The sequence below is a fragment of the Solea senegalensis genome, linkage group LG1, assembly GCF_019176455.1.
Source record: "Solea senegalensis isolate Sse05_10M linkage group LG1, IFAPA_SoseM_1, whole genome shotgun sequence".
NCBI lineage: Eukaryota > Metazoa > Chordata > Actinopteri > Pleuronectiformes > Soleidae > Solea > Solea senegalensis.
The window spans coordinates 38,089,796-38,161,884 of NC_058021.1; the positions used below are offsets into that span (position 1 = coordinate 38,089,796).

General features: G+C 40.8%; 2 protein-coding genes across 2 annotated transcripts in view; both read right to left on the reverse strand.

Moving 5' to 3' along the window:
- Nucleotides 1–4,345: 4,345 nt before the first annotated feature.
- Nucleotides 4,346–57,385, reverse strand: lg1h8orf34 (linkage group 1 C8orf34 homolog). Its single transcript, XM_044024167.1, has 16 exons — nt 57,356–57,385; nt 57,252–57,257; nt 56,194–56,338; nt 55,933–56,067; nt 53,007–53,126; nt 52,332–52,360; nt 51,222–51,385; nt 47,294–47,460; nt 32,449–32,584; nt 26,507–26,592; nt 25,843–25,916; nt 15,351–15,465; nt 10,786–11,276; nt 8,875–8,971; nt 5,593–5,631; nt 4,346–4,793 (listed from the first exon to the last, which is right to left on the reverse strand). Exons 1-16 carry the CDS (start codon nt 57,383–57,385, stop codon nt 4,786–4,788), a joined length of 1,842 nt encoding a protein of 613 aa, XP_043880102.1. The 3' UTR covers nt 4,346–4,785.
- Nucleotides 57,386–71,178: 13,793 nt separating this feature from the next.
- The window catches only part of LOC122768290 (caldesmon-like), an 8,215-nt gene continuing 7,304 nt past the window's right edge, over nt 71,179–72,089 (reverse strand). The window contains exon 8 of the mRNA XM_044024179.1: nt 71,179–71,546. Within this exon, the coding sequence (XP_043880114.1) occupies nt 71,179–71,546 (368 nt within the window). The remainder of the gene's footprint in view (nt 71,547–72,089) is intronic.

Consider the following 72,089-nt stretch of genomic DNA (forward strand, 5'->3'; position numbering starts at 1 on the left):
GTTAACAATGCTTTTGTGTAACCTGCCACAATATTTTGTTTCACTTCATTCCAGACATGGATAAAAAAAAAAAACAAAAACAAAAAAAAACATCCACAGCAGGAGAGCACAAATATCCAAACACACGTCAGACCATCAGACCAAGATTAGATCCTCGCATTTGAAAGAATAATAAGTCTAATACAAGCTCACAAATTCTCTGGACCTTAAGACAAGCAGCGAGTTTGGATGAGTCATCTGACCCAGGTCTAAGCCTCACCCACCGCAAGGCCAGCCAGTGTATAAGACACACAGCACCAGCTTTTGAAAAGATCCCCAAGCGTCTGGAAAACTGACCACATCGCTAACCATAAATTAGTGTGTGTGAAAGAAAAGGGAGATGCAGACAAGACAACCCTGACTACTGTTCTCACACACTGAGGTCTAACAAATGACCCGTAAGAAAGTGCAGGATACTCTTCAAGGCCTCGGGGCCTCATCTAACGCTTACAGTAGTGATTTGACAGGAAAGCCTCATAACCAGCCAGAGATCACAGCAGGATTTCTGTGTCTCCATCCAATATGTAATCCTACTGAACAACTCTTTGGAACAACATTAAATGCATGATGTTTGAAAGCATCATAAAAGCGACCTATTTTCTTTTAAACACAATGCACCAAGGGGGATGAGACATTTCCTTATCATATTCATCAAGACTGACACCTTGATCATCACACGAAAAGCATCAACAGAGCAGATGTTTCTATTGCTGTGTCATGTATAAATGTGAAAAGAGGAGGCCAAAGAGCAGACTAAAATGTTGGGAAAAGCATTCAGCTAGAAACAACATAACACATGTTTAATATGGACAGCTTGTCCTTCAGAACTTCACAACCACTGCCAAACCTAACAGCCTCAACTATCCACACAACAATGATGCATATCTTCTGGTTTACAGTTTTGGGGTAAGGACGGTCTGGGAGGATTTTTATTACACAGCCTGAGGTTTAAACAATAAATGGATTTAAGATGTGTTCCTAAGACAGGACATAATCCTTAAGTAATACACAAACAAAACACAATAAACTATTATATAAGCTCTCATTTGGGCTGGATTTGTACATTTACAGTGATGGGAAAGTGGATTCATGAAATAGCAAAACAGCAACAGTTACCACCACCATGTAGCTACGAAATCTAGCCTAAAATAACTACAGGAAACTGCAAAACAACTATAGCTTCTTTTTTTTTAAGCAAGTTTAATTGCTACAGAGTTACTCTAGTGATTTCTTTTCAAACAGTATGCACTTGGAGCAAGGCACAATGACATAAATATTAAAAATATATATAAAAATCTACAAACTAGCCAACAAGGTAGTTAGCGTAGCGTAGCCCTTGGCTCTACTCTAATCACAGGTGTTGTTGTTTCTATTCTTTTTTTCTTTTTTTAACAAATATAATTTAAATACACTCAGTTAACTTACCGTTGTTTTGAGGAAACATTCCAGAAATGTGGACAAATAAAGCGCATGGTTCAACACCTGACGCCACGGACACACGAACGAAGACGGCAGCCGGAAGTGATTGTGATTTAATTACTTTAATAATGGAGCTTTTACATTTGACCTGCAGGGGGCAGCAACACGCTCTCGCGGCACCGAGTGTGCCATTAATTGAACGCGAAGAAGAAAAGGCGGACAAAGAGGAGGAAAAAGAGGAAGCTGAGTGAACAATAATAATAATAATGATAATAATAATAAATAATATGTATATATTTTTGTAAATTATGTATTTACGTTGTGTATTATGCCACATGTGATTGTTTAAAGACTACATTAAATCATGAAAGGGTGAGGGAGAGCTACTTTAGCCAGCCTTCACGTCCTATTATTGTTTCACACATGACTGACAGTTGAAGCACTTTGTAAAGCGTTGTTTGTTTTTTCATTTTATTGGGCAAGGAAAAGACACACAAACGTAATGTGCAACATTCATGCAACACATGCCATAAAGACAAACATAATACAAATAAACAGAAAAAAAAACAACACACAGGCTTTTCTGACTTGTTGTTGTTTGTTGTTTACTGTTCAGTAAAATTTTAATGTTTTGATTAACTGGAGAGTCTCAACTAAAGAGACATCACAGGTTTATCCAGAAAAACAAGTTAATTAGTGCAAGACTGTTCATAAAAACAAAACTTATTCCACTTTTTCCACTGCATATGAGCCGGAGAGACACATTTTTTCAATGTGTTGTAAAATAACAACTATTTCAAGTAATTGCAGATCCGTCAAATGACCACAAAAAGATAATGATTTTCAGACCATCATCATTTTGTTAGCGTTCAACAACATCTCCCACATGGCAATGAAAAAGACAGCATTTTCTCGTCCGCACTATGGTCACTGGCAGCTGTAGGACACTGGGCCCTTAATTTTTTGTTCTTACTCATTTTATTCTAAAAGGCTTAGGGAAACTGGATTCAAGCATCTGGTTAAAAGTTATCTAATTTTTGTTGTTTTTTATTCAGTATTAAGTCCTCTAAAGTCATGGTGTCAACCAATAATAATGCACTATTGTATCACTATTGTTCCAGTGATACTGGCTGTCAACAAGAGAACCAAAATTGCTTATTACAATTACTTTTGTGAAAAGAAAGTGAATTACAACACTTAAGTGGGGTGGAACTTATACCTCGCCTTCAAATGTCAGCACAGGCCAACTCCATAACTTTCATGTCGATGACAGCCTTGAAGAAGTTACCAGTTAAAAAAGCAGTGGGGACTGATTTCATTAGCTCTGTGAGAACAGGCAGTTCACTTCAATGAACATGCACAGAAAACTGAATCCAGATTGTTGATTATGTTTTAAATTACAGTTACTGTAAAAAAAGCCACATAAACCTCCCCTGGTGGTTCTGCAGAGGAGTCCACAGACACAAAAAAAGAGCTTCTGCATAATTATACAAAGTGTGAGGTTGGTGATAGAGCAGATTTGAGTACAAGCAAAGATGGCAGCAGAGGGTGGGTTTTCTGGGGAAATGTAAGTTACTTATAGCATTGGGAGTATTCAAGTAAAATGTTACATAAAATATACTATTATGCCCTGTGTCTTGACAGGGAAAAAAGGAAATGTGGTTTTTAAATATTAAATTTACAGCCCAACATTAAAACCCTTTTAGTACCGCTCTGTTTTTTGTTTTTTTTCTTACTTTTTATTTGAATTTAACAGTTCTACAAATCTCCACAAACAGACCCACTCTCATATACACTGTTGGTTTTCCACATACAGCACATTCTCACCATATACTGGATCATTTCAAGCAGCGAGTGATACTAGACTTTATACGCCTTCAAAGCATACCTCCCTTCCGCCATAGATTTATTTGTGCTGTATGTCAAGATAAATCCCAGTCTGTTCATTTGTAAATTAAGACCCGGGTCAGTCTGCTGACCATTGATGGTGGTCCAGATCTCCCAGTAAGCGCAGCGATGTCTGCCACTATTCTTGGGTGGCCTTTCACAGTCGCTTTGAATGGGCCTGATGTATAAAGACTGCATAGAAAACATGCTTTGAAAAGATATCTGAGGTTTCATACCCCAGAGAGTTGGTATTAATGATATGAAACCTGATCCCTCTCATTCTGCGGTATGTGTGACTGATACTGTGCAGTTGTAACTGGATGATTAGGCACATGAAGCATTCAATTGATAATTATGATCGCATTTGGAATAATAACAAAAACATTCCCAGATACAGAGGGAGGACGAGCACCAGAGCCCCGTCCTTGTATCACATCTTTGGCTGTAATTGAAGTCCTCGTGCCTTGACATTATGCTGACATAACAACTGCAAGACTAGAGGAGACACATGACCTCAAAGGCAAATATTGATAGTATAAACTGAGTTAGCGTGCCGCTGATCCGCGAGAATCATGCCCTGAACTCCTGAAAATGGAAAATAAAATAGGACGGGAAAATATTGTTTATAGTGATATACTCAATCAAGGCATGTCCTCAAATTCCTCCAGAGATCTTTTAAAACCACGTCCCATTCCAACACACTTTATCACGAATCACCTTCAGAGAAATAAGACTTCAGATTGAGAAGTTGCTGTGGCAGAGTTTACCACACCACAGACAGTAGTAGGGCTCAAATAGGAGGCATCAGGCTGTGTCAGGGTGGCGAGTGTGTGTGTGTGTGTGTGTGTTTCTGGTGCTGACGTTGCATGTGTAACCTTCAGGCGACCACAGTTTGACCAGAACATGCCCAGGCAAACACACACAAGACATACTTCTGTGTCTCTGTTAGCACCACAGTGCAACTTCACTGCTTATATACAAAAATGAAGAGAGGGGAGCATGTGCACCAAATCATTTTTAATTGACATAACAGCATTCCTTGTATTCCTTCTGTGAGTTGCGTATTACTTGAAAAACACTAGGTCTTTTTTTAACTGTGCATCTTCTGAACATGGGTGTGCTGCCCTCACATAATATGGACTCGGCCTCTGTCAACAACAAAATGCACGTGTCTCTAGACTCCACATGGAAGTTTATTAGCATGCTATAGAGCAAACAAAAATAAACGTCGTATTTCATACTCTGAATTCATCCTCTTTTTTTCCACATCTTATCATACAGTTGACCGTACAATTTATATGAAATATCTGTGAAAAAAAGTATACAATCTTTTTTCATTCATGTGAATTAGAAAAATAATCGTCTCGATACACATATTATATTCAAAATGTCCAGTAGGTTTTGCATAATAGTTTCAATCAGCGTCTCTGGTCTCCGTCACTATAGGCCTGTGAAAAAAAAAAGAAAGAAAAAGAAAGACAAAAACATCAGTCTCCCAGAAACCAGAATCAGACACATTTAACCACTAATAAGAATAATAACTGGGGCAATTACTATGAAACAGCCATTTAATATTTGAACATGTCATGGGCAAACATGAAGTGGAAAAATGAGGCCTGGTGCTGCCCAGCGAAGGTTCCAACGACCATATTTCATAATAAGTTCTGGGAGAGCAGTGATTGGGGTGACTTAAGCAGCACTGAGCTTTGAGTTTGGTTACCACGGCAACGCTCTGGGACTCGCTGATAGCCAAGCAGCAGCAGCCTGCTCTCAGATCTCCCTCCAGGCTGGCACACTGACACTGGGAACTGTGGGCACCTAAGGAGCCACAAGAAGGAGAACCGCAGACAACCTCAAACCAGACAGACTTTCTCCTTCTCCCAAATGTTGACGCTGAGATTTGACGCTGTCTGCTGCGTGTAAACTCAGAACCCAAGTGACTTAATGGAACTGGGCAGCGGGCACTGATGTCTCCACACATGGCCGGCCTCCACCAATCACACATCAGAACCACGGTGCCCTCCATTTAGCCTGTGACGTTAATTGAATGGACCATAAATGAAGGTGGAGGCTTTCACGGTAGGTCACCCAGTGGTAGTTACTGAGGCAACATGTTTGTGCCTCGACGAATGAGGTCACCGGCAGACGCCGGGCTCCCTCTACTCGAGGCAGTGGCTTAAAAAAGTAGAAATCTGTGAGAGTTGCTGTGGGATGGAGAGGATTCTGTGTGTTTGCTCAGAGTCTCACCTGAAAACACCGATCTCTTATTGGCGTCTGGTGCACCACCTGTGAAATCAAAAGACAGAAAACGTCACGGACATTTTTGATGTTTTGTGGGATACATGGACGCACTGTCTTGCCATAATATGCAGGAATGGCCGGCAACCAGGTCAGAACAAAGACTCAAGAAACACGAGTGAAAGATAAAGAGCCAAGCATCTGTTTTAAGGACTAAAAATAAAGTTCATCCATATCTGATCTTTAAAGGAGTTGGTAGGCAAAAAAAAAAACAGCAAGGCAAGACTTTCATGCTGAACTGCCAGAAAAAAATCCTTATGCATTTGCATATCCAGTCCTGACAGCAAAGAAAGCGTCATCAAATCTGATTCAAACCACATTTGGAGGCGGTTTGAGATGCGATTCGAATCAGTTTTCTACAGACGTGAGCGTCTGAGTCTGAACATTCTGGCCGCTCAAACTGGATTTCAAATTGTCTTTTTGCGTCACTCTTGACGCAACACGCGAATGATGTACAAAACCGCACAAGTCGGGAACGCGACAACATATATGCCAGTCTCCCTTTCCCTCGCCATGTTTCTCTAGTGCCACGGAGGAGTTGTTTGGAGAGCGAGATCACGCACTGCCGTTTTTCACCCCTGCGCCTGGGTTTGAGGGCTGCGCTCCAAACATCGGTGCCCCTACGTCATTATGTCTGCATACAAAATAACCAAAGTGATCTCGCTCAGTGAACACTGTCGACAAAAGATCTGATTTATCTGATGTATGAGAATGAGCACCAAAGCCAATAAGCCCGTCATTAAGCTGAAGCCACTTTTCATCATTTGAAGCTGTCAAACGTGGCGTTTTTTCCGAGCTTATCAAATGTAAATGTTTATATTGAACTCATTAGTCTGCTAAATGAGATGGGCACAGCGTTAGAAAAGGAAACGTCTTCTTTCATCTCCGCTGCGGTATGTGTGGTTATCTCACTGTGGAAGTTTATAGAATAACAGGAAATACCTATGGATTTCTTTTCCTCTCACCACACTTGGCTGAGGCTCACACACATCTGTGGTGATACTGGGAAGGCGACAGAAGTCGCAGCGCTAATGAAGTGACATTCATGGTCATGCGCACATTACAGGTATGTGAGAGAAGTGACTTTGAGGAAGAATTTTGCTGGCTGCGATTAAAATGTGTCAAACAGACCTGTTTTCTCACCTTCTCCTGCCAGGAGCTGTGGAATTCACCTCAGACAAAAATGAGACTAATGAGCTAAAGCAATGGAAACGTTCTGTTTGTAGACGTTTCTAAATCTTAGTCGTACAAATGAAGCGTTCAGCTGCCAAAATGCAATCTAAAAAAAACAAAAAACAATTAGAATGTCTTTAGAGACTATTAAAACCACTCACATGTTAAACAGAAACTTTCACATTCACACACACAAAGCAGATTACAGCCTTGTGGGCCTTCTCTCACACCAGAAAATGCTTTGTCACGTCTCTTTTTCTCTGTCTCTCTCTCCCTGTGTCTGAACCATCTCCAATTCAAAATGTGGCTCATATCCTTTGTCAAAATGCCATCACTAGAGCCAAGGCTTAGAGCAGGCCCCCAGGGGCTATTAGGAAGGAGCATTTATCCATTTATTTTGCAAAATACACATTTGGCAAAACAATGACCCTCAACTGTTTTTTGGGGGGGAAAGTGGAGGAGGGAGGGTTATCTTTCCATGTGACAACTATCTGCATGCTTGATGTTTGGTTGACAGAAATTCCTGAATTCCTAAAATCAAAAAGTTCCTTGATTTGAGTTGCAGATACGGACGGGTAAATAATAAAGCAGAATTAGCATTGGCAACAAAGTGACAGGATCTAGATATGGCAATGTTGGTTCCCCGTAACAGATGATAAGTCTTACTCTTACAACCCTTACACTTTCATGCCTGTACAACTACAAATTGGTCATAATTTCCCTATGGTTTCCCCAGAGGGTGAACATTTCCTGTCTCCATGAGCACTACTTTGTTAGGCTAAATAATAAGTTATGCACAGTATCTTCTCTCCTGATCTACGGATATTAATGTTGTGAAATTTGCATGTTCCTGCTTCCAATGTGATAAACCCTACCGATGTAATCACCATACAGCCTTCGCTCCCTCTGCTTGGAATACCTTCCAAACTAAACTAAAACGATCAACCTTTATTTCACTGGGAGCTTTCCACTCTATCTTAAAAGAACAGGAATCCATTGAGCAGTGCCTGTGTTCTTAAATCGTTACTGCGACCATAGCTCCTGCACTTTATTTGTCTATTTACGTGCACATTGATATTTTAATGTTTGTTTTGTTACCGTTATCTCCCTGTTTTTATTAAATATGACGAGTGCTGGTGCCTTTCTTGGCCAGGTCACCCTTGTGAAAGAGGTCTTGATCTCAATGGGTCTTTTATCTGGTTAAATAAAGGTTAAATAAAAAAAAACAAACGCTACACTTTATCTATAAGAATAGTAAAATCTCCAAACTCCGCACAACTTACCAAACAAGAACCCTATTCATGAGTAAGTTGTGCAACTATAGTGTAAAAGTTAAACATTTCAAGCAATGATGAGACATTAAACAATATATAAGGCAAAGTTAAAAGCACATAGAGTACATCTGACAGTTTATTAGGGGACTTGACTGAGTTGAGAACTACTCTCAGTTTCTTTTCTGGCAAAGCTCTTAACAATCAGCCCATAATGCCATTTACATTCATGTGATTTATGGAGCAGAACATTCGAGGAGGTCTGATCTAATTCTGTCACATTCAAAGCTGGAGCATTCTGCTTTTCTGTATCGCAGCCAGACCACTACTACCAATGGATTTATGACTTTCTAGCAAAGGACTGGCTGAATTGACTAGATCTTGATAGATATATATTTCTCGTGCGCGGTGCCAGGAAAGGAAGCTTTACATGACAACATCTCACCCCTACGATACCCCCGAGGATTTCACCCAACTCTGACGGCTTTTTATGTGTCGGTCCTTGAGCTCCACCTCGGGAATTTTACAACGAATACTTGCACATTAATCTTCACTTTTTTTAATAGATCTATTGCCACTTTAATGCCTCAGATATTCACTGTGACAAAATGACTTTACACTTTTAAAGACATACGGTAAACGCATTAGAGGGGGCAACAGTGGACAAGCTTTGGGTAACTACAAGGAACTGAACTTAAAAATGAAAGTTCCCTCGATTTAAATAAGGGAACCTGAATAAGGAGATGGTAGATAAGGTGAGACAGTAAGCACTAGGTAGGTCACTTACTCTTATCCTGTTCAGGAGTCTCCAGGATGTCACTGTCCGTGTCACTGGGGATATGCCACGGTTGTCGGATGGCCTGCAACTGCTGGTAAAACTCATCCTGAAACAGAAGAACGCAGACTGGGAGTGTGTATTTAATGGTCAGAGACAAATAGAGGTTGAAAAATAACTCTTATTCAGTTTGCCGCTTTATTTAGCCACCTGTTCTACTAGCACGGTAATACTGTAGCTTTATCTTCATCGTATACCGGGATGTGGCGTCAACAGCAAAGTCATGGCTTCACTGTATTGCTTAAAATCCTCTTCACACCCCCTGATTGTAACTAATGAATTAATGCACTTAATGTCACAAAAGTGGAACGGTCCAAATGAATGAATGAATGAATTGGATCGTGATGCATCAGTCAAACTAAGAAAGGGCGCTGATTTGTCACAAAGTGATGACATGGCAGCTCTGTTAGCCTGTGACATTAATTGAATGGACCATAAATGAAGCTAGCTTATGCTAGCTTGCTAAATCCAACAACGACAGAAAAAGGAGGCAACAACAGGTGTTGGTTACAAAGAAAGACATTTTTCCAAGAGTGAACATCGATGCTGCGTTTGAACGACGGCGACAACTGAATTCTATTTCTACAGGTAGGTTAACTTTATGTCTTTGTGATCTTTTGTTGTTTTTCGGCATCACGTTGTCAATTGAACAAGTATCCAAAAATGTTAGCGTCGCCGAAAACTACCGAAAGTTAGCGATGCCGGGCAGTGCTTGTGAATCTGGTCTGAAGAAAGGGGCTTGGACTTTGAATTCCAAATGTAGTCCACTCCAACGATTTTGTCCAGGATCTCCAACCCTACCTTTAAGTATTTTAGTGAAAAGTTAAGTAAAAATTCCTTCACTCAATATTGCAGAGCTTTAATCCTTCTACACGTGGGCTCTGTGGTGGCTGCAGACTGTGCAGTGGTGTTGGGGGGATGATCTAAAGGTGTCAACATGTGAGTACACAGAGGGCCTGCAACATTCCTGCCAACCAAGTCTAAAGCCTTCAAAGGGGTTTCATATTTTAATAGCGCTGCTGCTTAGTAGATCATGAAAGGAGTAGAAGAAAGAAAGCAATCCAAGTGAAAGTCCCCATTCTGTGCCAGACAAATCTTTCCACAATGAAATGACATCCTACTGTACAGACCTCCACCACTCTGCACCAAACCCCACACTAAGAGCGTGCGGCGTGCGCACATGTGCGATATTATGTGCTCTGTCATAATCTCTCTCGTGTCCCACAGCCAGCGTTACTCGGGCAGCGAGCCCGCTCGACACTCACGGGTTCACTCATCTCGCTCGTACTAAAACATTACAGTGGAGCTGCAGTGATTTTCGAGTCCGCGGCTCAACCTTTTTACGACACTTTTACTTTTTTTTGATTTACACACTGTGCGCACTTGATCCGCTTTATACCCGGATAAATCTTAAAACGTTAAGGAACACCTAAAAAAGTAACATGTAGAACTTTATGTCACTCCGTAGCCAACGGACATTACTGTGTCCATTAATGGAGTAGTTCCATTTTTTGGAAAATAACTTGCCAACAGCAACATGAAATCTATACCACTCATCTGTCTGCCCGTTAAATATGAAACTACAGCCTGGAGAAACCAGCTCAGCAAAAGGAAAACCTTGTGAAAGGTTATTCCTCAACTTTCTTCACTTCTGCTTGGGTACAGTTTATACAATTAAGATATTTTATCAGTGCTTGAAGAACCGTCTTATCTCTCGCTCTTTTTGTCTTCATCGTGAGCCACCTCATCCTGAGATAGTGAACTAATTTAACCCAATTTCTGATAAAGAGACTTTTGATAAAAATCCAACCATGTCATCTCTTCTGAACAGGGAGGTTTTTGAGGATCACTTTGGGGTCTTACCTCAGACAGATAGGCCCGAAGGCTGGCACCAAGGCTGTCTGTAGTGCTGAGTCCCGGTGGGGTGAGCAGCGGTCGGGGATGTGTAGGCTGACACGTGGGTGTCACGGGGCGACTCCTTGACCTCCTGAAGGTCACCTCTTTATGAGATCCAGGGTTAAAGCTGGAGCGTGTCAATAAACTGTTTGGGGTCAGAGGCCTGCTGGGGGTTCTCGGGGTTTGAGTCCTGCTCCCGGGGTTGCTGGGAGATTGAGTCCGACCCATGACCAGGGACGTGGGCTTGGGGCTGAGTAAGGGGAGACCCACGCCGCAGGGTTTGCCGGAGAGGCTGCCAGCTGGAGACTGGGGCCTGGAGACCAGACTGTGCAGAGGAAGTGTGTCGGGCAGTGTTCTGTGGCGCTGAGGAGTGTGGAGCGCGCTACTGTGCAGATTGTTGGAGCTCCACTTTGTCATCTTCCCTACCTCTGCCAGCTTGGCCAGATCCTTCTCAACCTCTGGAGGGAAAAGAAGAAGAAGATAATTCAAGTCAGCACTGAAAGATAGTTACATATATAGTGTCTGAGTTAGGGAGGCAGCGTAGTCCCCTCATTTCATTTCCTGCACATTCAAAGGAAAACATTGTGAAGTGAATTTTGACATTGTGCATGCAGCATCATAAACCCCAGATCACTCTCACTCTGGCAAACACATATTCCATGACAGAGTTGGATATTCAGAAGCTGTGGAGGTTTCATGTGCGTCCTACAAGACTGATGATTCACAAACTTTACTGAGCATTAAAGTGGGCGAGACTGCTCGCTGTAATCCTTCTTCTGGGCAATGATGAAAATATTTATAGACCCCGTAAATTGCGGTGAATCCGACTTCCTCTGTCAGAGAGCGTTCCAAGTTGATATACAGTAAGCAGCAACAGCCCTGGTAACATTGTTGTCCCCCCCCCATTCCTGACAAAAACACATTTGTTTGCCTCACTGGTAGTCTCAAAAACATTTCTTGTTTATGAAAGAAGTGACGCTGCCAACTCCTGCAGATCAACATCTGTGTCATTTTTTCCGTGTTTTCTGCTTTTGGGTTCCAGGGTCTTGGCAATCGCAGTTCACAACACAACAATCATTTGAGTGGGATAATTTGGGGGAATGACTCATCAGCGGCGAGTATTTCGGGAAAACTGAACGTGTGACGTAAAAGAAAAGAAAAAACACAAAAGGAAGCATGACAAAAATTTCACAAACCTCGACCTTCTTATTTTTGAGTTACTGGTGAAACACATGCTTCTATTTTACGCTGATAAATATCTGTTCAGCATGCAAAGCAGAACAAGAGCAGTGCAAGTCTCAATCTACATGCAGCTTTGAGTTGAAATCTATTCCAGACTGTTTTTGCATCTAAATCTACGACATGCATAATCAGATTGCCATTTCGGTGCTTAATCCGCGCTCATTATACTGTGGGTGACCTTTGCAAGTTGTCCTGCCCCTGTGTTCAACCACCTGCATTCTGCACATGTTCCTCCTCTCCGTAATAAGAGAGATGCAGGTCACACTTTGGCCTGAAGCTGTAGCTCTCAATGAAAACGAGCTCTCTGTAGTGTGTGCACGCATTATATCATACGATCAGCTCTCGTGCTGCAGTGTATATAACGTTATGACAGAAGCCATGAATCCTTTTTTTTTTCTTCTTTCCAGGGTGATACTCTGTATAAACAGCCAGATCATAACCATAAGACCTGCTGAAGGGGCAAGTGATTCAATGATTTTTCCAGCCCTCCTCCTCCTCCTCCTCCTCCACCACCACACGCAACTGTATCCATGACCGGTGTTATTATTGCACTGTAAACACACGTGTTCATTAGTCAGCTCTTCCCACGAAGTTGACTTTTTAATTTAAGTTATTTAATCAGCAGAGCGGTAAACACGGCATGAATTTTACTGTAAACCTGCTGCTTTTTTTCCACAACTTCCTGGCATGAGCAAGTGACCCGTCGGTCACGAGCAGAGCTTTATTTTGAAATTCCGTGTAGTAAACTAAGAAGTATTATCATCTCACATTGGACACTGATGTATCGTGACAGTCACTACACATCAAAGAGGCGCCATCAAAATCCATATGGTGTTTTGATCCAGTCGTTCAGTAACAAGAAGAACAGGAGAAAGGGGAAAAAAAAATGGAAACAGATCTAATCTATTAAACTCTTTGATCAGACAGCAGTTGCACATGCTCAGAGGAGAGAGGACAAGGACATAGCATGCTACACAACCATTCACAATTAATGCTAACTTTACTGCTTCCAATCTCTAAACAAAAACAATTCCACTTTTCATCTTTGGGCCTTAGAAAAATAATAAAATATATATTGCCTTCCTGAATAAAATCAAAACAATACATGCGTACAATCATAAATGCTTTTTAAGACGCCTTCTTTCATTTAGGCCTTTATTTACGGAAGAGTATTAGGGCCACATGTAAAGATATTTCTTGAAAGTAAAAAGAAAAAAATTCAGAATTCTTAGAATAGTCAGAATTGTGAGATTAAAGTCAGAATTCCGACTTTAATCTCAAAATTCACAACCATTATGTTTTGTTTTTTACTTTCTTTCAAAAAATCTTTTTACACGTGGCACTAATACTCTTCCGTATTTATTCACTATTGATGCAGCATGGCGTATTTTTTGTTAAACGGCCAGAATCATTAAGAAAATGTTCCTATCTACAAAACCATTGTATTTCATTAACAATGGCACGGGCATTTTTCAGGGTTCAAAATATTCACTTAGGTGAAACCCAAATCAAACATTTTATTGCAAAGAATAATTAGATTTATTGTGCCACAAAAGTGAGGGAGACGTGGAGCACATACACAACCACATAATTTGGGTAATGATGTAAGGTGAAAAGTTAGGCTCTGGCTCCAAACATGGAAAAGTATGGGCAGCTAATAAAGGCTTGAAAGAGCTGAATTAGCTTGTTAAACAACTGCGCTGTAACGCCTGGTGGGAGCTCTCACCCAGAATATTCAGTCAAGTCAACGTAAAGACCTTTGAGGGTGAAAGTGAGTGCGCTATTAAAGGCAAATGGTTTTGTTTTAGAGCCTCCATAATCACCGGTGCCACGATAAGCTTCAAATAAGTTTGACGTACGGTATACGAGGTCTTAAAAACACAGTGTCACTGTCAAACAGAGTGGGAGGACATGCGTTAACAAACAAGTGGGTGACATATGACGGCAAATGGCGACGTTCCCTCAGACCGCCGACCGCAGGCTTTCATCTGCCTCATAAGCGGAGACACATTCGATCATTATGACAACAGACGCAGACTGTGAGTCACCCACACGTCACACTCAGAAGATGAGTCTCGAACCGTTCCCCAAGACGCTCGACGCAAATTCCATTGTGTCAGACGGAACAGTGAGCGCAGTTCGACTGCTTCCAAGTGACTCAGCGGAGCTCGACGGGAACCTGCCAAAGCTGCAGTCGAGATGAGTTCCTGCTGTGTGGAAATGTGTTTATTTGAATTCTTTTTATCAGTCCTGACAACAGTTAGCAGGAAAATCACTTTTTAATTAACCAAGAAAATCCCTCACACCCACACTTGTCATAACTACTATCTGAGCCCCTTTGTTTTTCATTCGTTTGTGTGTGTATATGTTAGCTCTCAGGCCTTTTCATGGCATAAACATTGACTTTGTCAAGACCGGCAGTGCTCATGGAGACCAAAACCTGGTCCTAATAAAGTAGAATATAATTTCCTAAAAAGAAAAGTCAGTATTCTGAGATTAAAGCAAAAGTATGAATTCTGAGATTAAAGTCCAAATTCTGAGATTAAAGAAAAAGTCTGAATTCTGAGATTAAAGTCTGAATTCTGAGATTAAAGTCCGAATTCTGAGATTAAAGCAAAAGTCTGAATTCTGAGATCAAAGTCAATTCTGAGATTAAAGAAAAAGTCTGAATTCTGAGATTAAAGTCTGAATTCTTAGTTTAAAATCCGAATTCTGAGATTAAAAAAAAAATCAGAATTCTGAGATTAATGTCTGAATTCTGAGATCAAAGTCCAAATTCTGAGATTAAAGAAAAAGTCTGAATTCTGAGATTAAAGAAAAGTCTGAATTCTGAGATTAAAAAAAAGTCTGGAGATTAAAGAAAAGTCTGAATTCTGAGATCAAAGTCAATTCTGAGATCAAAGTCAATTCTGAGATTAAAGAAAAGTCTGAATTCTGAGATTAAAGTCCAAATTCTGAGATTAAAGTCCGAATTCTGAGTTTAAAATCCGAATTCTGAGATTAAAGAAAAAATCCGAATTCTGAGATTAATGTCTGAATTCTGACATTAAAGTCTGAATTCTGAGATCAAAGTCCAAATGCTGAGATTAAAGAAAAAGTCTGAATTCTGAGATTAATGTCTGAATTCTGAGATTAAAGTCAGAATTCATGCCATTTTATTTTGTTTAATTTTTTACAAGCCTTTACAGGCCTGTAGCCTTAGTACTCTTCCATAGATTTTCAATAAAGAAAATATATACATATATACATATATATATATATATATGGAACACACACACACACACACCTACCAGCGAGCTGTTTGCCCATGTTCTCCAGCTCCTTAGAAAAGAGGGCGTCACCCAGTATCAGGCCTGTGTGCCCACCTCTCACTGCCTTCAGATCAGTCTCCCAGACAGCCTGACGCTAGTTAGAAGACACACACACATACACACGCAGAGAAAGTCACATTAGAAGAGAGAGAGAGAGACCCTTCAATTAACTTTTAATATTCATTTCAGGTTTTGCTGGAAATATCTGGGCCATATCTTCCTGAAAAAAAGAGGCAATTATTCTTTTTATGGGCTCTGGAAAAACAAAAGAAACCACAACAAGTGCAGATGAAAGCTGACGAGGTTGCAGCGGCGCACACACACAGTGAGTGTGGGACACGAGACTTTCAGTAGTGGTTCAAGAGAAAAACTCTTTTCTATAACTCTCAGTAAACCTATAGGAGCTTGTATGCACATTAGCCTGTGGGAAAAGAGGCTGTCAGCAGCAAACGTGGCACAGTAAAAAACAATAAATCAGCCTTTTTTTCCGAATAGTTTCCTAAACACATACGATATTGGTGTCGTATAAAACTAAAGAGAGAGAGAAGATCGCAGGGTCAGAACAAGTTTCCCAAAGTGTCATCAATACACTACACGATCTCACAAGAATCCACGCTAAAATCACCGTGTGTATGATTTGGAAAGACCATGGTTTGCCAAGTTGTTGTACTAGCCGTGTGATTAATCTACCTCGGATCACATGATCTGTTTAGCCAATGGACACACAGAACACAATAGTTCCACAGGTGATACAACTCCACCTCCTGTACAGTACGAGATAAGTTATGATCGCTCCGGTGCCAACACTTACATCATTTAATGTACTGAGCGTTTAATGAGGCACAGAGTTGACTTGACAAAGTGCTGACACAGCGGGGCTTGGGGGAAACCGGTGATGTACACGCAGCACAGTCTTCCAGACAAATGAGGGATGAGACTGGCAGTTTATTTTTTATTATTTGCAAGATTCGCGGCGGTCTTTCCAAAGTGAAGCAACGGTCCTCTGATAAAATGGCAGGAGTGGATTCCCAGGGTCTACGGCATTGAACTCTGTGTCTGTCAGATACATGAGGCGTTCACTGGCTCACGGAACCACGCCGCCACAAGCCAATCCTTAATTACAGCCCTCATAAAGCAGAGTGGCGGCTTGAATGTTACAACTGAATCCCCTCCCCAGCTCTATTCCTCTCTCCCTCTCTCTCTTTGGTGGTATACCCCCAAATCCAACAGCATGACTTCATCTCATCCTCCTCCAGCTCTGGGTCTTCTCAGGCAAACAAGGCCACCAACAGATTCAAGGTCCCCCCACATGCACTTGAATATCTTTATAATAATAATCTTTATTCAACTAAAAAGATATGATATACTGTAAGTTTACAATTCTGCTCATTGTCAAATGTATTACAATGCCGTAGGTCATTGATTCTTACTTTAAATATACAGTTGATAAATGCAGATTTAGTTTTTAATCAGCATTATCTATAGCAGTAATTGCAGAGTCTGGGACAGAGATTTTTTTGCAAATGCTTAGTTTTAGTTTAGTTTTTATTAGTTTTAGTGGTAGTTTTTGTGTAATGTGGAGTATTTGCCAGGTCCTAGATGCAAAAAAGTATTGTGCGTCATAAAAACCCATCAAAAGATGCCATTTTAAAAATGTATTAGGACACATGAACAACCAGAACTACTAACAACATAACTTATTACGTTTAACTTGATAACCTTATGTCCCACATTGTAAACTTATGTCCCACATTGTAAACTAAATTGATAATACGTATGAAATAAATTTACAAAGAAGGAAACTAAGCGACAATTCTAGTTAGTCTTAGTTAGTTTTGTAAACACACAATTCACTTTCAGTTAGTTATCGTTTTAGTTTTATTTCAGTTAACGACAATGTTTTTTAAAATTTTAGTTATAACTATACTATAATAACCTTGGTCCAGTCCCACAGACGGGGTCCCAGAGGATAGTTTTCGGGTCCCCATTGTGTCGAGCCTCTTGTTTAAAGACGCAGTAAGTAACTTTGGTGCGTTTTTTGTTGTTGCTAACGTTATAATTGAATATAAGCGATTATTTGCGTGCTGCGTCCTTCATTAGAAAACAGGCTCTGTCAAGCAATACTATCAGACAGAGGTGGGTGGAGCATTTAATCTTCTGACACTTTTCATGGACGTGTTTGTGTTTTCAGTCAAAGTCCAACTTTGTTTGTCTCGCTTTACTCGAACAATGTTGCTGTTGCTGCCGTCTGTCTTGAACTTAACTAATCACAAGATCTAGAATAGAGATCTATCACCGCTAAATTCCCTAAAATTAAGTTGTGAATTATTCATCAATCGCTGTACCCTCCCATCTTTAAAAAGCGCATTATTTATTTCTGATGCTACTGACCCTCAGGCTCCTCTGTCCACTACAGGGAAATATACCACTGTAATCAGGGCCATATACATACATATATATATATGTATACGCTGGAGACCACAGGTGGTACGGTTCTGCAGCCACATACTGTATATAAACAGGATGTACCAAAAATCTGCTCGCAATTCACTTCCCCCAGATAACATCGATGAATAAACAGACATTACAATCAAAATATGGCTCTTGTTTGGTGTGAAGTCTGGTTGTTTAGTGAAGTCATACATATTTACAAACCTACAAGATAGCAACACGAACAATAGAGCAACACAAATCTATACTCTATGAGGATGCGAGACAAATGAATTTGATTACACAGTAAAGGAGGTATGATGAAATGATTAAATCTTATTTAGAAGCAGCCTTATCTAAAACAAAGTATGACGCAGTTAAAGGTGGGGTGGGAGATTATTTTCTGGAGCATTTTTTACTGTGTTGCTAAAACACAGTGAGTAATAGTGAACGGCCCGAACAAACGAATTGGATCGCGACGCATCAGTCAAACTAGCATCTGCCCTCCCCCTATGGGCGTAGCCCTCTTTGTGCACTAGCATGCTCAGAAGACAACACAGAGCTAATGCTAAATCCAATGAGACAGTGGCAGCAACGTTATGACAGAAAAGGTTCCAACAACTTTATGTCTTTGTGAACCTTTGAGAGTATTTGTTGTTTTTCATCAACGCGTTGACGTTTGAACTAGTATCCAAAAAAGTATGACAGTAACAGAAAAGTACCGAAAGTTGCCAATGCTGCGCAGGGAATAATACACAACTTCTTATATGGAAATCCTGGGGGTGTGTTTATAGGTCACATATTCAGGCTTTAATTCAGGCATTTTCATCTTCTTATGTGCTGTTAAGTCAAAGTTATGATTCAATGTATATCACATTTTTAGTAGTGATATAAAGTAGCAATAACTTTATAACGTTTTTCTTTTATTTTTCTTCTTAAAAACGACTTCAAGTGAACTTTGAACTGTGACTTATTTCACAAACATTTTCAGTACTTTTTGCTCAGGTGTGTTTATATTTTTTTTTCCCCCCAAATATAAGACACTCTATATCACGCATTTTTATACCCTCTGTATATACTGTATGCTTTAACATAAAAAAAGCAGCTGGAATGCTCTGTTTTCTAAGGGTTAATCTCCATGAAGAAATTCACGGGGACCTTTCTGGGATTAGGAGCAGTGGGCAGCCACTGAGCAGATTGAACATCAGTAGCTTGGTCAGGGGGCACTGACAGGAGCATTAACCTAACACGTGTTTTAATGGTAGGAGGAAACTGGAGCACCTGGAGAAAACATGCAAACAACACAGAGAGGACCCAGGGGTTCGAAACCTGCTGGTGCGACTGTGCCATCGTTCTTTGGATGCTTCGATTTGGATTCTGCATAATTTCCACAGACAAAAGAGATGAGCGATTGCCTAACGTTCTCCAAAATACTGCCTGTGATTTTGCAATGACTTTTGTATATATTAGTGTCAGTGGAGGAAAACCCGAGTTGTATAATCCTCCTCCTCCTCCCAGTGTGACAAAACTAAAAGACGTAAAAGAGCGAAGGGGAAAAACCCTCTAGTGATGCTTCTGCCCAACTAACAAACATGGATCTTGTTTCTTGCTAAATTGATTCCATGTTGCGAGCAAACGCGCGAGAGAGACAGAGACAGAGAGAGGATGGAAGTCTAGAGTTAAATATTTTATAGTCTGCATGTGTGCAGCTATACGTGTGTGGTCACCAGTAATAATCACCACAATCTGGGGTTAGGTCCAACATCGATCGTCCACACAACAAGAACTGTTTGGGATGTGTGCACTCAGTCACAGACCTCAAACACGGCTGGGCTGGGTTGGAGGTTTGAGCCTACAGCTGGCTTTGTTGGACTTTCTTTAGTTGTGGTCAGGACGGGGAGCAAAGGGACTAATATAAACGCACACACACACACAGCAGACAAACGCACATTGTGCACACCGAGACAAACAGATAAATATGCAGTTGTTCTTATGTCTTGTTATTTCAGGCTTTTACCTGGACAATTTAACACAAATTGGAGCCATTTGTTCATGTGGGTTAAAATGAAAAATAAGTAGTTGGTGCATCATGGATCGCATTAAATCAAAGCTCTGAAAGTTAAATGCTACCACCACTGTCTGTTTCTGTATAGGATAAAGGTTTAGACTCATCCTCCTCTGAAGGAATCAATCTTTGAATGGAGTGACATCAAGCGCAGCTGAACAGCATTGTGGAGTCTGTTGCTTCACTTTGCTTTTTTACCATTTTATTTTCTGTTTTAACAAACATGACAACATAATAGCCTCGCTCGCTGAATGCACGCGCTCTCCCGCAGCAGGGGATACAAATCCTGTCGGGATAACTACCTTGTTATACCAGGCTTTTGAGAATATATTTCTAACTCCTTCTCAACCTAAAATAGAATTTAGCGGGCGAGAATTAGTATTTCGTGTGCACGTTTTACCTATTTCGTGGGAACTAATTAGTATTTCCTGGCCACATATTAGTATTTAATGACCACATATTAGTATTTCATGGAAACTAATTAGTATTTCCTGGCCACGTATTAGTATTTCGTGGCCACGGATAAGTATTTTGTGCACACATATTACCTATTCCGTGGGAACAAATAAGTATTTCGTGACCACGTAGTCACGTAGTATTTCATGGGAACTAATTAGTATTTCCTGGCCACGTATTAGTATTTCGTGCACACGTATTACCTATTGCGTGGGAACAAATTAGTATTTCGTGACCACGTATTAGTATTTCATGGAAACTAATAAGTATTTCGTGGCCACGTATTAATATTTCGTGTTTTGTATGTACCTATTACCTACAGTGTTTTTTCCCATATCATGTTTTTCTGTTTTCTGAGACAATATGTGATGAATATACAACTGTTCATCATCATCCAAAAACCACCTGTCCACAGGGAGAGGGGAAATCCGAGTTCCATGACCCTGCGATGCATTTCTTGGCCACACACTGAGCTCTTTCCATAAATTTAACTTGTGCATTGTTTAGAGAACCACCGACGCTCGTAAAGTTCCCCATTGAACTTGTAAAGTTCAGGGTCCAGTGGAACATTAACTTCTCCAGTGATCCTGGTTAAAGTGGAGCATACGTCATGTTTTGGACAAGTTTGATTTGAATGAATGTTTTTGTTTTTTTCCTGGGGTTAGGTATAATAGTTTAATCAATTTATACAATAATGGCTGAAAATAAATCTGCCCAGAGCTGTTCATCAATTGTTACATTGAGATCTGATTCCTATTTCATTCTAGAGTTATGCAGCCCTGGGTTTGGGCCCTCGTTCAGCAATCTTTGGTTGAACGCCATTCTCGCTTAGCAAAAACAGATATATAAAGGCTACAGAGTTTACGCTCATGAAATTAAAACTGCAAAGTGTAAAAATCACGTGCAACAGCAAGTGCTGCTTCCTTTCCATCAGGTGTAGGAGAGGCAGCGTGGAAATAAAGAGAAAATTGCTGTCATAAGGATTTCATCTGCACATGTGTGCGGTAAAGAACCAAAAAATGTGGGTTATTTTTATTCCAACCACACAACAAAGTCTTGGATGTTACTGATTACTCGCTCTTCAAACATGCGAGGAGAACTATTCTCTCTTTATAGCACAGCATCACGAGACATGTGCAGTGGTTTTGTTGTTCAAATGCACGTACGGTAAACAAGCAAGTGCAAGAGCAAAAAAAACATACACGTTTTAAATTAAAATGAATAAAAAGCTGATATATTTAACTGGACGGTAATAGACTGCAGATACTGTGTTTTCTGAAGAACAGATGTCACTGTTGTTGAGCTTTAAAAGCTTGTAATACCGTAGGAGAATAAAGGATGTGAGGTCTAACACTCAACTTTTAATGAGTTCCTGTTGTTTTGGCTCGCAGTATAAACACCTAACGGATTTTATAGACTACAATATAGAGAGTTAACCGGCTCACTGTGTTCACAAAAACCGCAGCCCAAAGCAAACAGGATACTGACAATAACACAGTCAGCTCGGAAATGACATCTGTTCTGACCCTAGGTCACATGCTCTGGGTTCGTTTTGGCACTTTTCTATGCACTTTCTGGTGGTGTGGGTGTGTCCGTGTGTCTGTCTCAGTCTCTCAGGTGGACGTCAGCAACCAGGTGTCACACTGTGAGTGGATGAAGAGATTTGGGGCCTGGGTTACAAAAACGTCCTCCTCACATTTTCAACAAATCCTGTGTCTGTGTCTTTGCAATATCCTTGAATTGAAGTAGTTAATAGTCGTAGTGAGTGAAGGTAAGAGCCTTAAGTTGCTGTTTAAGTTCATTTAAGTTGATTTTATGCTTTAATCTAAACGATAGCAGAAGTAGGAGAGAGAAGTCATTTTGTTTCACCTTTCTTTTCTCCTGTTTGATGTCATTTTGTCATTTAATTTCTGTTTTCTTTTTGTAGGTAAGATTCGGTTTAAAAAGAGTGTTTTTGGTTTGTTTGAAAGGAAAGGAAGAAAAAAAACACCCAATTAATTCTGAGAAAAAAGTCTGGATTCTGAGATTAAAGTCAGAATTCAAGATTAAAGTCAGATTAAAGTTTTTTTACACTTGGCCCTAATACTCTTCTGTACATTGTTCCTCTCCGAGATGAATAAAACTGTTACACTTGGTCAAACAGACTTTTTAGAATACTACGTAGAAGAATATTACGTTGTTCCAAGTCAAAGTATAAAGGGACGAAAACTAGTACGTACAAAGGTTAAACGACCTACAGCATTGCTGCACAACATTCACAGTGTAGTTCCTGTTTTTAAATAATAACAAAACAATCACACATGTAACTAATGACCGAACAGTAGCTTGTAATGAGTAATTGTTTGGGTTCAAGTGACGAGTGAAGAGCTTTCAGCAGAGAAAATAAACCGTTTTAAACTGCATTAATAAAAGTGTAAAAGTGTAATTTGGAAAAATCAGCACAAACCCCCCCCCCGTAATAATTCACTGTTCTGATTAAAAAACAGACCAGAACAGACAAATTATTAAAAATTAGCAATGCCATTTATGTGCCCACATAACCATGTCTGCAGAACGTAAATATAAGAAGAAACCATACAGTGTTTTATTACTGCGCTCAATAAATTCCCTCACAATGCCTCTGCCTTGTATTATACACGCGGCATTGCTAATTATGACACGTACATACATTTCTAACGTAGTTTCTCCCTCGCAGACTTAATGATGGCAACAAAACCATAAAAAAATAATAAATTTGATCACTAAACACTTATAAAGAGAACCATAGAGGAATTTCTTGGGGGAGTTTGCTGCAGCGACTGCTTTAGGAAAGTATTTGTCTTTATGGGGTAATTATCACCTGCAGGACCAGCCAGAGACGGGGGGGAGGGGGGCGGGGCCTGTCGGACTAATAATGATAACCATTAACAGTGTTTACTTTCCAACATCACCAAGCTTTTACTACCCAAACCAGTGCTGTATACAGTACAAAGAAAGAAACTACATTTAAGGATAACGGATGACATGTGTTAAATAAGAATAATAAATAAAAATGACTGCAAAACTTTAATATTTCCATGCATCGTTGTGGCAGTTGGACACTTTTCTATGAATGCCTTTAAAATACACATGGAGCAGCAGATTATGTTATCTTAGTCGTCCCAAAATCAAGGCTGAAGCTTGGGGCTGAAATCAAGGCTATTTAATTTTGTTGGCTTCTAACCTAGAGTGAGTTGTTTCCTGTGTTAATGTTTTATGTTAAGTCTTTAAATGCTTCTTTTATTGACTTGTATGTGCGTCTTTGAGTCCTCATTAGCCCTCTTATTGTTGATTTGTATTGTATGCACTGCACTTTGGTCCACCCTGTGGTTTAGAAATGTGTGTTTTATAAATAAAATTGGATCGTTCTGTATGATATCAAACACTGAATGCATTTCCTTGTGGCATCCAAGGCTCAGAAAGACCTGTTAAACCAACTACACATTATTCACATATTGGCATTTCTTTTCAAAGAGAGCCAAACACATGCACGTATAGACAAAAACAACCCCCATAAATGTTTGCACTGTGGGACAGAGAGTATTAGTATTGTCCTCACGTGAACCACACAGGGTTTGACCTGTGGATCTTTTTAAACACAGAACTACACGTAAAACTATGTGGTTTCAAAGAGACTTGAGTCTATAAACTATCAAGTGCCAACCAGGTCATCTTAAAATAAAGGCTCAACATCCTGTATGCAACAAGAACATGTGTTCACATCACAACAACAAAATCCACCCGGGAATGTCCTTAGGAACTCAGACATTCACATTTGTCATGATGAAGAGAATCATTGTCAATAAATTGTGCCGTGACACCCAGGTAACTTTTGTTTTTGCCATGTTTCCGTCGCTCAGCTTCCGCCCCAACAATCCCTCACCTCGCTCTCCATCTTCAGCTACTATCTCTGTTTCACACGGATAATTCCCCCGACTTTCATGTCAGAGGTCAGCCAGCGCACACCAGAAGTAAACAAACTCGCGTTAACTGCATTAAATTATTATTTTATCGCGTCCAGTGCTTAGTGCTCACACGGCACAAATCTGTGCCGCAGGTGCACCCGTGGGAATAATACACAATAACTCCGTTTATGGACATCCAACTATTTATATGTTGTTGAGTCAAAATTATGATTAATTTTATATCGCTTTTATATCATTTTAAGTAGAGATATAAAGTAGCAATAATTGTAAAGAATTCACATAAAATAAATTATTTTCTTTTTGTCCAGTTTAAGTGAAGTTTGAACCGTCACATGTTTTCAAATTTCACAAATTCAACATTTTGCTCAGGTCTGTTAGTTGTTAGTTGTTCTGTTAGTTGGTGAAAATAAAAAATGTTTTCATCAGAAAAAAAAAAGCTGAAAAAAGGATATAAGACACTCTATACTGCACACTCTTATACTGTACGTTTAAACATAGTAATGGAAAAAAAGCAACTAAAATGCTCTGTGTTCTAAGGGTTACATTATTATTACAGTATTATTAAATTATATTATTTTAATTTCAGAGCGCAACATATGCACGTAAAGACAAAACAACCACATAAACTACAGTAAGTGAAAATGTTTGCATGTGGGACACACTGTCTTGGCACAAGTAGCTTAGCATCTTGTTATGAGCTAAAACAAAAACGATTCACGTTCTGCCTGGCACGGCAACACCTGAGCCAGTTTATATAAATTAAGGAAATTCGACGTGATCGCAGTAATACGGGCGCAGTCTAATTTCCCCGCCGGTGTCTCGCATGCGTTAATGTGCCCCCCGTCAGACTTCTGATGACAAGCTTTGATTCTAGTAGCTCGGTCAACCTCTGAACGTCTGCTCCCAGTTAGTCTGGAGCCTCTGCATCTGCTGCACACACGGCACGACGCCACGGCTCCAATCTCTGTTTTCAATAAAAAGCCATAAAAAAAAGAAATCTGCCTAACACCTAGATTGGCCAATTATAAAAAAAAGGGTATTAGATATTTCTTTTTTTTTTGTTAATTATACAAAGGTATAGGCGTCTTAGCTGACAGCTTTAATAACAGCATGTGAGTGTTTGTCTGCTCTGTGACACATTACATCTACAGTATATGGATTTCTCCCCTGAAGCGTGTGAGGTTATCACGCAGTCTCTGACTGAACAAAAGCCAGCGTTACCTTATCACCAACAAGACATTTTGCCCCATTGTATAAAACCCTCTAAATGAGCCTCGAGTGTCATCGTGTCACCAGATATTCTGTCACGTATCCACTCGACAGCGCTGAGAGGTGAGCAAAGTGATACAGGGAGATTTCTAATTGTGGTGTCAGCTGTTATGTGTGAAAACTGAAATGCTGTGTAAGCGTGAAAATCTGAAATTCCCACATAAAGATGGATCGGCTGTGTCGTATAAACACGAGGCTTGAGGTGGTTTTCGCTCAAAGAGAGGCTGCGGAGGAGAGGCTGACATGATAATTGATGGCTGTATGGTGATCTTAATTGTTTGGTGATGGATGCAGGGAAGACACATACAGAGCTCGACATCTGAGACGAGGCGTCGCATTCCTGCAGCCGTCCCGCCACCGTGTCCACGCCAGGCACTGGAGCTGCTCCAGATTACACGAAAAAACAGAGGGGGTGGGAGGGGGTAGAAGGACAGAGCAAAGCATGAGACCACAGAAATCTAGAAAGTGGGAAGATATGGACTGACTTTGAACTTGAAATGTGTTGAGCAATTTAAGTATGTAAGTAAATCATATTTATGTAGCATCTTTCACAGATATGTATGGAGGACTATTAGGGCCACATGTAAAAAAAAAAAGATTCTCAATCTTTTTTTTTTTAATTCTGACTCTTTTTTTTCTCAGACATCTGACTTTAATCTCTGATTTGAATCTCAAAATTCTAACTTTAATCTCAGAATTCTGACTTTAATCTCACAATTCTGACTTTTTTCTAAGTGTTCTGACTTTAATCTCTGACTTTAATCTCACAATTCAGACTTTTTTTCTGATGTGCTGTTTTATCAGAGGGACGACTGTCAGAGGCAACAATAAGGGTTTCTGTTTTCTCAGAGTTCAACTTTAAAAAAATATCACTTAACAACTGATTGATGAAGACAGTTTGTGATACAGCTGGATAGCATCGTCATAATCACTGGACTTGCTAATTATCCGTCTTAAAGGAAGCAACTTACAGGAGATGTCAGGCACGGCCTGTTCAGATATGCGAGTCCTGTGCTCCTCTTCAGATCTGCCGTCTGATAGGCTGTCCCCCTGCAACCTGGAAACGACACACACTCTATTCACTACTGTACACAACGGCAACAACAGGGGAGCATTTCAAACAATCTCTCACATCAGCATCTCCTTAGCCACAACACTGAGTTGCATGTTTGGAAAGTGAACGTGAGATAACAAAGAGACAAGCAGGTCACTATCAGTCTGAGGTGATGAGACAAAGGGGAAGTGTTTGTGGAGTTTATAATCTCGGCCTTTGTAAAAATCTGCGACCAGGAGGGCGACGGGGGTCAGTTTCAGGACACAAACTTCATCTTTGCATCACTGCTTCTCAAATTCTATCAAAAGTTCATATCTTACAGACTGTGCTTAATGGAAAATCAAAAGAAAAAAAACATGGCATACAGATTCCTTATTAAATCATTTAGTTTCTGTTCTTTGTCATAATGTGTTCCAACAACATTTTTCATTCTTTTAAGTGATATTTGTTTGGACTGAAATGGAAGCTGGTCTGGAGAGATTTGGCACTCCGTCTCCTCGAGGCACTAAAAGATTTGTGTTTCCCGTCGATAGGAAAAGTTTTTCCACGGATGAAAGACAAACGGCGACTGAAAAGCATTTTCATGGTGGGAAGATAAACATGTCACACGTGGCTTTTCACTGAATTTATAAACTCCTAATTCCAAGTAATTCACACACTTTGAGTCAGTGTGGAATTAAAACCAGCATTTATTTTTCTAACGCATATTTTAACCAACTGTAAATTACAACCACATATTGACTGTAATTACACAGCATTTCTTAGCTCCAAATTCTTCTGCTGCATGTTATTTCCATGTCATCAGCACAGCCATGAGGTGAAGACAAAGGAAAGCACTGCTGAATTCCCTCACAGCCACAGGCCTTCTCCATTTCTACCTCTTACCACGAGGTTAAAAGAGTCTTTCTTTAAACATCCTTCTTCTCCTTGTCTCTCCATCTCTTTAATGGACTTTATGAGACCGTTAAATGCTACCTAAGATGATCATCAAAAGACCTTCCCCGTTCTCTAAACAAAACCTGCTCTGCGCTGCAAGCCCTCACTTCCATTCCAGCGGTACATTCCTGATATGAAAGCAATTAATTTAATGAGAACTATAAGCTCAAAAGAGGGTTTTTTGGGAGATCTAGAGCCATTTCCTTGAACTGCAGACCATGTCTGAGATCTGGGATGCGTTTTGAACACGGGAGGGTTTTTGTGGCAGGAGCACGTTGCCATTAAAATAACTGATTGAGTGCATGAAGGAGGTAGATGAAATGCCGGTGTGACCACAGCTCCAGCCCCGAGAGACAGAGACATGGCCACAACAGACAGGCCACACGGCACTTTACACTTTCAAGCAGCCAGCGCAGAGCCAGAGGAAGCGGCGAGTTTCCTGACCTGCCACTGTGAGTTAGGAGCCACACAGGCGGACTGAGCTGGTGGTGGAGCGGACTGTGTCTGGACAGACGGGGAGCACAATGGACAAAGGCTGAAGAAAGGTGTCCTAACAACGCTTGGCTCAGCCTGAATGTAGCATATTAACTAACATACACTCCATTAATCTTTAAAAATAAATCTTTTTCTGTGTCACTGAAGTCTTATTCACAAGTGCTGCTGGAAATTAATAAAATTTCCTGAGGAAGGAGCAGAGTTGTGTCACCTCTGGTTGTCTTCTCTGACTTGTTTGACTGCAAGGACAGCAAAACCAAGTGAATACAGTCACAGTGTTTACATGACATTGAAGAAAACAGTTATTGTTTAGTTAGTCCGACCACAATCGGGCTACAAATATGTGTAAATAGGATTTAAATAAACTGAATGTCTCAAAGTCGGACTAACACACACATAAACTGTGGTTGCTTTGAATTGTGTATGTTCAATCAAGCGCTCTGTGCATGTTCCTGTACCCACTCCCAGGTTTAGACCCAGAATTAACAAGAAAAACATGGCAAAATCCAGAGCAGTGCAGTTGTGGACTGAATAAATGCTCCGTCAGCTTAAAGAATTAAATATTTTGAAGTGAATAGACGGGGGAACATCCGGGGAACGCCATGAGAGAGTAACGCTTAGGCCTACTCCATTTGCTCCCGCACACAGCCTGTGTTTTTCTATGATTTCCTCAACTTAGATGTTGTTTTGAGTTATTTTACAACTTCACAACTTTTATTAGTCTCAGTCGAGCGGACTTGGTGAGTCTGCACTCGCTAAATTAGACAAAAGGAATGACCAAACCGAGAGCTAACACTCGAGCTAACACCAAAGCTAAAGCTAGCCCCGCAACGCCAAGCCCCAGTATGACCGACGCTCCCAAGCAAAGCAACCAGGTCAGACGGACATTAAGGCACTCAAAACTGAGCTTCTTACTACCATTGATGCCAAAAGTGACGACGTGGCGGCCAAGTTCAGAGAGGATCTGTGAATGGATGGTAGAAAGACACAGAATGGTGCATAACATGACACCAACTAGCTGCCAGCTAACGTTGTGTGGGTCTGTGACATACAATTATAGGTCAACCAAATGAAAATGTCTAATACTAAACAAGGTGAAAGGGGACATATCACCACTTCATTTAACAAATGTGTTCCACGCGTGAAGAAAACCTCAACATTAAACAAAACATTTTGAGAATAACGTTGGAATATCATGTCGACTTTAATCCATCTCCACAGAAGCTGCCACTGAATCCAGACTCAACAAATAATGCCTTGTGTAAACAAATTGGTGAATTTGTACTTCAGAATTGGTTGTAGCGACACAGAAATCCTCGCTCTTTTGGCATAGACACACAGTTTGGTAATTAGTGTCGACGTTGAAAAGGTCGTGCCAAAAACTGCGTGCAAGTGGCTCATTCTTGCTAAAAGTAACAGCTGGAAATGGACAGATACAGTATGTGCCATACAGAGAGGTTATGTTGTATCCCAAGATACAATAAGACAATTGATTAAGTCACTGGATCCTGAGGGTTTGGGCACACAGGCGTGTGGGAGTGGTGTAGCAATGGCCCCAAAGCACTCTGGCACATGGATGGATACGTTGAACTGAAGCCGTCAGTGGTCGTACTCGTGGTTTCATGAGATTCAGCAGGTCGAAAACTCACATTCACATTCCAACCACATCTGAGACTGATTGTCCGGATTCAGTGGCAGCTTCTCGGCTTGAATCTCGACATGATAGTCCAACTTTACACTAGACATTTCTAATACTCTATCGTATGTACGGGACAAGGACAGTAGTCCATTTAAACAACTGTAGCTCGACTTAACTGTGCATGAGAACATACTCTGTGTTCAAGCACAGAACTGACCACCAAGAAAAGAAAAAAGACGGGAATGTGAGGAATGCTTGTGCTATCTGTGTGACAGTGATATAAAATCAAACAGAAAACCACTCAATATAAAAAAATTTAAATAAACACATCACAGAGTTTAAAGGTTCAGCGCGAGTGCAAGGTCACATCTGTACAGTAGTGATGTCTGCAGGTGTGAAGCACAAGAGCATGAACTGTTCCACATGTTCCAAAAGGATTGGCCGCATACCGAGGCCGTGTCTGCAAGGCATTCTGGGAATCTCATCAAGACAGTGAGACTGAAACTGTCTTCTGAAACTCCTGCCCTGACCTCTGCCCACATCGTCTTCCTTCTCACTGGTGTGTGTGTTTGCGTGAGAGAACATGCATGCACATGTGTGTCGACGAATGAGTGTGTGTGTGTGTGTGTGTGTGTGTGAACTCAACAACCCCTGATTAAAAAAAAAATGAAAAAAATCTGTGTCTCCAGAAGAGCACAAAAGGCATACCGTGCGTGCAACGCTTTTCCAGATTACTGATCTGTTTATGAACCTTGCACTCACCAAAAAATGACTCTGAAAGACCACGACTCCTTCGACGGAAATGCTCGGGAAGGATTTGGTGGTCAGGTTAAAGAGGACGAAGCAAGAATTTGGCTCAAACCAGAAAGAGAGAGCGGAAGACAGAGAAGGAGAACAGATGTCTGACATTTAGTTAGGAGGAGGAAGAAGAAAAAAAAACGCACAAGGGCCAAAAAGGATTTCAGATGCAGATGCTGATTTTCTATGCCACTATTCCAACCAGGAACAAACCAAAAGAAAGGTAGAAACTATTTTGCTTGAACTGGCAGCACTGACAACGTCCCACGCTCTGTGCGCGGAGTGAAAACGATAAGCGGAGTGAATGAAAGAAGAGGAGGAAACAAACAAATTCCAAACCCCAAACAGAGGAGGCTGTGCAGGCAGGATCTGTGCCTGGCGTCTCACCGTAGAGATACCCGTTTATCTGTGACTGGCATCAGGGAAGAGTCCTGCCTACGCCTGCCTGTGTGGTATCACACCCAGAAAACAGAAATCTGAGTGCTACAATGATGCTGGGGACGGAGTGTGGGGGGGGGACAGGAAATATGTCGTGAAAGAAAAACAGTGATAATGGAGATGCTTATCCACGCTAGAGGAAATTTGTGAAAACAAGCAACACCAGAATGCCTTTCAGATATGATATTATTCTCTTCCTTGGATGCGGAGGGTATGTTACATCTGATACAAATGCAGAGAGGGAGTGGGAGAGTTGGGTGCGGAGGGGCGCAAGGGAGGTGTCATGACCTGCAATATGAAACAGGAGAAACAAAAAAAAATACACGGAAAAAACCAACAATAATATCCATTCCATATATACTTCATACGTAATTAATGAATCAAAGAGGATTTCTGCCTCTCGAGGTGTATCATTCAGAAGGACAACAAAAGAACTTGTTCTGAAATGTTGAGAAACAGCGTGGGAATTGTGGTCCTGTTTGGTTCCCATATGTGGCATAATAATATTGTGCTTTATGGGCCAGAGCTTTTGCGTCTTTTTTCGACATACGACAAACAAAACGGTCGTAAAATTGGAAATATGTGGGCCGATGGTGGTACACTGCTCAACAAAATACTTTATTATAACGTTATTCTCACCTCTTTTTCACATATATCTTCAAAAAAACATATATATATACATTTTTGATGGGGAGATTATTTTAAATGTCTATCTTGTATATACTGTAACCAGTAGCCTGTCACCTTAACTTATGACTTAGTAGTGTTTACACTTGTTTACTGTCTTTACCCTTTTGGCATTTTTGGCATTACCGTTTGTGATATCTAGAAAATTCCAAAACTATGACCTGTCCGCCTCCTGCCCTATGTCAGCCGAGATTGGAACAGAATCGATTACTAAATTAATCATCAACTATTTTGATAATCAATGAATCGGTTTGAAGCTTTTTTTATGATTAAAACAAGATTTCGGATTGTTTCAGCTTCTTAAATGTGAATATATTTGTTGTTTCTTTGTTCCAGATAACAAACAAAATCATTAAAAGTGAATAATAATTTTGGTTTGTGGAAAAAAACAAGACATTTGAGAACATCATCATTTCCAGGTTTGATCAACACTGATCAACATGTTATGGTCCAAACGATTACTCGATTAATGGAGAAAATAATAGACAGATTACTCGATTGTGAAAATAATCCTTAGTTGCAGCTTTAATGTGGAGGACAAAGCGGTAGAAGATGGATGGATGGATACCGGAAAGCAGAGAAATAGACCTTTGCGCCATAAGCTTTTCATTACAGTAGCCCCTCGGGACTTCCACAGGAACGAGCGTCCAATCACAGACGAGATTCACCAGTGTGTCACACATTTGTGACACACACAATTCCTAAATGGTTGAATAACTGCCAGATATTGAAAGTGAACGTTATCTTGGGAAAAGGGGCAGAAGCACTCACTCATTCAACATTAAGAGGATTAATCTAACTGGCCGTAAACCTGGTGGACGGACATGAGCGTGGTCTCACTCTCCTCATCACAGAGGGACATTTACCTGGCACACCTCGAGCAGATGTTGAGCGTCACTTTGGCCTGTGGCTCCGGCTGATAGGAGCTGCGTCCCTGGCTGAATTTACTGCCCGATGGAACCAGGCCCGTCACGCCCTCCATGCGCAGGTCGTCCAGATCCTCTGAGGAGGGAGCGAGCCAAAGACACGAGGACAGACAGGGGGAAAAAAAGACAGCAAAGGGGGGGAAGAGAGAGAGAAAAGAACGAGGGAAGGGACAGTTATTAGTCATACTTTGGTCTGTCTCTTGTCAACATGATGCCCGGTGATGACAGTCGACTGAGAGCCAGTAAATAAACAATCTCAGCGTCACTCACACGCATACGCAAACCAAAAATCATGACACAACTCTGCTGTAGGGAGCAGCGAGGAAGAGCTGATGACAGCGATGTATCATGGCAGCGCAGACACAGGAAGAGTACGGTAACAGGCCGAGGGTGAGAGACACAAGGAACAATGAAGTTGGCAAGAGAAACGAGTGGTAAGATGGAGATGGAGAGAACACACACACACACACACACACAAACAGGCCTTGTTCAAAGTGCCAGATATTTTTTGCTCATCCAACTTTTATCCATATTGTTTTTGAAAGTCTGGAAAGAAAGAAAAAAAACAAACAAACCACAAAATCTGATTTCCTCAAATCTGATTCTCCACATTTGGAGACTTTCGCATCACTCTCAACGAGACGCACAGCAGCGGCGACGATGACGCCTGCAGCGGTGAAAGGAGCGGCGCACCCCTCACTGCACAGCACAGCCAGCCGTGACTAACGCATGGAAAAACTGCAATATCTCGACACCGGTCTCCTCCGCTCGCTGCCAAGTTTCTCCCTCGCACCAGTGGAGACCTACAGCGCGACTTGACGAGGTGATCGTGTGGAGAGTCAGATGCCGCGTTACCACCAGTGCAGATATTAGTGGCTATGTCTGGACACACAAATCCAATTTGACCACAGAGCGTCTGCCTGAAATAATCTGATTTGTGGGAAAAGAAATCTGATTTGTGTTGCTCTCACTATCGCACACACTCACACATACATGCGAACACACAGAGGAGGAAAGTGATGAATTACATTTACTCACATTACTGTAATTGAGCAGGTTTTTTGTGTACTGTCATGTTTTTTTAAACAAGTTCTTAAGTATGTTTTTTTTTTTAACGTAACTGTACTTCACTACGTTTTAAATCACATCCATTACTGAATAAAAAAATAAACCAGGACAGGTGAATGAATGGTGAGGACAGATGAATGAATGACGAGGACAGCGACTGATGAGGACAGGTGAATGAATGGTGAGGACAGGTGAGTGATAAAGACAGGTGAATGAATGATGAGGACAGGTGAGTGATATAGACAGGTGAATGATTAGAACAGGTGAATGAATGATTAGGACAGATGAATGAATGACAAGGACAGGTGAATGAATGATGAGGACAGGTGAGTGATGAAGACAGGTGAATGATTAGGACAGGTGAATGAATGATTAGGACAGATGAATGAATGACGAGGACAGGTGAATGAATAGTAAAGACAGATGAATAAATGATGAGGACAGTGACCGATGAGGACAGGTGAATGAATGATGAGGACAGGTGAGTGATGAAGACAGGTGAATGATTAGGACAGGTGAATGAATGATTAGGACAGATGAATGTAGAGTAAAGACAGATGAATAAATGATGAGGACAGGTGAATTGGCTTTAATGAAGGCCCCTAGAGAGTGAGAAAGTTAAAACATTTCGGACCTTTGACCCGTTTTGACTGACACATTATGTGTTTGCATATTTTATTTTGTTATATTTTGTTTTAAAAACAAAAAGTTAAAAAGAAATAAAAACTAAAACTAATGAAAAAACCAAAACAATTATAACCTTGCAGGAGACTTGTCTGGGATTGGAACCAGCGACCTCCATGACCCTCATGTTGAGGATAAAGCAGTAGAGGATGAATGAATGAACACCATTAAGTCCACACTCTCAAAAATAAATGAACAAATAGTCACACGGGAGGAAAAGTGCACTAATAGGAAACGCCTATCAAACGAGTCCGCATATTTATTTTGTCATTTCCATATGAAATCTGGATGTGATTCAAGATGAAAGAGAATCATCTCTCACACAACATATCAGGATACTGAGTTTTCAGCAGTGAGACAGAACATGATGCATGGTTTATTTGAAAAGACACTCCACAAGACAACCATGAAACCACGCCAATAACAAGATTTATGAATGAGCCGCAGTAAAAGTCCATAATGAAGTCCGTGTTTACCGTAGCAAAGCAAGCGGTTCTGCTGAACACTGCGGAGGATCAAAAGAGGAAAGGACTGAATCATCGGTCAGAGGTAAAAAAAACATTTCTGTGAAGGATGAGCAGATGAGCGAGTGTCTGGACTTTTACTCGGTTAAATGTACCGGGGGAAAAATGTTTGAGTGGTCGCCATAAAAAAGCCTTTTCCCTCCCGCTCTTCCCATCAGAACCGGAGGAATTTAAGAGCTTTAGTCATGGAGGTGGGTCGCCTTCAGGACACGCGGTAGATCATCATCGTGTCTGCTCTCGTGCACACACAGTAACAGTACGTGCTCGTCACATCCAGTTATCTGACACCAACATTGATACTTTTCATTTTGGGGACTGCATTATCTGAGCTCTGGGTGGGAAAAAAAAAAAAACGGCCTCGCACCTTGAAAGACGAGAATGCGTGACTAATCACGTGGATTATATTGATGACACTCGCTCATGAGAACCCCCCACCAAACATCCATCAGCTGTCAGGCGGAGCCAGGAAATCTCTGTTCAGACACAGGTTTGACGAGATACCTGAAATTGTCTGCTTGACTCCGCCGTTCTCTGAGCAGAATAACATGTTAATTGATTCATACCTCACCTGTTCCTTTTTCCATAAACACAGTGCAACAGAACGAGAATGTGCGTGTGTGTGTGTGTGTGTGTGTGTGTGTGTAGTCTGCGTCTCTGTGGGTGGCAACATTCATCTTTCCATTGGCCAGTTATTCCTCCAACAGTAGATGTTTATGGAAAATGTTCCTTCCTTAGTCCAACAATGGGGACATTTCTAATTTTACGGCAAAACAGTACACACATAGCACAAAAATAAAAGGTAATAATCCAAATATTAAATATTTAACCTGAAAAATGTGCATGTGAGGGATTACACGTTTATGAAGAAACACCTGCAAAACTAATGAAAGCTCATAAGACGCCGGTCCTTCTTCTATTTTGACTGTCTCCGTGTTGTTTTAGCGCTTCAAGGAGGACACACAGATACATTGCAGTAAGACCCTTAAGCATGGCGATATTAAATGTCACATTCATCACAGTTTGCGTCGGTGGGAGGCGGGGACAGAGAGAGAGAGAGAGCCACCAGCGATGCTGGTCGTGGGAACTGCTGAAGTTTTCACTTCTACCCTCCTTGACCACTCTTTTGCCTTCTTTTGGCAAAATGACAAATGTGACCAGATACCACATTTCCCTCGGGTCATTGGCTGAGATACAAATCATGGCTTCTTGACACTTGGAAACATTCACTTGTGTGTGTGGCCCCCCACCCCAGTGGAATAACAGCCACCCCGGCTCCGACGCGGACAGAGAACATGAGCTCAGTGTACACAGCTGCTCGTCACCTCAACTCCCCACTTTGTCTTTTTTAGACTCTTTCTAGTCAAAATGAAATGACACACTGATGGAGAGAAAAGACCTCAGGCTCCGAGAGAAGAGAGAGAACTAATCTCATGCCCTCAAAGGTCACGAGGTAAACAAAAGGTTTGTTATCTGGAGGGCAACACATTAACAGGGGTTTAAATGAGGTGTTTGGCAGGTCGAGTGAAAAGAAAACAAAGAAAAAGTGACAGAACAGATTTGTGGATACTCTAAAATGACCCTAAATATGACCCCAGATATTAATGTGTGTAACTGTACAACTGTAAACACAGTGAATATTCTGATTATTTCTGATTAGAGATTATGAACATTTTTGATTTGTGTCTTGAACAAACAGGAAACACATGATATTTCAGATCAGAGTGCAAACCTGCATGACCATCTTGTCCTCAGTTAAACTGATTCTCATCAGTGTGCTTGGATTTTGTTGATTCATATGTCAAAATGCATTAAAGTACAGAGCAGAACTACCAACATCTGATCGAAAAGCAACATTTCACAAACGGCCTTTAATCAACATGACATTTAAATCTTGCTGGGATTACTCTCAAACTGAGTTCACACAGTTCTTCCTCCACTTCCCTCCGTGTTTCCAAATATAGTTGTGGTTAGATGTCGCGTTGTCCGCCAACATTACGGCACTGCCAACAGGAAGTGTCAGAAGGGGGTAACGGCACCATTGCGCTAGTAAAGCGAGACGCCTGCAGACAGGTTGGATTGTGACTGAAAACACGAAAGAACATTTTCAGGAGTGAATTATTGACCCCGCCCATCCCTGCACTGCTGGTACATACACACAGACGCTCCCTCATGCTGTGTTCACCACGCACAAGGTGCAAATTTGCCATGCAACAACTTTACATACAAAGGCACATAAGTCGGCCAATCGCGTTTATCACACAAACTGTGTCTTGCGCTCGGGTTTAAACCTTTCAACTTTTGTGAAAAAAACACCCTGACGTGACGATGCAGCGGCGAGATTCTCCGAATGAGGTCACGTTCTTGCCAGCGTCCCAGACTCTGCTTGGGGAAACTTGTTTTTAGTGTTTTTTGTGTACACACATATTTTTGTGTGTGGATACTCCGAGCTGTACGACACTTTATTCCTTGTGGAAACGTCTGCGGAGAAGAAGCCGTCGTCTTGTTTGGTTTCACAACTCCGAAACTCTGAGTTTCAGATGTCAACTTGCACAGCGTGTGCAACAATGCTTTGGTTGATGGTGAAAAGAAATGCCTGTTTCTTCTGTTAAAAACACGGCGACTCGCGGCCGACACTCCCATCGCATCACAAAATGTACCAAATGATGCCGTGTTGTGGTATCACTCAGGTCTGATAGTGTTACTTGACAGAGCCCATTTTCAGATGAAGCGTGCAGAGTACAAGTTATGCACTGCAGTTTAAATACACTTGACTGTTTTCTCACGTAGAAGAACACACTGTACATTTGATATGTCAAGTGTTCTTTTCTTCTCCGTCTAATGATTCAAAACAAACACGACTGAATACTCTCCTCTCCAGGTTCACAATAGAGCTCAGCACGCCTCACACACACACTACACACTTTACCCCGACACCATGACAACCTCGCAGGCCCGCTGTGTCTAGACACAACAAACTGTCTGTCAATACTCGCCTGTTCGTCAGCCCCGTCACTTTTCCACTCCCCGGGCACTGGGGGCAGCCATGCATGCTCCATGCAACTGTCTAACGATGAGACACGGCAGATTTAAAACAAAAAAAAAAAGGGTCTGCACTAGGTGGGAGTAAGTAAAGGGTGGTGGAAACTATTCCAGCGATGCGATCCTCCCAACAAAAGGCCCGAGTGACGAGGAATTCCGTGCCGCAATCACTCGCTCACAATGAAGCCAGGAAGGAGCGCAGCACAGATAAAGTCTCTCCAAGTTTCCGTGTAGTTCCGTGTTGTTCAGTCAGTGACAGACGGACTGGCTCTGTGCTGCCTCTCACGCAGATAAAACACAGTCCTCATTAGTGCACAAATGACTTAATATACACCTATTTGGATGCTGCGCTGACAGGCACGTGTTGGAACCGGCTGAAAATCAGCCGTACCCCACACGTGGAGACACGTACGCACTCCATCATCTCACCCAGTTCTTTGAGTTATTATTGCTCCCCTTAAGTGAATTTTCCATTCTTTCATGAGCTCTGACGGCATCTCACCACATAACACTGGGCTCTAATTAATCGTCTGTAAGTGATAGATGCTCGCTCCTTTGCTATGCGCAGTCAAACACACACACACACACACACACACACAGAGACCCACATGAGAGAGCGACATACTCAGACGTAAAGATAAAACACCTCGCAGCTCATACAGAGACACTTGCAGACCTCACACTTTTGTCGCCTCACACACATACACACACACACACACACACAGGCAGGCAGGCAGCATTTGTGATTCATTACAGTTGCGAGCACAAAGCCTCCAGTCGGTGGTTACACAGACAACTTTGATGTGAGCTGCGGCGGCAGAGACGCATTTGTTTGGCTTTGTAATAAAAACAATATTCCAACTTACATTTCATAATTATGTCTCAGCTTTCAATAGCACATACCCCCCTCACCCCCCCGTCCCCTTCCTCCACGTCTCTCCCCTAAAAATGTGCCCGTTAGACTCGGAGTCCCCACCGAGCGCAGCAGTAAAAGAAAAAAGCCCTGATCAGAATCAGATGGGGGACACACACACACGAGCAGGGCAACATCACAGCTCTGACGCCTGAGGAAAGTAGTATCACAGACCTCGGTGAAAACCTCCTTTTAACTCACTTTCTAACCACCAATATTGCAGAGATTAGGACGTCACCATAGACACAGCACAGATTTATGAAGCTTTTACCACACTGGTCACCGAGTTTCAGGAGACTCCTGCTGCTGCTGCTGCTTTGGATAAACTTTTATTCTTGTTTTTATTCAGTTTATTATATAGTAAAAAAAAAAATACGTATGAAGACAGCAGATGACTGGGCCACCACACACAATAAAAGCAAACAATATCAATTACCAAAAACGAATAAAAATAAAATGAATTTTTCTAAGACTCGGCATCACATTCCATTTTTTTACGCAGATGACAGTCACATTTATTTGCCACTAAAACTCTGTGAAACAGCTGAGGGAGAGCATTGCCGAAATCAAGGCACGGATGTCGACTAACGCTCTGCACTTTAATGATAAAAAGACTGGAGGTCATGGTGTTAGTGACACCTTAGTGACACCTCTAAGGTTCATGTTGATCTGGGTCCTACAGTATAATAAGTCAGTACTTTACACCTACAGCAAGAAACCTGGGCGTAAGACTCGACAGTGATCTTAAATTTGACCTGCAGATTAACTCAGTGGTAAAAATCCAGCTTCTTTCAACTCTGACAACTCACCAAAGCAAAACCATTTCTTTCTCACCTTCACTTTGAGGATTTTAATCCATGCTTTAATCACAACATGCTAGGACTACTGCAGTGCACTCTATGCTGGGTTTAGCCAGATGACACCACTGCTCGACCTTTAATGAGAGAACATTACTCAGCACTTCACTGGCTCCCAGTGCGTCTCCAGGTTCCTCCCACAGTCCAAAAACATGCAATATGGGGATTAGATCAATTGGACACTCTAAATTGACCGTAGGTGTGAGTGTGAGAGTGAATGGTTGTTTGTCTCTATAGGTGTCCCTGTGATGGACTGGTAATATGTCCAGGGTGTGACCCCCGCCTATCGCCATACGTCAGCTGAGATTGGCACAGCTCCCCCCGCGACCCTCATGTGGAGGACAAAGCAGTAGAAGAGGGATGGATCGGATAAACGCATAGATGCAGCAGCAAACACTGACCCAGGCCACCTTGACATCTGCCTTCACTCAGAAACACACAGGCACGCACACACGCGTGCACACACCAATTATTGTGTCATGACATCACCTGCTGTCTCTTACATCTGCAATCTCAAAGCAGACAGGAGAAACAACAAACTTGACTTTTTTACTTCTTTAGATAAAAAGCGCTCTGTTGATCATTGTGTTTCCAAATGACGAACGCATAATGAACACAGAGCATCTCTTCACTCGAATGAAAGCGAGACCCGTCTTATCTGTCGTGCTAGATAACGTGAATCACAGATATGTGCGTATACACACATATATCTGGCATCTTTTGCTTCTGTCTGGCGACAGAGCAGCATCACTGTGTCCATTCAGCTACTTTCCATTTAAAGAAAAACAAAACAATAATCAGCTCAGCTAATCTCCAAATGCTTGTGCAGAGCAGAGATAGGTACGCTGGCTGGTATTAGACCATGCTCTGCGTAATGACTACCGCTAGATTTATGGTACGATCACAGCAGTCTACTTGCCTATTGGTAATTGCTTCCAGTAACGCCGCCATAATAGCGCAGCAATTTGCCTCTCGATTAACGTATCCATCTGCACCGCGGAGACTTTTACAGGCGTCAAACTGGGCGCAGTTAAGACTTTTAGGACGGGGTGGGGGGCGTTTAACTTCAGAGGTGAGTGCAGCGCACTGGAGCTTCACTGTGAAAGATTTAGGGCTGAGAGCGAGTTACATAGCGCTGACATGCAGGCTGTGCACTCATGTTGGTTTACAGTGTTTACAGGACAACTGTTGTGTCTTTGGTTGGACAGAGATGTGGGTGAGAGGGGTCTGTATGTGTGTGTGTGTTATTGTTGTTGTTGCTGAGAGACCTCGCTGCTGCTGCTGCTGTTGGCATCACTGACGAGCAAAGATGCTCAGTTAAAACAGACGATATTTACTGGGGACTCGGTATCGGTCAGCATCAGTATTGGCCCAATACTGGTCAAAATGAATGGATCAGATATGGGACAGACTATGTAAAATTCACTCAGCACAGACTGTAAAGAATGGAAATAAAAATCAGCAAAAGCAAGGCAAACGGCACCAACTTCATTTGTGAGAGTATTTGTCTGCCAGCCTGATCAGGATGGAGAGCAGGTGTCAGATGAACACACGGATATTTATTTATGATCCAGCTTAAACAGAGTGTTTTTTTAATGAGGGCCAGATTTGATATTGTGAAGATTTCAGGTCAGTTCAGACCTTTTCTGTTATTATATCTATAATGTGTAAAACTAAAATCAGCTTCAGGCGTTAAACACCAGGTTCTTCCCACTAGTTAGTCGGAACTGAAGAATCCTCTTGGATGAGCGGGTGAAACGTCGTCAACTCAACTCACACAAGTTTTTATAAACAGTCTATAATCTATGAAACGTGTGTTAAAAGGCTGTATGCATGTAGTCTGCAGTGATTTTAAACCCTGTTGTGATTCTTTGAGTGTCCATCACTTTATCCGGTCGTCTGTACATGGCCTTAGAGAGTTCAAGTAAGTGTACGTTCAAATCTGTGTGAAAAGACCTCATCAGAAGAAAAAAAAAAACCACAACAGTTGTGGGTGGAATTGTACTTCGGGCAGTGCTGGATCAAAAGAGATACTGAGGAGATGTCCTCAAACACACAGGCATTATTTCTCCTCTGTAAAGACACCGCTTCATTCAGCGTGTATCAAAAATCAGACGGATCGTCGTCATGGCCTCACCCTGTCCACACCAAATCTTCACCGTCACTGTGGATCAGTGAGAGTGGGTAAATCCATTCCCACCTCCTCCTCTTCCTCTCCTGTTTCAGGATTCATGCCAGAGTGGGCAGACATAGAGACTCAGAGATGCTCTGTTACCCGACACAAACGTGTGCTCTGACTCTGCGGCAGGTTCACACAACATTTCAAGTGATGCCTCCCCAACGCTGGATAAAAAAAATGAAAGCTTCATAAGTTAATTTACTTTTCATAGCACCTTGTGAAAGAGAGAGAGAGTCTGCGTTAATGTTGCTCCGGGGGACACGTTTCACTGCATCACTGAACACAAATGATTTTGTACACAAAATTTTAAATTCACAAAGTAGGAAAAACTTCCCCCAAACCCAAACCCGACGGGAACAGTGAGTTTACAGCGTCGTCTCATTAACTCGCCATGAAACAACACCGCCGGGCCAGAAACAGGGTGTTCCTCTCCACACGCTGAACTTTGCTCGTTCCTCTTGTTTCAGATCAGTATTACATTGCGGTCTCACGGCCGAGTGAAAAGCTAAAATCTCCGAAGATTTTCCGTGGGGTTTTTGGGTTGTTTTTTTTTTACGACAGCATGTGAGTCATATTAAACTTTCAGTACGGTTTTGTCTGTGGTTAAAATATTAAGCGCAGAACTAATGAAAACAACAGGGCTGGCCATCCCAGAGAGCAGTTAAAGAGTCAATGATACTTAACCTCTGAGATGATTTGATTTTCTTATTTTGGAACAAATCAGCCTCAAGCCTTAGTTTTGGTTGTTTTTTTTGATATAATTGTAATCGATCTGAAAAATATTGGCTTGGAGTGTTGTAATCCATTCCTGTTTTTCCATGAGCTTCTCATCCAGGTGCTCTATAAAAACAATATTTTTTATTTATTATTAGTATTAGTATTATTATTCCCTCACAGTATTTGCAGTTGTTGCACACTTTCACTGCCTCCCAGTGGATATTCTGAGGTATATTTAAATGTTCACTTGGTTTAATCTCCTCTTATCCTCCAGAGGTTTGGATAACATGACTAATTACATCCACACCATGGGACAAGTACATTTCTCATTAATCTAACTGCTCTCATTAGTGTACAGTGTGTGTGGATCTTCTGTGTACAAGCAGCAGTCACACACACCAACGAGGAGGAGGAGGATGAGGAGGAGGAGGAGGAGGAGGAGGAGGAGGCTCACGGCCAATTAGTCAGTGTGTGAAGAGCAAAAGCTGATAATACATGAAACTAGTGATACGTGCATCTGGGGGAAACACATGTTCCGCTCAAACAAACAAAAGTCTGTAAATAAGCATTTCCTCATGATTATGACAAAAGTGTGTGTTCATGTGAGTGCATAACAAATTTATTAGACAACTTGTCATAAATATTTTAGAAATCTTTCAAACGCTTGTTATTTATTTGGCAAATAATAAACTGAATTCACCTGTTTTTACCCACATTTGAGCCCCGCTCACTGAAATTTCAACCACTAAAACGTGTTTTTCTGTTCAAGAAATGCAAGTAAATAACTATAACTTGACATCTTAATCAAGAAACAATCACATGCTTTATTATTTTTTTCTGGAGAGCAATAATAATCATATTTTAGCTTTAAAAATCATTTGGTTAAAGCTTCTACATACAGGTATTAACTGTTACAGAAACGTAAAAAAATAATTTTGATAATTACCAATGCTGTTAATTTAGAGCAGTTGTGGCTTTAGGTGGTGGTTTAATACATTTGTTAAGCACTCTATACACACACACACACACACACACACAGGTTTGTGGTCATAGCAGTCATAGTGAGGACATTTATACAGGACATAATACATTCTCTAGCCTCTTACCTAAACCCTTGGAACACAGAGCATTTCAGATGCTTTTTCCCATTAATATTTTAAAACGTACAGTATATACAGAGACTATAAGAAGGTGTTTCAGCACAACCTAGAACATCTGATGAAAAATAAATTACATTTTAACCATCTATATAAACACACCTGAGCAAAAAGTATTCAAAATGTTTCAAATCAGATTGAATTTGTGAAATTTGGAAAGAAAGTTAGCGTTTTTAAGAACAAAAAGAAAAGAAAAACCCACTCTATTTTGTGACTTCTGCAACAATTATTGCTACTTTACATTACTACTAAAAAACTCTCACAACAATATAAACAATACAATATCAAATCAATCAGAATTTTGACTCAACCACAAATTTTGTAAAGCCTAAATATGTGACATACAAACGCACACCCCCAGGATGTCCAAATAAGGAGTTGTAATAATAACACAGCAATTTACCATGGGTGCAGCTGCAGCACAGATAACCTAAACCTAACCTAAACCTAATTCTAATCCTAAAACCAGGTCTTTGTCAGAATGTGAGGACCAGGCAAAATGTCCTCACTTCCTTAGGTATAGAAGTTTTTTGGTCCTCACAAAGGACTCAAAAATACTCATACAAGAACACATGTGTTATGAGTCCTATGAGGTGTAAAGCTATGTTTTGGCCACTAGATGTCAGGCTAAACAAATGTATAAAAAAGATCTGCCTCTGGTAAAAGTGTAGTAGTCACATATACTATATCTATGCAGCATATGCTGCCTGTGGGCAGAATGATTTACATAGTGTCCTCGTTATTGTAAAAGACATAATGTTACCAGTTCAATATCATTAAACTGTTGCTGTGATTAACTAAAACAACATCAAACCCATTTTACAGAGAGAGAGAGAGAGTTCCTATAGCAACAGAGTCCTTCATTAAATCCCACCATATGCTTTAACCTTCACGTGGAAGATGGATAGATAGATTTCCCCTTCCAGGATCAATGTACTATATGCACACACAGGTATCACGGAGGATCATAAGTCTTCTCTGCCGTGACATTCGGTCACATGAACTCAACACTGTGACAAACCTTCTAAAAGCACCACATGCTACGCTGCCGTCACTTTAATCAAGTGTGTGGATGGTGGTGAGGCGGGTCGTTCACACACGGTGACAGTGGCAGTAGTTCCTGTGAAGAGCTGCCATGACCGGGCCCTGACAGAGAGTCGGCCGTGACCTCACTGCATTACTTAACTTGAATTACTGCCTTGCACTGTAATGTAAAAGCCCCCGGAGGAGGGAGCCTTGGTTTCATAGCTATGATCAAACAGGGCCACAGCACAGCATCAGCATCCTGCTTTATGGCTCTGTTTATCACCGCTGTGTACGGCCGCCCTGACTGATGCAAGAGAAAAGCCAAGGTTGGAGTTTGTGCTGTTTTTCCACTACATGCTGCCGGCACGACTCGGTTATTTGGCTTTTCCGAGGTTCCAAGCTAGCTGAGCAAATACTAAGTGTGACGTCCTCCGAGTCAAACCGAACAATGGTGAACTGTAAATCAGTTAAAAAGACTTAAAAATCCTGAAAACTTGCGTTAATCTCCAACATTTAGCAAAGGAAATGTCTCAAATCTCATAACTTAACAGTGGAGTCTGGTGTATTTAACTGAAAGCCAGCGATCACAACCTCTGCTGCTGTATTTCACTGCTGTCTGTGCCCCGGTAGCATTTACAAGCAATAAAAGCTAATAAAAACGAGCAAACCCACTCTAAAAATTAATTAAACTCATTTTAAAAACTAAAACTAATGAAAAATCCAAAACTATTATAAGCTTGGCAACAACATTTCCGTGAATGTAAACAAATAAAACGAATAATCCTTGCAGCTAAAGGTCACAAACAAAACGTCACATCAGACACTCGTTTAGTCACACATATTCTTTCATCTCCACGCGGGACACGACCAACATGAAGCACACACGTGTATATTCACACACACACACACACACACACACACAAAAAGCAGAGACGGTAAATTAAAAAGGAGGCTACTCTGTGATTGTTCAGCTGTCAGAATGAATACCTGCTTACACTCGGAGAATGAGCACATGTGGCTCAACTGTGTAAACAGGAAGCAGAGTTTCCCTTCACAGCTACTCATCAAATGCTGCAACGTAAACCCACGACAGCTCACTTGGTTAAGCCTTTACAAGTCGACATTCACGTATACTTCAGCTGCCCTCTTATTAAAAATAATCTCTCTTTCTTTCTCTCTCTTTCCTTACACAGTAAGTGCTTTCCACCTTGACCACCAATGTGCTTTTCTGGTGCTTTTAATGAATGCAACCAAAGAAAGGAATATGACTGTAGGAACTGTAGGATTAAAGCAGGTGACAACCTCACTCGCCTCATAACAGGACTGATTTTTATTCAGTGACTTTATTCTAATATTAGTCAATACCTACTGTATTCTCTGATACATTCCGTCCTGTGCAAATCAGCAACATTTGGTACATAGTGTTTAGCACGCTTGCTTTAAGAGCAAGAAGACCTGGGTTCACAACATGTCCTCCTTGTGTGTGTGTCTGTGTGTGTGCGGGTTTTCTCCGGGTTCTCCTGAGTCTCTTTGAAATCACACAGTTCTATGTGTAGTTCAAAAAGAAACATACAATTAAACAATGGTGTCTGATTACTCATTCATTTAGTCATTAAAGAAAAGCAAACTTTTAAATCATGATTAATCTAGATTAACAAATTTCAAAATGTGAGATTAATTACTCTATTGATAGCACTCATTTTGATCCACGATAGCTAGTGAATCACAAATAATATGCTACAGTAATTTCAACTAAAAGTTAGTGAAAATCAAATGGAATTATGCACACAGAGGGAAAAAAGATTGATTTTATCATGAAGTTTTATGAGATACAGAGAATGAGCTCAACATCAAGAACGACTCATTAAATATTAAATGTTACAGATTTTTTTCCCGCTCGTCTTTGTAAAGACACTGATGATGTTGAAGCTGTAAATGTACAGCATGTTTATGCTGATACACATTATGGTAAATGGTCTGTATTTATATAACAGAGAGGCTTTTCTAAGCCTTGATGACCACTCAAAGCTGCTTTACACTACATAACTGCCATTCACATCTATTCAATCACGCTTTCATACAGCATCCTCATCTTTTCATACCCAGTCACATGCTGCCGGCACAGCCTTCAGGAGCAACGCGGGGGTTAAGTGTCTTGCCTAAGAAACACATCGGCATGTAGACTAGCAGAGCTGGGAATCAAACCCACAACCTTTGAAACACAACTTGCTCTACCACATAGTAATATACGCGTGTGATGATGTACTGTATGTATGTACACGGATTATGTATGTATGTACATGGATTATGTACATATGTACGTACACGGATTATGTATGTACACAGACTATGTATGTACGTATGTACGTATGTATGTATGTATGTATGTACGTACAGATATCATGTACTTGTATGTACACAGATTATGTATGTATGCACATGTATGTACACAGATTATGTATGTACACAGATTATGTATGTATGCAGATTATGTATGTATGCAGATGGATTATGTTTGTACAGATTGTTATGTAGACAGATTATATATGAACACAGATTATATATGAACACAAATTATGTATGTACACAGATTGTGTATAAAAGGCAAAATGCAACGTTACCCAGCAGCTCCATGGCGTCGTCCTCGTCCTCCATCTCCTCCTCAGCAACAGAGGGCGCCGGGCTGTGGACAGAATCAAAGGAGTCCTGAGACAACATGGCGGCCAGGAGCTTCTTATGATGCTGCTGCTGCTCTTTCACCCCTTTGCTCTTCGTTTCCATCTTGAGGCTGAAAGGGACACAAAGAAGGAGAAGAGGAGAAGATCACTTGAAGAACAACTCTGTCACAATAGTAATTGCATCCTCTCGGGGCTTTCCAGTGGCGTTCGCATGACTGCGTTTGAAAGGTCTTGGCAGCCGTTCCACAGTAGTTAGGGACAATTACACGCAGCCAAATCCAGGTGCCTTACAACAGGGAGAAGGTGGCGAGGGATATTTGTTGAGGCCAGGAATAATCACAGCACTCACCAGCAATCCATTAGCTGTGGATATTTAGCATTCCGACTCTCGCTGAGAGGTTTCCCCTTCATTTTCAGTCAGTGGGAAAATCTATTTAATCCAAATAGACTTTATATGCAGGAGATGTGAAAAATCGAAGGCCTTGCCTCTAATGCTGTACAGAATGACGGAGCTGTTTTTTGTTGGTTTTTGTTGGATCAATTTCTTCCCAATTCACCGTTTAATCCTCCATTTAATTGTAGACTAACAAAATCTCATAAATTATTGGCATTCATAATGTAAATTTTCATCACGATAATCCAGGTTTTTACTTAAAAAAATACATGAACAGGAAGAAATCAAACACTTTTATTTATTCTCATAATACTTTAGTGGGTTCTTCTTACACGGATTAAATTGTGTTTATTTATCCAAGCATGAAACACAGAAAATGGATGAAATACCATCTCGAAAATCCTTTACACCTTTATATTTGAGAAATTAATTTCTCTAATCCACAGCTGAGGGCATGGATTAGAGAGCTGGAAGAGTATTAATTTGATGCTAATCTCAGTTTAATGACTTCTATTTGCAGCTAATTGGAAGAGGTCATGAGATGACAGATATTTTCCTCATACCCTCAGAATGGTAATTATAATCTGTTAATAAAGGCGAGGCCAGGCACATTTTTCCACACATTTTCTCCTCAGTTGTTTTCAGAGAACAAAGTTCTTTGGAAGAAAAATTGTCTTGTCAAGTCCTATGGTCACAAAAGTATTTCAAACCAGACAGTAAAATTTAATAGTGTGGAGAATATGAGCAAAAATGAAGGAGGATGGTGATAGATTATCACACAATAATCACAATAGTACAAACTCATATCTTCCGTCTTTGGATGCTGGCAGATCTAACAGAACTTTAAACCTTTAAAAGAGGCCATAGCAAGGAAGTGCCAATTAACGCTGCATTTGGATCAGCGTCATTACCTCGTCTATGAAGCCCTGAAAGTCCATCTCACCACTCCTGTAAACAGCAGCGCCTCCTAGACCGGGGCAATAGAGTTCGGGCACATCCAGTGACGTACTTTCAACCGTAGAAGAAGAGGAAGAAGAAGAACTACTCTCGCTGTAGCTGCTGAACGTATCGGTTGAGAACATGTCGAAAAAAGGTTTAGCGAGTGTTTGCTGATAAACAATAGCAGACGCTCCACAAGCTCCCCGCCAGCGAGCAAAGAAAAGCTCAGTGGATATATTTCATATTTGATGGGAATATCCCTGCGACATTTCCCAAATACCTCCATGTATGCGGCAACCACTTCACGGAGGATTGTTACACAAACTCCGGGCAATATTAAGTAGGACACAGCACCAAACTTCACCTGAAGGAACGAGCAGTGGCAACAATACATATATAACAATATTTACAATCTGTGAAACTGTCTTTGTGTGCTTGTTCTGTCGTTTAGCATTAGCGATAGTCGGCTACAGGCTAAGCTACACCTCACTTTTTCTGTTCACAAGATCATTTGTCGCTTTCTGTTCCACAAAAGACTGGAAACTATCATGAGTTCATTTCATTGAGTGCTTTCAAATCCAAACGGAGAATTCATGAGGCCAACTCCACAACATGCACTTGTTTTTTCATAATGTGCTTGTAAATTGAATCTGGACTCTTATATGTGTTTTTATGTGCTGCAGCCTATATCTTGAAAAAGAGGTTCTTAATCTCACTGGGATTTTTCTGGTTGAATAAAATAAATCGCTGATATGATTTCAGACACAAAGGAAGAAGCTTTTCCCAGAGTGTGCTTGAAAAAACTGCATGAGTGGCTACAACGCAATTCCAGTCAATACCAAAAACATTTTTACAGGAATCCGTGCCGTTAAAATCCATATAGACATAAAGATACCAGGCGAAGCTGGTGGATATCTGTTCACTTGATCTAACGCAGAGGTGTCAAACTGGATTACATGTGGCCTGCCACTTAATATCACGTTACTGTAATAACATGGCCCGCAACCTTCCTTTAAAACACAGGTGGTAGAATGTAATATTAAATATTAACATGAAATTACGTGTATAAGCTTTTCCGGTGTCTTAATTTACAGTTGTCCATGTGATTATTTGCTTCATTTTAGATTATTTAGCATCATAATCATAGCACTGTTCTGATTGTGTGGGACAGTCTGTCACTCAGTAAAAGATGTAAGAATTCACTGCATATTTTAAATCCACACCTGCAGTTTTCTGGCGTTTTTCCTGCCACTGTGGCGGCGTAAACAATCCGAGTCCCATAGAGTTCTATAGTAGGAGCTCTGAATGTGTGGTGTTACAGGACAGACATACTGTACGAAGAGGACTGAAGCTCAGTATACAGCACTGGACAATGTCCCACATCCCATTCCACTGGACAGAGCCTGTCATAACAAGCCATTTGCTTGAATCTACTTCTGCCACAGTTGAAGCTGATTTCCCATGTGCCCCCTCGGACTTGTGCATGGAGACTCTAGTCACTCACACGGACAGTCACCGCCACCTGTCAGCTCTCCTCATGTTACTCGGTGACAGGTGGGCCGGAATGAGGGACAAGAAGCAAGAAAGATGAAAAATGAAAACAAGTAAACTTAGCAGAGAGAGAGAGATAGAGAGAGAGAGGAAGAAGGTGGACTGTTTTGACAAATAAGGTCAGAAACATGAGCATCCAGTCTGAGCACCAGAGGGGACGGACCATTTAGACTCAGACAGTGTTTTAAAGAGAGGTCAGAGATGATCTACGCCAGCTTCTCTTCTTATGCACATTATAAAATCACACAAGGAGCCGTGATCATTTTAAATTATATTAAACATCCTCAAAGTCCACATAGGAAAAACATTTCACTTATACGTGTAAATATACAGAGCAGAGCAGATCGGTGAGCCCACACACACCACACACGTCCCCTATCTTCAAGCTCAGGCTTCTAACTAAAGTGATTCTCCATTTAATCCACCCATACAGTAACCTTAATGAGATTAACAGTGTATATGTCAGCCCGGGCGTGCGTGTGATGTATGGTTTTTATTAAATCCTCCTTTAATTAGTCACATCAGCAGCTGCAGTGCATGAAACACACACACACACACACACACAGTGATACTAACAACTGGCAAAGACATCTGAGGCTGTTTGGATCTCGGTTAGTTTTAAGTTTAAAAATAAAATCTAAAGGAATCGCCGAACAGTTCAACAGATGACACAGTTGTGTTGTCAGAGACGTGGACCGTTTAAAAAAAAAAAAAATGAGCACAGAATTCTGTTTGGCCTTGAGTGCACAGAAACGAGGTTAGCTTTAATTTCAAATTGGGTTGAAGTTGTATCGTGGCAAAGCACGTTTGATCGAGCCTTTGAAAAAGGAATTATCAAAGCCACTCAGATGGGCATCCCTCAGGCGGTGGGAGCCGCAGTCAGACGTCGTCTTCCTCCTCGTGTTTAGTGCCAACAATAGTGTTGCTAAACCTTGAGTATTAAAGTGATTCACACACACATGCACATTAATATCTAATGTCACTCACCTCCCAGCAGGACTGCTGTCTCCACTCCAGCAAACTTCAGTTTTGGCCCGAGGGACAGGAGGGTGCAGCATCTCTGCAGCGAGTGGGTCTGCGTCCTCTTCTTCACGACCGACCCACTCCCCGACCACCCGGGGGCGCAACACTGAGCTATAACCTCCCAAGTTCTAAAAGAACAAAGACAAAAAAATGAATGAGTGAAGTCAGAATGACCGATGACAACATGATGGTCACAGTGATTTTCTGAGAGTTGCCAGTTCTGCTCCAAAGCACACATTTACAACCCAGCTCAGAGTAAAATCTTGTCTTCTGCTCGCCTCTGACTGAATCCAGGATTGGATCACATTCTCTTGTTTACATGAGCCGAGCAGGTGTTTAGTATTCACTCTGCTCCGTCTCACAGAAAAGCCGAGTAAAATAAATCTCTGGGCCGATGGCCAAGGATGCTGGACATGTACTGCCGCACCGAGCGGCACAAGAGTGAAGTCCCTGTCAAAACATATGCCGCGTTTTTGCCATCATCTACAAATAGCTCAGTGCAGCCACTGCACGATTGTGTTGGAAGAGCAAAAGGGGGACGGGGCAGGCAAGGACAGAGACGCGGCTCAGGAAAAAGCTTTGCAAATGAGATGGAGGACATGTTTACTGTAAGTGCCACATTCTCATTTAACTCCATGAGATCATCGGTCATCATCAGAAAAACCTCAGGGCTGCTCCTTCAAACAAGTAAAAGTTGTATTATTAACTTTCGGCCTTACTCTGACCTTCTTTTTCTTCATGCTCCATCCCAAGCTCTGAGGATCTTTGGGACGGGTTACCCATGGAAATTAAATCTGCCTCCATTGAAGATTTTAAAATCCCTTTTAAAGACCCAACTCTTCTCTGTGGCCTTCACCTCAGGATAAAAATAACTGCGGACACTTTTACCATTTTACTATTCTGTCATGTCACGATTTGATTATTGATTTTATAACTTTGCACTTTGGTCAGTCTTGGTTGTTTTTTTAAAATGTGCTCTAGAATATAGAGTTTTACTTGAAGCTGATAACCATTTCCACGTCTCATCAGTGAGCGTATGAGTTTGTCAAAGACTCCTGACGAGTGATCATGTACCTGGTCAAGCTCATCTGTGATGGCAATACCTGTAGAGAGAAAAAAACTGTTTCAAAAGGGAAGCAAATAATACATAAAATGTAGCTTTTTTTTTAGTTTTTAATTAGTTTTTCAAAATAAAACAAAAAATGCAAAGAAAAAGATAAACTGTTAATTTGATTTTCAAAATAAAATTAAAAATTAAATAACAGATAACGAGAGTTTCCCGTTTCTTCCAGTTTTGATTTTTCCATGTCCTGTCATAGGTCATAAGTTAGAAAGATAATCACAGATTTGAACTTCCGTGATCAATAACATTTAAATTCTACTCAAACGGGCCAAACCAAGCAGTCCCATGTCGGGTCTTTTCAAAATAAAGAGCTATAGAAAGCCAACACAATGTACTGGTTTCAGAGTTAGCCTCTGACTTCCAGCGAAAAGCATACTAATGATTTGTAGACAGTTTTATTATATTCTATTATGCGTGTGAAGCTCCTCCCCCTGTCACTTTCGGGTCTAACTTGCGTTAGATGGAAAAATCAAAAGTGGAAAAAACATAAACGCTCATCGCCCATATTTTTTTAAATTTTTCATTTGAGCACAATATTGGAATTGGAAAAAACAAGTGATTTTTTCATATTATTTTGAAAACTAATGATACATGAATTTGCACTCCACTGTGCTGAAGCCACTCACTGCGCGACAGGCTCTCCAGGGCCTTCCCCAGCTTCTTGCTCTCCTGCAAAATGTGGCTGAGCTCATCAAAGTCCCGACTCTCCCTCCAGTCCCAGGATGGGTACTCAACCGACCGAGGTCCTGGAAGTCGAAAACATACACAAAAAAACAAACAAACAAACAATCTCCTCAAACTACAGTACCATAAATAATGTTCTAAAAATCTATCCATCTTGTTTCCAAAGAGGACTTTGTGAATTACTGCAGCATGGAGTGGGAAGGACACACTAACACAAAAGTGAAGGCGTCTCTTCCATGAGCACAGAGTCCAACTGGCCAGAGGCCAGAGGACAGTGTCTGTCAGTCTCTTTGATTAACATTCAGACTCAGTTACTCCAACAGGAGCAGGCAGTGACCCACATACTGTGCTGACGTCCAGCCCCTGTCCTTCAGCAGCACTGCTCAACGTACACATGTGATGGTTTATTCATAAACAGATGGATATACACATTATTGATAAAGCAAAGGGCAACAACACGCATGCAACATTCTTATGCTGCAGCAAAGCTGAATTTGAAAGAACGTGAAGCCCAGAGGGGGAGGATGATGCCAGACAAATAAACGGCTTTCTTCAGCCTTTGTCAAAAACAGACACGTTCCAGGTGCTGTGTCCTCTCTTTTTTAAATTTAAAGAAATGTCTGTTTCATTCAAATTATTGTCAAATTAGTTCATCCAATGCTGATTGATTGTGCTTCTCAGTATAGCTGTGTTCGCCATGAATTCTACTGCTCACAAAATACCCGGTCGATCAGCAGTACGATGGCATAAATCAGGGGTGTCAAAACCGACAATCCAATCCAAAAAGTGAATGATTACAATCTAATGAGATACGATATTTTCCAGTTCCAGCCTTTGAGGATCCACTGTCATCTGTAAGATAAATGGTAAACTTAGGTTTAATATTGTTGAAATTGCACTTATTTATCTCAAGAAATGTCAGGTTGTTGGTAAAAATGTGAAAAACCTATGAGCCCTTCATAGGTTCATAGGTTATTATGCTATTATCGTACTGGTCCGGCCCACTTGAGATTAAATTGTGCTGTATGTAGCCCCTAAACTAAAATTACATAATGCTTCTTGGCCCTGCCCTCCCCTGTACTGCTGCTGCTGTATACACACAAACACTCCCTCAGTCAGGTCTGATAGTATTGCTTGACAGAACCTGTTTTCCCATGAAGGATGCAGCATACAAATAATGTTAAATCATTTGTGTTGACGAAGACCAAGAAGAGGCAACAAGACATTTTAAATAGAAGTAAAATAAGTCATGCGTGTTTGTGTGAAACATATGTGATGACAGATGCTTGTGTTTGGAGTCACACACAGTCCAAAAGATAAAGGAGACAGTGAATAATTAACAAGTGTAGGGCTACAGTCTGCTCGCCTCTACCCTTGTTTACCCCGTTTGTAAAAACCATAAACATCAGAGCAAATATAGGGACTGGAGGAAGGGGGGGAAAAGAAAACCCTCATTACTTTCTCTTGCCGCTGCTCTACTGTATCTTAATAGCTCAGATTAAGGGTGAAGGATTCTACTCCCCGTGGGTCGTCCATTAAAGCATCAGTCAAGTAGACATGAGGCCAAAGCACATTAACCTCTTTGTCAAAACACACACACACACAGAAAACAGTGACGGATTAATTTTAATCAGCATATTAGTATATTTATGTCAGCTGTTATGTCATTCATGTCACGTTTAAAAAAAAAATAATGACGAGAGGACGTTGTTTTGTTTTAAATTTCCCATGAGGCGTGCGAACCATAACACCCGTGCATGTATTTTTAATGATTTAAATGAAGCTGAACACTGCTCACCTTCTTTATTTCTGCTTCTACGTCATTTTCATTTTCATTTTCATTTTCAGTCTCTTCTTCCACGGTGAGAAATTGTCACTGCAGCCTAAAATAGACTTGGTCTGTCAGTGACGGAGCACAGCGTTAAATTATTGAAGTCGCCTTGCTCCCCAATCTGACCTAATCTGATTGTCTGCAGTATCACACTTCGTTTGAACGTCACAGATATAGCAATTTAGAGCAGAAATAAATCCCCATCATCAGCATCCATTCTGCATCGCAACAATTCATCTTTAGAGAGTGAAGCAGTGCATGAGTATAATAAACTCTACATCTCAAGGAGGATGAAGGGAGGGAGGGAGCTGGACTCTGCACTGTGACTAACCTGAATAGAATATAATTGTGTCAAATCAGAGACGGAGACAAAAGCTAATGGTGCATGTAATTGAGATACAACCATCACAACAGGTTACACTCAAAACTGTGCAGGCTCACATTTTTAGTGTGCAATCAAAGAAATCTAACTTAATAAACTAAATAAAATACCTTGAGCGGATAAAACGTGAAATTAGATTTGTGTCGATATTTTCAAACAACACTTTATGAACTGAGCAAAGCAAAAAATTAAGCATATTGTATTTTATTTGTTTGAAATACACTGTTTTTTTTCACATTTTAATTAGCTAAACTTAAGTTAAGTAGCTTCTGATGTTGTAAGCTATGTGTAGCTTAGCTTGCTACACGGTGCTAGCTTCAATAGTGAAGTGCCATTTAGAGCAGCTAGCCCTTTAATTAGCTCACAGCATTTTGCACGTAGCCTTCCAGTCTGTGACGTTATAATATCGCAACAGTAGCACAAGTGGAAAATCAAACATCTCTAATGGGATGCCACCATTGCTAAGCTAATAGCTAATATTAACCATGAGCTAATGGGCCAAATACGACTGTAGCATATTTTAATATGGTGTAATTTACTAATTTAATAATAGTTTACTGTGAGAAGTTGATTCTGCTTCAGGTTTGTGGGTGAAAGGACCTCATGTTGTACCGTGATAACGTCTTAAAAAGTAAAAAGTATCAAATATACTCACCTGACTTGGATTCTGGCGACGGAGGAGATAAACTGGACACAGCCAGGTCACTCTTTGACTTCTTTGGTTTCTTTGGGTGAATTTGCCAAGGCTTCTCATAGTTGCTGTTGTGTTCTCTTCGCGTGTTTTTGTTTTCTGTTTGGGGAAGAGAGAGCACCTTGTTTCTGCTACAGATCACATGGTTTGATTTTACATCCTGTGTGTTATTGTAGGAAGGAGAAGGTCCAGTAATGAACAGATTGTGCATGTGTGTGTACTGACCTGGGGAGCTCTGTGCCCACAAAGCTGCAGAGCCAGAAAGAGCTCGGTGCAGCTTGGCAGTGCTGTCTTGCTTGGTCTGCAGGTGATCAATGAGAAAAGGGATTGGATGGTCTGGAGTCTCCGTTATCAATTTGGTCATCAATTCCTACAACGAGCAAATAAAGGAGAGGGCAGTTAGAGAAAGGTAAAAAGAAAGAAAAGAGCGATAGTAGAGTCCTCAAGTAGAGATAATCAAACCCTACAAGATTTATTATAAGTCTTTGTAGTTGACGTTACTATCAAGGGAGAGTAGATGAAAACAATTAGTCAGTGTGGCGAGATAATCCACTCATCCTCAGTGTGGCTGCAGCAATTTACTACAACAGTGCCATTATACAAAAAAAAAGAAAAGAAAAGCAGCATAAAAAAGAAACAACAGTGCATCCCTAAAGATGGGAGCACTTCCCCTTTGTATCAATTAGCAGCAAACATGTCCACGAGCTCCATCCAAATCGAATCAGGACACAAGGAGGAACAAGTAAACAACGAGTCTGGGTTTTAAGACTAAAAAAAAACAAGACCAGAGGTTTAAACAGTGACGATCATTTGATAAAGTGTGTTTGATACAAAAACAGACAAACAGGAAAAACAATGAGCATGATTCACTGACACTACAATGAAAAAAGAGAGACACCATTATTATATTTTAACTTAAAATCAGAAAAAAGCCTAGTACAAAAAACACTGACATTTTATTAAATGTGGTCATTAAAAGATGCTCTGTTATGAGGATTGTGAAAAGTAAAGTATTAAAGGGAGTGAATTACTGTAAATCATGAGGAAATGAGAAAGCGAAGAATGGGGGGGGGGGCACTGTTCATCATGGGATAGACTCGTACACTGAACTGATAAAGTACAAGCTACTGAATCAAGTGGAGAAGAAAGAGGGTAGAGGGCAGATGTTTGTTACTCTGCATGCCAAATTAAAGCTGTGATGTGTAAGTTTTCTAAATAAAGGGAACGACCGTTACATTCAAACCCACGGTCAAGTGAGTTCACACTGCACTGATGAAACCTACCATCAGCTACACAGATGACACAGAGTGATGCGTTTCTATGACAGTAAAGTGATACAGGTGCCTATCCCGGCTGACATGGGGCAAAAACAGCCCTACAGTCTCACATTCACACCTGTGGTCAATTTACGGTGCATTCACACCAGAACCTTCTTAATTGAACACTAGTTTGTTTGCTTGGAAAGTCTGGTTTGTTTGGGGAGGTGTGAACGCTCAACCCAACTCCAATGTGAACTCTGGTCCGCCTAAAAACGTAGGTCTTTGGTTTAAGTGAACTAAATGCAGGAAGCGGACTACAACTCAGGGTGTTGTGGGTAAACACAACCACAGCATACTCGGGTGTAGAACGATAGCCGGGAGAAATGACTGAGCCAATTGTGTGTTGTATGATCACATAAAATGATAGGATTTGATGCAGCTCCATGTTTATGTGGAGGAAACAGAAGTTGTCCTGCATTAAAACAATAGATGAGTGAGTTTTCTTCTTCATTGTTGTCTTGTCTTCTCCTTCAGTAAGTCTTGATGCAGCGCTGCCTCTGGCGAGGAGGGGAATACGTTATTCAAAAGGTTTTGGTTTGTTATACTAAAGTGTGAAAGTGTGAAAGCAAACTCGGTCCGGCTGAATGTTGCAACCCTCGATTGAACCCAGTCCCCAATCGAACTATTAGGTGTGAGAGTCATCCTTTCAGAAAAATCTGAACCCACTGAGTCACTGAGTGTGACTACAAATGCAATGTGAACATTAAAAGGCACGGGATTCGACTGTATAAACATTTTGGCACCAAAGCAAAAACGATTCAACGACACTCAGAGGTTTACACCAGTGCCTCTGAGGCTAATGTGTGAAGTGAAATCAAGTGAAGGAAGTGTGTGTGTGTGTGTGTGTGTGTGTGCGTGTGTGTGCGCGCGTGTGCTGCTGAAAAATAAAAAATGAAGTCTGAACTGTTTCAGCAAGTCACAGCAGCTGGGGCAGATTTCAGGACGACTACTGCTGAGAGGAGTCGTTAGTAGACTGCAGTGAATTGACAGTAATGTATGGATGAAGTGTGTGTGTGTGTGTGTGGCCATGTATTACTGAGCTGGTATGGGTTTGCCCTTGCAGACCTGCTTATGTATCAGCAGGTGTGTGTGTGTGTTTCAGGTGTGGGGAGGGCTGTGCGTATGTGTGTGTGTGTTCTTGTATTTGTGACCTTCTTAGGACCTTTTCCGCATAAATGGGGATCAAAACCTGGTTCCAGTTAGATGCATATAAAATAATTTCAGGGCTAAAATTTGAATAGTGGTTAGGTTAGGATTTGAGCATACTGTCCAAATGAACGGAAGTCAATGCAATGTCCTCAGAAGAATAGCTGTGCTAAACCGTGTGCGTGTGTGTGTGTGTGCTATAGTTGGCTATAGCGTGGCTATAGTTGGCGGCCTTGCCTGTGCCGCATGTGCTCAGAAAGTTAATCAGGTAAGTGGTCAGGGGGAAATTCCTGCCTGGCCCCGGCAGCTACAGCAGTTCTAATAGCATGTGTGTGTGTGTCAGAGAGAGAGAGAGAGAGCAGATGAGGCCTCAGGTCTGCGTGCACAAGGATCACAGACACACACACAAGTTCTTCTGCTTGTCAAATAAAAACGCTCCACAAGAGAAAACAGCGAAAAAATACAGGGTCAAAAACACAGGAGTTAAATAAATCATATCTCCTCAGACGTGCGATGGATTTCTGAGGCCTGAAATGTGGATTTCATAACTAATAAGACTTATAAATGAACATTGTTATTTGGGAGAATGTACACCGGGTTTTTCCAAGTCTCAAAAGTTTTTGTTGTGTGAGGAGGAAGAAGAGGAGGAGGACTGTGCTTTCCCAGTGGAAAGTGCACACTCAGATGTGGAGAGAGGGAGAGAGTGGCACAGGCATGAGGTGGAAGCATAAACACATCTATGACACAGAGAGCAGTGAAATGAAAGACAGATGGGAAAAAATGAAGCCTTGAAAATCACAGTGTTTGGCATCGATGACACGAGCTGCTCAACGAGCGAAAGGTGCGCTTTTGTCCTTCACCGTCTCCCTCTTTCCGATTCTGTGCATGCATCACATGACTCGCATATGGAAAAAGGAGAGTGAGGTAACTGTATGTGACACTTTCAATTTCTATGGTAATAACACGATGCTGTCCTGTTTAATAAGCCTGCGCAGTTTCACTGGAAATCTAATTCTCTTTGACGGGAATCGCAGAGAAAATTTGGGTTAACATTTCTATCATAAAAGTGGACTTCAATGGCGTTTGGCTGGGAGTGACTTGTATCAGCAAAACAGCTTTACTGACACACGTTATGGGTTATGAATGAGTGAATGTGTGTTCCAGCAAGGCAACAGGTGTCATGAGCAGTCCATATCTCTGGATATGTGGAGCTGGAGTGAGATCTGTGAAAGCCTCGGGGCACTTTGGTTGGACAGTGGTTATTGACAAAGCAGAGACAGCCAGACAAGAGACACTCACGTCCTTGGACAAATCTGAAGGTCTGGCTCAGGTGACAATCATGATATTGTCACTGATGCTCGCTGCATATTCGCAGCTTAGACAACGAGTTGGCCAATAATTAGGGAAAGCTCTGAGAGTCATTGACGAGTGCTGGACTGAAGGACGGAGGGAGAGTTGAACAATGACAGACACCTTCCATCCTGCTTATGTGTGCTGCTGCTGAGGACAACAAAGAGCTCTGTATTCAACCATGGACTCAACGCTTCTCTTTTGGGACTCAAAGAAAGTGCAGAGCATTAAAAAGATCAGATCAGATCTGAAAAATCACATAACAGAGTGACAGAAACCTCATGATGCCTGATCTTTACACTTATTCTTGTCAAACTGCACGCTCACCATTGTCTATGATGTGATGTGCAACCATGAACTTATTCATCCTGACATAGGGTGATAGGCGGGGCCACACCCTGGACTGATCGCCAGTCCATCAGTCCATCCACACTTTCACTCTCACCTATGAGTGTCCAATTTACCTAATCCCCATATTGCATGTTTTTGGACTGTTGGAGGAAGCCGGAGAACCCGCAGAAAACCCACGCACACACGGGAGAACATGCAAACTCCATGCATTGTTCTGACCGGGTCGCGAACCCAGGTCTTGTTGCTGCAAAGGCAAGAGCGCTAACCACTACCATGAACTTATCTACCAGGGATTTTATTGACTAACCATTACGACTGTCTTGCGTGGGGTGTTGACGCCGCCAGACGAAAATGCCATTAATAAAAGTCTGCTTTCTGGACCTCGCATAATGTTGATGTTACAACTTACACTGACTTAATTAACACTGACTTAATTAGTAGGAGCCTCACATACGATAACTTATGTGCTGTTAAAATGTGATGTTTGAAAATTAAACGTTTAAATGTTTAAATGTATGTGTGTTTCTATAATTTGGGAATGGAGAATATGATTTATTTTTTTAAATATACCTTGAATCTATGAATATGATTTTCTATAATCCTACTACCAGAAAGCAGAGGAATGGAGCTTTGCGTTGGATATGTGTTGGAGCAGGGAAACATCTGAACCATGCAGGGCAGTGGGTCCCCAGGACCAGGACTGAGAAATTAAAGAAAGCCTGAACATGTACTCCAAAACTAGGCAGAAACTTGAAAACTTCCTAGGACTGACACAAATGTTTGTACATAATGTAAAATAGTTCAACATTCAAATTGTAAGTGTGAAAGTGAAATTGTGTGTTTGTCATTCAGAGTTCCTATTTTGCTTTAAATGTGAAAAATCCAAATCCATTTTTTGTCTTTTATTCCTTTAAAGTGTTATAGCACACAGTCAAAACACACAGCAATAACTGCCAGATATTGAAAGTTAAAGTTGTCTTGGGGGAAAAAGGGGCAGAAGCACTCACTCATGAACTTTTTTTTTTGACAATTCTACAGCCATAAAATCAAAATAAATCCAGACGGCCTGGAATTTCCAAGTGGGTAAACATCACCATCACCTGCATTGTATTCTGAGTTAAGAGCAATCAATATACACACACTCTGCAGCTGTGGCTGTGATCAGCTATAAAATAAAAAAGGTTTTTCATGACGTGCCCTTGTGTAAAAACATTTAAATGCAGCGACAGCTCTTCCACGACTCCCAGGAGGCCTCCGTGTCCCCGTCTCCTGTGCTCGAGGCCACTGATTTACAGTACCTGCCACTTGCCAGTAAAATACAGAGTATCTCACTACAGGGTATTTAAGGTGATGCCTGTGTGTCTGTTTAATCCTCTTCATACAAAAAAGGTCATTACTGGAGAAAAACGAGAGGAGAACGTGACAGGCCAGTTTAGGTGAGGATGAGTAGACGCAGAGTGAGAGAAAAGATGCCACTGGAAGAGATCCAGACCTTGAATACGCAGCAGACAAGAGCAGAGAGTGGAGATGGTGTGTGTGTGTGTGTGTTTGAGAGGCAATGTCACCTGACCAGGCAGACAGCGTCACATGATACTCGTCAGAAGAGATGGAAGAGATGCTTTTAACCATCTCACTCACTTCACCCTGAGAGAAAACGCTTCAAGTCCCTTTTAAAAAAGACATGTTTTTGCTTTGGAATAAATGATTCACAGTGGGGACTAACACTTTTTTTTTTTTTTAAGTAAACTTAAATTATTTATGGACTTTAAGCACAATAAGAACTTTCTCAAGAACATATTTTATTCTTTTCACAAATACCTTATGTTCACATACTTTCATATATTCCCTGAGTGATCTACATCATTCATGTGCACACTGAATCCACGTACATATAGGTCGTATGCAGGAATTACGACCTATATTTACGTTTTCATGCGCCCCTAGCGGTTATATATATATAACCGCTCAGTAGCGAGAGCACTGCGCCGGAGCGCGGTCGACTATGGTTCGGTCCCTTACTATATCACCTTTTTAATATTTTGTTTTTCATTTTTACTACCTAACCCTGTCTTTTTTGCCCTAACCCTACCCTCAGTAACATCTGTGCATATTCGAGTTAGAAAATACTACCTTTACGTCGCATTCAGGGGTTTGAAAAAAACGACCTATACGGAGAATATCTAAACTACGTATGATCTCACTCTCTCATGTGGTCATGCTTGATTAAATAGGAACTACTACGGTGGCCCTGAAGTGCAAATCACCAACACACAAATAGGAAAACACAACATTAACAAAAAAACACCAATATTAACTGAGACACAACGTTAACTAAAACACACCAACATTAACTGAAACACAACATTAACTGAAACACAACATTAACTAAAACACATTAACTGAAACACAACATTAGCTGAAACATCTACTATCTCCCAGTTTAAAAAGACTTGTGCTGTTTCCATCCCTCTGTGAATAAATATACACATAGAGAATTAGTCACCAGCTGAAAAACTAGGTTAATTGTCTGTTTCCTATACCACCATTCTAATTACACACAGCAGTGAACCATGAACATCCTCAGGCTATAAGTAAACATATAATGTAATTATTGCGCATCACACACACACACACACACACACACACACTGTGTATATGTGGACTGTATGTTTCTCTCAAAATCACAGACGCTTCCTGACACCACCTGAAGTCGCAGCGCTCCAAATCTCCGTCACGGGCCCGAGCTCATGGTCTCACAGATTCCCTTTGACTTTCCTCTTCACCTCTTCCTCTTCTCCCCCAGGAGCAGCCTGGCCTCGGGCCGCCTGTTCATCTGCCCGTCTTGTAATTACTCTGAGTGTGCATGAAGGTTAGCTCTATAAACCCATGCATGACAGGATGTAAGTAAGACAAAGAGACCGTCACGGAATTGAAATGAAAATGACAACACCGTCTCCATTGGTTACAAGTTTACCAAATCACAGTTTCTCTGCCGTGAATGTTGACAGTTGTTTTCTGTAAAAGTAAATCCACCCGAGATAATAAATGTTTTCAATTTCCAGTGTCTGCTCACAGGAGTTCTGTGTGTATAAATATGTACTATAATAACACATTAGTATACAAACGACTGAAACTGGGGCAAAAAAGGCAAAATAATAATAATAATTTTGCTCAGTGGGCAAACTACACGCTTTCATGAAGGTATAATATAATGTGATTTTATTTTAATGTGATCTAAAAAAAAACCCAAAACAAAACAAAACAGTAAAACCCCTCATTGGCCACTATTTATGCAGTAAAAAACACTATTTTAGTCAATTGTTCTCGCTTGGATTTGTAGGCCGAGGTAAAAATAATAAACAAATGAAATGAAGCGACCAAGTGCTGAGATGAAATGACTGGTTTCTATGAGCCAACGTGTGGGAGGTAAGTCGATGATAAAGTAAGCCTGTCTGAGAGAAATGTTTCCAGGTGTGTTTGAGCCGGACATGTACTGTACTGTAATAAGAGCGATGATGGATTCTTGTGGATGTAGAACTGAACCGCTCCGCTTGTGCTTAATCGTCTGTGGGCGGCGTCTTTGTCTCTCGGGTCAAGAATAACTAAATGTTTCAAACCCTGACTTTGATTATTTGTGACACAATCCACAGATTTTCTTTCATTCGTTCCTGCAAAACTCTACTCTATGTTGGTTTGACGTTTGCTCGACGACAGATGGCTCAGAAAGCTGCTCGGCTTGTAACAGGTACGGAAAAATTAGAGCGCATTACTGCAATTTTAGCACCACTTTATTTGATTTTAACATTATTGTTTATTATGTCTTATGGTCAGCATCTGTCCAGCCTGCTCCAGGAGAAGGGTCTAGCTGCAGACCCGCAGACCACTCAACGAAACGCCCCTTTACTCAACGAAACGCCCCTTCACATTACACGACACTGATTGGCTCTCAAGAGACTGCGTCTGAAACGTGATGAAGTTTACGTTGACCGAGTATGAAGAGAGAAAGTAACACGGGAAAAACACGGGAAAATGACGGAGGAAAAGGTAATAATGGATAAAAAACACATTTTGATATTGAACACTGGATGAATAGTCATTATTTGTATCCATTAAATCAATTAAGTGCAGTTTATTAACCAGTAATGTCTGCATGCTGTAACGATAGCGATTGTAACAGCAAGCAAGATGCAGCGATTTTCTCCCTTTTTTTTCTTTTTTTCCTTTTTTTCTTTTATTTATATGTACAGGTTATAACATTGACAATATAACATTGTCTCATTTTCAACCAAGAAACGTATAAGATAAACTATATGATCTCTATATATTAGTATTTATCTGTTTTTTAATCTTTAAATGACTCTGACAAGTTGCACACAGCTTTGCTCATTTGAAAACGTGTGACCTCAGTTCTACAATTGTTAAGATAAAAGATTTGATGATGAATAATATTTTTCATGTTTAGAAATGAGAAGTTCTGTTGAATCACAGTCAACAGTGTCATTTGATTTGATTTATTTCAGTTAGCCTGCATATATTTTAGGACAGGGAAAGTCTTAAAGGCAAATGCAGTCCAGTGTATTACTACTTGATTCTGGATTAAAAATGTTTCCATGTTAAAAATACAAAATACAATTTTAATTTACATTTTCTCTTATAGAGCAACACTACGTTCAGTGAAGGAGCAGACCCTGAGCTGAGGAGATGCGACTCGGACACTTATCAGTGTCTGATCTGCACAAAAAAGGGGAGCTATGCAAAGCTTGTGTCTCATCTGCAGGGACACCAAAGGTCAATGGTGGAGTACGGTGGTAAGTCCTAAATTATCAAATATTTTTTCATTTCAACGCTGAAAGGCTTTAATTTCCCCATGAGCCTTATGTATTATTAAATGTGATGTTATTTCTGTTTGTCCTGACCATGGATAACTGTGACCATCAAACTATTCAACTCATCCATTTGAGTATCAGAAACTCAAAATAAGTAAAGTAAAGTAAACCATTTCATCTATGTGTACTGTACTTCATGTGTGTAGAATCTTAAGTCAATGTGTATTTTATTTTCACTCTTGTTGAGAATTTAGATATTGAGAAAAAGTTTCAAGATTCCTGCATTTTTATAGATGCCCCTGATAATAATGATTGTTCTCAGAAGTAATGTAACAATTTGCCTCTCAGACAGGCTTATCTGTATATCCATTTAGGGCAGTGATGTTACTGTGGCCAAACAAGTTGCCAGCCAGGATGACACCTCTTATCAGAGGAAGTGCAAATAATCAGGGAAAGAAAATGTCTTATTCAAAGTTCTTAATCACATGTATTCAGTGTTGCATATTATGTGTAATTTAATTTTAGGAAAGGGCCCAACAAGCCCAACAGAAGCGACGCGAGGCATGTTGTCTGTTAACCAGTGTAATCACAGATGATCAGGGCATGCTGCAACACCTTAAAGTGAGTGACAATGGCATTTAGTGTGGTGTTTGTGTATTTGTATATGATGAATACCAAACTAAAATCCTAAACAATTTTTATAGAACATCATCACAGGCAACACGGTGTCTCCTTGGGCCAAGAAACAGGACAGGGTCATCCTTCTTTTTGAAGATGATGAACAAGTGGACAAAGTCATGCACTTCTTGTCTGAAGTACTCGAACGTACTGAGACAGACAAGAAGTCTGCAGATCCAGTGGCATTCGTAATGGATGTACTTTTGCCAGTGAGATCTCAGACACTGACACTGATTTGTAGACTACATGTGTTATATGACTGCATATGTCTGTCTCCTTTTAACACATGGTCACTGTCTAACACAATCTTAAATCTTAATCTTCATGCCACAGGCAACAGTACACGCCCTCGGAGCTGTTCACTCCATCTCCCTGGACAAAGCCAAGGAGATGTACATGCGTGGCACAGAGTTTGACTCAAGGTAAGCCGGATAGTTTAGGAAACTGTTAATCCAATTTTCAGTTTATATCTTATTATGTATTTGAGTGTCTTTAACGACTTCATTATTTTGCAATATCATTTTGTCTTGTCAGCGAGATAACCCAGCTTGGGGAACAGCTTCAGAGCCTTCAGAGGAGTGTGAGGAATTCCTCAGGCGCCTGTAATCCCTGGGCAGTGAATGTGTCTGCTGGATAGTCTGTTGTGTATAAAATAAAGAAAATATATCATTCATCACTTGTATTCATTACATGGATTTGAAAGTTATACAACTTTCTGTGCAGAATCAAGGGTTTCAGTGCATTTGTTTTACTTTCATCAAAAGACCTACTGATGTCCAACTGGCTGGGTTTGATTCAGATACCAATGTTTCACATATCTTCCTGGAAATAGGTAACATCTCCTTAATGACATACTCAGCAGATCTTGTCTACTTAACTTCTGTCTACCACCACCTGGACCACACCAGCACAGAATTTAAGGAGGGTTTCTTTCAGGTTAAAAACCTGATCAAGTAGGCTTTTATTAGTTCTAATTGTTGTTCTGTCCAGTTGAACAACATGTTAAACTACAGACTAATAAGACATTCAATAAATGTAGGCCTATATTCCGAGGCTACGCTCATCGTCACCATTATTATTATTTTGTAAATTAAAAAGTCGATATCAGTAACTGTATAAACTTGTAACCTGATACAGTTGTTGTGTATCTGCTGCTGGTCTCCCTCTCTCTCTTCTGTCTCTCCCTCATCTCCCTCTTGTCCTTTCTCTCCCCCAATTTTCTGTCCCCCACCTCTCCACTATCCCCCATTTTTCCTTTCACCCCAACCGGTCGAGGCAGATGACCGCACATCTCTGAGCCTGGTTCTGTCAGAGATTTCTTCCTGTTAAGAGGGAGTTTTTTCTCTCCACTGATGCCTAGTGCTTGCTCATTGTGTGAACTGTTGGGGTTCTCTGCTGTCTTTGATGTTGTCTATGTACAGTGCCTTGAGATAATGTATGTTATGATTTGGCGCTATACAAATAAAATTGAATTGAATTGAATATTAAACACACCTTTTTGTAACATACAGGTTGCCATGATGTTGGAAGTTTGCAAAAACAAATGAAATTATTCAAAGTGTGTGTTCAAAGTGGAATTTGTGATATTATATTGTATAAACGTGATATTATATTGTATAAACATTGTATAAACGTGATATTATATTGTATAAACGTGATAATTATATTGTATAAACGTGATCATTATATCACATAAACGTGATATTATATTGTATAAACGTGATATTATATTGTATAAACGTGATAATTATATCACATAAACGTGATACTATATTGTATAAACGTGATAATTATATTGTATAAACGTGATAATTATATCACATAAACGTGATATTATATTGTATAAACGTGATAATTATATCACAAAAACGTGTTACTATATTGTATAAACGTGATGTTCAAAGAACTTTTCCAATCGGCATTTATATATTTTAGCAGTTTGGCTATAACATTTCATACTTTACAAAGTGACATTAATTATTCACAAATTTCACAGAAAGTACATTTCTGTGTTCATAAAAGTCAACACGAGTATTTATTCTTCTCTTTTCCTGTCGCACACCGGGATAAAAGTCTCTTGTCAACAAGTGTCTGTGAGATACGCGTGTGTAAATAAAGTTTCAATAAAAGAAGACGTTATCACGTTAGTAAACGTCATCACGTTTCAGACGCAGTCTCTTGAGAGCCAATCAGAGTGTCGCGTAGTGTGAGGGGGTGTTTCGTTGAGTGTGAGGGGGTGTTTCGTTAAGTAAAGGGGTGTGTCGTTGAGTGGAGGGGTGTGTCTATATATAATACAATAACTATACGTATTACAATTACAATAACAATTACAATAACTATATATATATATATATACATATAGTTATTGTAATTGTTATTGTAATATATATATATATATATATATATATATGCTGAGTCATGCTAAGTTTTATCTTTGTTTTTATTTTATTTTAATAAATTAAATTAAGTGTAGTCAGACAAACGGTCAAAAAACCTTTTAAGAATTTTAAAATAACATTTAAATGAACCACTCACTCTCCCACACCAAACCCCATAGAGAAAATCAGTGATTTTAACATCACAGCACACAGGAGTTGTTGACGCACTGCTGCCTCCATCACTAAGTTCAAATGTCTTATTTTGTCACTTCTGCATTCAAAATCCTTTGTTCAGATTTACCTCAGTGACACAAAGTGACCACACAAGGCAGAAGTAGACCAACAGCTCCTGTGTCCCCGCCAGCTAAAACCATTGATTTTCTCTATGGGGTTTGGTGTGGGAGAGTGAGTGGTTTACAAACTCCAGTTTCCTGTTGGAAAAGTCTGTCTCACAGTGAAATAAAGATGTGAACGTGTTCTTAAGACATCGTAGACTCAAACTGATGTAGATTTTATTGAGTCATTTGTAAAGAGGGTAAAATAGAGTGGCTTGTACAGTGAGTTTTTTGTGGGTGAAACACAGAGCGTTGTCTTGTCTGACACTGATCTGGGATGTTGGGTTCAGTTGAGGTCGAGTGGGAACAAGGCTGCTTTACTCAGGTGTCAGGTCAGTGTTTGTGTGTGTGTGTGTGTGTGTGTGTGTGTGTGTTGTTACCTGTTTTCTCGTCAGGTGAATCTCCCACACTCGCTCTCTGTGCCTCTTTCAGACCTGTTCCACAGTTTTAAAGGCGTCAAATTTAACAATTTGCTGTCGTTTCACAGTTAATAACAAATGAAATGACAAACAAAAGCATCCTCTACTCTGCTGTTTCCATTACTGATTGTCTCATTTTTGTTTTCAGGAATCAATAAAAAAAAAAAGGTAATTTCTTTGACCAGAAACGTAAACAGACAAGAGTACACGTGGTCACAGAAAAACGTGTCAGTGCCTCAGTGAATCGACAGTGAGGAGGCGTGGCTCTACGATGGCGTTTGTGTGGAAGGAAATGAGCTAAGTGTGGAGGAAACTGGAGGAGAGAAATAGCAGTGAAGGAGGTGTTTAAAAGTGTGTGTTCACCACATTTATCTTTTATATCACACGTTCTATTGCACACTGAAAAATAAAAGTATAAAAGAGTCATTAACTAGATATTTTGTGGAGATAAATGCTTTTCTGCTGCTTTTAAATCAAGTAACGTGTCATTTCTGTTCTGTTTTTCTGAAATATGTATTAGTGATGGGCATTTCTAGCAAAAACATGATAAGAACTTTATGTGATAAGAACTTTGTGTTTACAGGGTAAGAAACCCTGTAAACACACATGAAGTCCACAAACTGCATGATGTTGCTGCCACCTTGTGGTAACAGATGCATTTCAATGTCGTGCCCATCCCTGATATTTATCTAGTTTATGTTATTGCTGTACGCTTCCGTACCTACTTCACAATTCTGTAAAAACCAACAAGAAACAAACACATTTCCATTCCATTTATTTATCTCCTTTTGAAATAAAAGCCGATTTTTATAAGTGTCAAAGGACTAAATTAAAACATGTAAACGGAACAAAACGTTTAAAAAAGTTTCAGCATTTTCAGTAGCACAGACACTGCAGTTATTGTGATCATCATTACCCTTGTTCATAAAGTCTACGTCTCAATAGAATGTCTTGATTTCACTGTTAGACAGTCTTTTCCAACAGGAAACTGAAAGTTTGTAAATCACTGATTTTCTCTATGGGGTTTGGTGTGGGAGAGTGAGTGGTCTATAAATGTCAGTTTCCTGTTGGGATAGGCTGTTTTTGGGGCAAAAAAATACATGTACGTTGTAAAACTTCTCTAAATATCTATTAAGTGTTATGATTTACAACAAAATCTCAAGTATAACTCAAAGTCACTGAGGCGAATTCTGTAATTCAACTCCTTTTCAACATGAGGAGGTTTTAAATAACACGACAGTAAAGACACTAAAGTCATGCAGACAGCGTCTGTAACACAACACTGTTTTTACACAGTGAAACAAAGACACGATCGGGGTTAAAAGGAGAAAAGAAACAGTGGTGTGGATTCTCTGGTCCGGCTCACTCGTCTTCATTCACACCCTTTTTATGAAAAAGGTGCAGAAAATAAACCCGAGTGGTTTCCACCGGAGACGGACGTCACCGCGAAACCCGAGTTCCTGCTGCTGCTCATATTTACATCCAAACTAGACTGAACGAAAACACTCGTACTGTCTCCACACTGCACAAACCCCGTTAAAAATGAGAGAGATTTTCAGAAACAATGACACACTTGCCCCAAAATCTACTTCATGTGTACGTATCAATGAAGAACGAAGAACACATGCTTCTGTAGTGCTTTCTTTCAAATTTAGTTTCCGAAATCTTTGAAAAAAACCTAAAATTGTGACAAAATTATATCCTTAAGTCGAAGTTGAAGAAAAAGTAAATGTTTTTTTTGTTTTTTTAAAGTTTTCGTATAAGGTATTGACACGCTGAAAACCAGGCTGAGACACAAAATGGCCACCAGCAGAGACTCCTGGAAAAATGTATTTTAGCAACTTAACAACAGACTCGCCTTAAGTTTAAGTCTACGATGTTCATGTTCATGTCTTTATTTCACTGTGAGACAGCCTTTTCTAACAGGAAACTGAAGTTTGTATACCACTCACTCTCCCACACCAAACCACATTGAGAAAATCAGTGATTTTAGCTGGCAGGGACACAGGAGCTGCTGGTCTACTACTGCCTCGTGTGGGCACTTTGTGTCACTGAGGTAAATCCAAATACAGAATTGAAGTGTTAAAATGAGACTTTTAAACTTAGTGATGGAGGCAGCAGTGGATCAACTCCTGTGTGCTGTGATGTTAAAATCACTGATTTTCTTTATGAGGTTTGGTGTGGGAGAGTGAGTGGTTTGCAAACAGTGTCTCACAGAGAGATGATGTTGCGTACATTTTATTGCGATCATCGTAGACTTTATCGCTCAGTACCTCGTACGACCAACACTTCAAAGAACTTGACCTACGACCTTTGGAGGTTTTGGTGGATCTTTAACACTCGTAGGGCCCGTTGAATACATAACATTTTTTGTAGCCGTTTCATTGCGAACATACGTAGCGTTAGCGCTAACTTTGTGCGTCACTTTTGCGTTTTCTTCTGACCGCTAACACCTTCTTCTCCTCGGCTGTCGCAGATCTCAGGTGAGAGGCGGCGGGGTTTCTTGTCTGAATTTCTCGTCTGGTGGTGTTGAGCTTTGCGATGTTTCGCAGTTTCTCTGCCTCCGTCTTGTCACGCAGAGCTCTCTCTCGGCTGAGCCTCTGTCTCTCCATCACCTCCCACTCTCGTCCTCCTCTCTCCTCCTCTGCATTCTGTCGCTCCCTCTCTTCCCTCGTCACTCTTTCCTTCTGCGAATATTCTTGCTCCGCCCTCTCCTTGGCCGCCCGCTCTCGCTCCTTCTCCTGAGCGATTCTTGGTCTCTCTTCCTTCTCTCGCACTGTTCTCTCCATCCTCTCCCTCACTTCCTTTTCTCTTTCCGCTCTCTCTCTCTCCTGAGCAACACGCTCTCTCTCTGTCCTCTCTTTTTCCGCTCTTTCCTTGGCGATCCTTTCCTTCTCTTGCTCTTCTCTGGCGATGCGTTCCCTCTCTATCCTCTCCTTCACCAGTCTTTCCTTCTCCACTCGTTCCCTCTCTTCTCTGGCTGCCTTTTCTTTCTCCACCCTTTCTTTTTCTACCTTTTCTTTCGCCATCCTTTCTTTTTCTGCCTTTTGCTTTTCAATCCTTTCTTTTTCTGCCTTTTCTTTCTCCATCCTTTCTCTTTCTGCATTTTCTTTCTCCATCCTTTCTCTTTCTGCATTTTCTTTCTCCATCCTTTCTTTTTCAATCCTTTTATTTTCTGCCTTGCTTTTCAATCCTTTCTTTTCTGCCTTTTGCTTTTCAATCCTTTCTTTTCTACCTTTTCTTTCTCCATCCTTTCTTTTTCTACCTTTTCTTTCTCCATCCTTTCTTTTTCTGCCTTTTGCTTTTCAATCCTTTCTTT

What these genes read in the sequence shown, in the direction of transcription:
- lg1h8orf34 (XM_044024167.1), bottom strand. Translation starts at nt 57,385, where the DNA reads ATGCACCGTAAATTGACCACAGGTGTGAAT. An exon ending in GTCGCCAGAATCCAAGTCAG is followed by an intron (nt 53,127 to 55,932) that starts GTGAGTATATTT and finishes TTCGACTTCCAG; the next exon opens with GACCTCGGTCGGTTGAGTAC. An exon ending in CATGGGCAAACAGCTCGCTG is followed by an intron (nt 11,277 to 15,350) that starts GTAGGTGTGTGT and finishes TTTTCCCTCCAG; the next exon opens with AGGTTGAGAAGGATCTGGCC.